Consider the following 72,089-nt stretch of genomic DNA (forward strand, 5'->3'; position numbering starts at 1 on the left):
CTACCTTACCTGACACCCTAAACCCTCTTCAATCTGCTTACCACCCCAATAGATCCACAGACGATGCAATTGCAATCACACTGCAAACTGCCCTGTTCCATCTTGAAAAGAGGAATCAATAAGTAAGAATGCTGTTCATTGTTCATTGACTATAGCTCAGCAGTACCCTCCAAGCTCATCATTAAGCTCGGTGGCCCTGGGTGTGAACCCTGCCATGTGCAACTGGGTCCTGGACTTCCTGATGGGCCTCCCACCAGGTGGTGAAGGTAGGAAACAACACCTCCACTTCGCTGATCCTCAACACAGGGCCCCCACAAGGGTGCGTGCTCAGCCACCTCCTGTACTCCCTGTTCACCCATGACTGAGTGGCCACACACGCCTCCAACTCAATCATCAAGTTCGCAGATGACACAACAGTAGTAGGCCTGATTACCAACAATGACGAGACAGCCTACAGGGAGGAGGAGAGGGAGAGTGGTGCCAGAAAATAACCTCTCACTCAACATCAACTAAACAAAGTAGCTGATTGTGGACTTCTGGAAACAGCAGAGGGAGCACACCCCTATCCACATCAACGGGACCGCAGAGGAAAAGGTAGAAAGCTTCAAGTTCCTCGGCGTACACATCACTGACAATCTGAAATGGTCCACCCACACAGACAGTGTGGTGAAGAAGGCGCAACAGTGCCTCTTCAAACTCAGGAGTTTGAATAAATTTGGCTTGGCCCCTAAAACCCTCACAAACTTTTACAGATGCACAATTGAGAGCATCCTGTTGGGCTGTATCACTTTATGGTACGACAAATTCACCGCCCGCAACCGCAGGGCTCTCCAGAAGGTGGTGCGCTCTGCCCAATGCATCACCGGGGACAAACTACCTGCCCTCCAGGACACCTACAGCACTGTCACAGGAAGGCCAAAAAAATCATCAAGGACAACAACCACCCGCCTGTTCACCCCGCTATCATCCAGAAGGCGAGGTCAGTACAGGTGCATCAAAGCTGGGACCGAGAGACTGAAAAACATCTTCTATCTCAAGGCCATCGGACTGTTAAATAGCTATCACTAGCCGGCTTCCACCCGGTTATGCAACCATGCACCTTAGAGGCTGCTGCCCTATATCCATAGACTTGGAATTACTGGCCACTTTAATAACGGAACACTAGTCGCTTTAATAATGTTTAAATAATATTTACATACTGCTTACTCATCTCATATGTATATACTGTATTCTATTCTACTGTATTTTAGTCTATGCCACTCAGACATTGCTGGATCTAATATTTATATATTTCTTAATTCCATTTGTGTGTGTTGTTGTGAATTGTTTTAGATACTACTGCACTGTTAGGTACAACTGCTCTGTTGGAGCTAGGAACACAAGCATTTTGCTACACCTGTAATAACATCTGCTAAATATGTGTATGTGACCAATACATTTTGATTTGATGTGAAAATGACATTTCTCTGTGAACATAAGATCCATTGATAGTATTTCCACATATTTAATGATTTACAGTAATAGCATCATCCCTCATTTTGATAGCCTACGAGCTCACAAGCTCATTCTGTATCACAGACAGTTCCCACAAATAACCACAGCTAGGCTTACTGCTGAATCAGGTTATCTACAGACATATGAACTGTTGTGGAAATTCTTACACAGGGACACTCGAAGTCAATCTTAAATGAATCATTGTTTTTATCAGCTCGCTGGAGAGGTTCCAACAAAGTTGATGCACCATAGTGAACGTTTGTCAGGAGCTCTAACGGGGCAGTCCTATTAGTTCCTTTATATACATAGTTGCATGATTTAGCTTATTCATAATTAATGAATCATTAACGTTTACTTCATTCATGTGACTGACCAATACTGGGTCATGCATGTGACAGACTAATACCTCACAAGGCTTCTTCTCTCTAAGCTGAGACCTTGAAACTGAGATATCCCTTTCTCTAAACAAGGGTCTGGGCGTACTGCCAAATTGCAGACACTAACAGTGAGGATTCTTTCAATCAGTCACTTGCATGAACACAGAAATTGGTTTGTAGAAAAGCACAAACACAGAAATTGATAAATAGAAAAGCACCAACATACAATTTTCCATCACAGAACCTATCTATATATTTTAGATCAGTGATGTTCATTATAATAATTTCTCACCTCAATTATCAGGCTTATAGCTTTATTATAAGACTACATAAGATAACTAAGTCAAGTGCATGAGTAAATTCTCATTTAAACATATTTCTAATTTGAGTGCTTTATACTGTATATATATCTACACGATACATGAAATTCAATAAATATACATTACAAAAATAAAAACTAACATCTGACAAATAACATCTTCTACAGTATATTCCTAATAGGTTGCAAAAAGACCGAAGTCAAACTGAAACGGTGACCTCTCCCTGTAAAGTGGCTAAAATAAGTGTTCCTGTTTCACTTCACGTGTTCTTATTGTAATCTACCATGATTCATTAAATCTAACATGTGTTTGATAAAAACATTAAATATTGACACTGCTATCACCTAAAACATTTGAAACAGAGTAGTGGCATTACTTGATAGAGTACTTCTGTGTGAACACACGTGTTGGCACACAGAGCTACAGCAGACACAAAAACACACAGTGCTGTATATAAGTTACGTACAGTAGCCTACAGTAAAATACAGTGGAGGCTACTGATGGGAGGACGGCTCATAAGAATGGCTGGAATGGAGTCAATGGAATGGTATCAAACATGTGGTTTCCATGTGGTTGATACCATTCCATTGGCTCCATTCCAGTCATTCTTATGAGCCGTCCTCCCCTCAGCAGCCTCCACTGGTAAAATATGAATGACATAATCAGTAGTGTCACTTCAACGGGAGTTGTTGTCGCTCCACTGTATGTGATGCATTACAAATGTGGTGCTTGATAACAGTGCGGCCAAAGATGATGATAGTTAGTGCAGTGTTTACAGGAAATATGGTGTCGTTGTTCTGGGTGGAATTACTCTCTCCGAGTCGGGGACCGCCCGGAACAGTTTGGGCTCCCTTGTATTGGCGTCTTTGAAGACCATGATGGAGGCAATGTTGCCACAGCGATAGCAGTAGTTAGGAGCTGACCAGACCGTGACCAGCTTCTCATCAAACATGAATTTGTAACCTTCATGGACTAGTTGATGTGCCCGACAGATCAACGTCAAGTTGTTGATGTGAACAAACTGCACATCGAGGGATATATAAACAAAAAAAGAAAGAGAGTGAGATGAATGTGAAAAATAAAACAGGACTATTACCCATTTCATATATATTGCTGTGTGAAATTGACAATGTATGTACTGCAGTGTGCATCTCTAATCAGTGGTGAACAAGACTAATCTTACCTCATTGGTGACCTTTGCACCAAACAGCCACCCAGCTCCCCTGGGGCTGATGGCCCAGGTGTCGACGTCCTCGGGGTCTGACCAGACAAGGTCACAGAATGCTCCCTTGTGGGGGATCTCCTGGTTCCGCTCAATGGTTCTGATTTGGTCCAGGGTCTTTATGTCTGGGGAGAGGCCCCCATGAACACACAGAATCTGCTCATCCATCAGCTGGCACAAGAAAACAACCAAAGTACAGCATTAGAATAACTGTGATAGTAGAAAATATCTTAAGGCTCATGTGTAATCATCTCCATGTTGGCTTGATATGCTAAAATTGTGACATGGGGGATTTGACTGCAGGAAATCAGAAATACAAAGCAATAGAGTTGTACTCACTGCTGCAACTGTTAACATATCAAACACTTTGGTACAGTAGCGCCAGGCATTGGCATTTCCATATTTGGTTTGGCATTCATCTGAAAGGAAAAATAGACCGGGGACATCCCATTTACAACCAGTGCACCTGGAGTCAATGGTTTGGATTGAACGATAACTACTAATGTAGCCTATTATTGCAACATTTGGTTGGGCTGGATATGGTGAAGTAATGAAAATCTCACCATAAAAGCCATATACTTGGGTTATTTGTCTGCTTTCGTGGTTTCCTCTTAAAAGCGTGATGCGGTCAGGCCATTTGGCTTTTAACACCAGCAGGTATGTGAATGTCTCCAAGCTGTAATATCCCCGGTCAACAAAGTCACCCTGTAGAGACACAGACACCAAATCATGATGGGGTGATTCTTGATGGACGTTGTAAACATGAAAAAACAATAACAGTCAAATCAATTAAGATAAATGGGAGTGGACAAGAGGAGAATAGTTGAGTTTTAACCAACCATGAAAATATAGTTTGTGTCTGGGACCTGTCCTCCGGTTCTGAAGAGTTCACACAGATCATAAAACTGAAAGAAGAAGAAACAACCAAGTTAACTTCATAACTACTGAAAATAAATGTAAACTCCATCAGCTTCAAACACAAATATCTAGCAATGTTGCTGTAAAGCTGTGATGGTCAATAAAGTAGCCTACCTGTCCATGTATATCTCCACACACAGTCACAGGGGTGGACACAGGCTGGACATTGGATTCCTCCAGCAATAGGTCACATACATAATCACATAACCTCTGAGGAAAAACCCACACTTGGTAAGAATAAGAAGCATAATGTAACAGTTTCAGAGACTTCAATGTGATGTGTCATGCAATCGTTTAATGAATGAATGGCATAGTAGAGAAATTCACAAGTGACAACTAAGCTACTGTAAATGACACTCTCATACCAATCATTTCGTCAAGCATGATGATGGCATCCGTTGAATTATAATTCTAGGCTATGGCATCACAGTCTGTGATTTCAGGTCAGGATGCTTCGACATGATTAGAAGTGATACTGATTTGGCTGTTGCTCATATCTGATAAGTAGGCTTCTATGCGTGCTGCTCATCAGGGTTATTTTTAGAGGTGATTGCCATTGCTAAGGCATTGATTCTCACCTTGAGGTCGTTTTCAGGTAAATATTTACACTGCTTGGCAATCTCCGCGTATTTATCCAGGTCCAGTGGCGCCATTGTATCAGCTGTTCGCTAATGTTTCTACTACTATGCATGTTCGGTTCCGTCAGTCAGATTTACTGAACAGTTTGCGTTGTGCTGCCATCTGCTGTGTAGGATACGCACATGCATACTATAGGCCTTAGAATTTGGTTTTATATCCTCCGGACCCGGACAGTGCATATTGTGAGCTCTTTAAGTCTTGTTAAATCATAGTCAAATTAGTAATTATTGGATGTAACAGTTCTGTAGCTCTTGGCTTCATAACTAGCCTCTGGTATCATGTTGTGCAGCTCATGTCACTCCTGATCAATGTAAATACTGCTGACAACAAGTGTTAAGGCCTGTAGCCGCATAGCGGCGCTCGCACACAAACAATGGGCGATTAGGCTACTGAGCGCACATATCCTGCCTAGGCCTAATAAATATCACAATCATATTTGTTTCATCTAACCCTCACAATAGCCTACTACCAACATATTTTACATGAATGGATTACCAATTGGGGTCATGTTGACCCCAATAACAAATGATTGAGAAAAGCAACTATATAAACTTAACTATTATCAAAACATTATTAGAAATGTAAATAATGTTATCTGAAAAAGTATATATTCAAAACAGACTATTATTTAAGCAAAATTACAGCAATTTGCATATTCTGTCAAATGAACATATAAATGTTTCCCTGATATAATGTGCAGCTTTTTTCCAAAGTACAATACAGATTAGTACTAAAACGCTGATTTGCCATCATTTGATTTATAAGTAAATATTAATTTTGTCATATTTATGTGGTAAAAAATGACTTCCATTTAAAGGCGAAGTACACCAAAATGTGAAATATACTTAATTTTATTGACAAAAAGTGATTCATCCATTTATCCTGAGAGCCAATGACAAAAAAATATATGTCTAAGCTTTCATTATTTACTTACCCCACAGCCAGCATTAGCATCACTGGAAGTGAAACAATGTGGTAGGGCCTATGGCAGGATGCTTCAAAAAGCATGCACAAATCGTGAAAGTCACTTCAAACCACATGGTATAGCAACCAAAATATCACAAGTTGCACATATTGAATATATTGGACAATATTGAATGAGCCAGCACTGCTAATACACACCAATACAGCACTATGTACACATTCAGAGGGTAGATGGTTTCTGGATTACAGTTCTACCTAGTATTCATACCACTGACAGACTTTTATGAGCTGTTTTGACTGTAACTAAGCATATATATAAGGTAATTTTTGATTTTGTACACATTCATACATAGTTATAACCATAGGCAAGTACATTAGGTTCTCCATATCTGCAGGTGATCTGTCTATCAGGCCAAGATCACTCCAACAGGTCCCCCTCCACCCTCTGAGGATATGTATAATTTAATATTATGTCTCCTGAGAAACCAGAAGGCACAAAAATAAGGTTGTTTTTGGTTTTGTACACAGCCATACGATGTTGTATAGAAAAGTACAATCTCAGGCAAGTACATGGAGACCTATATCTCTACAGATTATCTGTCTATCCGGTCAAAATAACTGATACAGGTCCCCCTCCACCCTCTGGTGGTATGGATAACTTGTTATTATGTCTCCAAAGAAACCTAAATTCAAATAAAGGTCATATCTATCAAATTACTATAGGCAGAATTAGTGTTTTGGGCTGGGGTCAAAATTGCCCCAGCGGATTAGATTTTTTTAAAGTACAGAAACATTAAATAATGATTTTGATCAAGTTGGTTGACAAAGTCATGAAAAATCTGAAGAATTAAAAAAAACACATTTGGGTTATGATTTTAAAAAAAGACCCTAGTCAGTAGTATGAGGGTTAAATGTACCTTTTTTGGCCTACACTCACTTTCTATACATGTTGTTGCTTATATGTGGAAATCGTTAAAGAGGGGCCTATGTTATTTATTGAGTAGCCTAGCCTAGGCCGAATGTCCCAGAATCGAATTGATGTCGGCTCGCAGCCTAGGAACATAAAGTTATGTAATCTTAGAATGTAATATTATTATTTGTTTGAGTGTATCCCATGATGTTATCTTTGGGCTAATGAGGAAAAGTAAAACAGACTTCTCATTGCACTCAATGTGCACTCGCTCAGATTAGGCTACGCATTGAACCAATCAAATGCCTTTACGAAAGGAAAACAAACGCACCTTAACGTACCACGAGACCTCCCATCAATGTCCTCATTGGCTGAAGAGTGTAACAATTTAGAGCGTTTCATTGCGCTGTGCTAGACTGAACGGAAAGTGAAGCCAAGAAACTGCGGGTAGTTCGGTTCACAATCACTGAGAACAGCCGCTGAGGACGTCAATGGTGGAGTGGAGTACGCGAGCTAGTCCATTCAGGGAAAGGTCTGAGACAGACCCTTACTAGGTAGGGCTTTACATGGAGAGCTGAAATTTAATATGAGGTTAACGACCTTAATGATGTACATATCCCCGGCTTTGCTATTTATTTTGTATATTGGATTTTCTGATGCTGCACCTCGCGTCAACTCCTACGATGCTTCGCCTATCTCCAGGAAGCCTCGCTCAGCCTCCGAGAGCTTGGAACCGCTCTACACCACCTTGCCTAATCGTTTACCTGAGGGCAGGTTTGTGCTCGGCCAACTAACTGGGCTCACGCCGTCCCCTACTATTGGTTTCACCGGAGTGGCCAGCAAAACGATACGGGTCTCCACGACTCCTGTCTCGCCAACTGCAACCACCATTCAGCCACCAACAACTGACCCTACAACCCCAAGGCCAAGCACAGAAATGCTTTTCAACACTAGAAAAAAAAATACGTTTTTGAGCTCCAGAACATCCAATTCAAGCAAAATATCTACTGATGGGCAAGCATCAGTTTTTCCTCCAGAAAAAACGAACATGGTCTCCATGGTTTCTCGGCGGACGACTAATGATGCATGGTCTTCAGATAACATCGATGCATCGATTTCCTCCTCCGAGAATGGTCAAGGTGAGTAGCCTATGTTTGCTCTTGGGTGTGATTATAAAATATATAATGTTCGAAGAAGCATGCAATTGTCATTTTATCTTGTGTATTGTACAGAATATCCTTAGACTGCCACACCTGGTTACACGTAATTATAAATAGACGGATATATGAACGGATTGAGTCACTGGACTTTAATTAATCACCTCACACATTCACCTAGGTTTGCAGAAATTGCCCTTTTGATGCAGAAACTCAATTCATATGTGGCCAAAGGCACAGTCAAAACAATGTCGGTATTATGGCTTTTGACGCAGAGCACAGGCGGGCTAAGAAACTGACAGCTTGTAGAAACAATAGATCACGGACCTCAAACCATGGACGGCAGTCTCCTTGTAAAATGATCAAATAACCGAATGATCCATATTAATTACAACATACCGGTTCAATGTTTACCAATTGAGCACGTTTTGCGCTCACAGAGATGGGGCCCTTATTCTGAGGTAGGCTGTGACAAGTGTGTCAGATATTATGGTGATTGAATCGGGGGGGGACGGCATTTAAGCCATGTTTTTAGTTATCCATTCCCAGACTTCTCCATGTCCGCATAAAACCATGAGATTGTATTTTTCATACAAGCAGACAATAACACATGTCGTTTGGATAGTGGTTTGATCCCTTTGTGTCTATTCAACATCCTTAGACCACGGAAGAGGGATAGGGGAACGTGCTACTCCGCATCCAATCAAAATGACCAGACCAAGACATGAATGAGCCAGCACTGCTATATGCTCAGCGGCTTGTCTCTCACCTCCGCTGCTCCGCTATTCGTATGCATCGCAGATGATAAACGTCCCGACAGAGCCTCTGTGGAGGTTGGGGTGGGCAACACTTGTTTAACAGCTATTTGTCACTGTATAAAATGGTCTCCCAGGTGAGTATCAGGGGGCTATGAAATTATACCAGTCCGATTTGGGGGTAGTTAGCTAGTCAGCGATTCTACAACCTTGTCGAGGCTCCGTTGTTCTCGGGTAAAGGTCACTCTGATAACAATATCAACAACCTGGGTTAATGCCTCACCTCACTGACACAAATTCTCTGCTTGATGGAACACATTTCTGGTGTGTTAGTGTGTTGACATGTACAGGCTTTATTTTTACCCCTCCAAATCATTCAATGCAAATCATGGTGATAAACTATCACACTCTATGCTTCCCACATTTCCCGGAGTTTAAAGCACAGTAGCCTACAGTTGGAGAGGTGGTACCACCCTCCCATGTTTTTTGTTAGTAGCATAAACACTATCATAGGAGGGTGTGTAACTTCAGACAGAGGTCATTTTACAGCAGCAGGTTGTTTTGAATCATCTCTGTCACATGTGTCCGTCTGCATACTTGAACCATGCCGCCACACTGCTTCACTTTGCTGGAACTAATTACTATGAGGAAGATGGACATTTCCTCATCTCCTTTTTTCACTGTGCTTACATTTCCCCTCAAACCAATTTTCTGCCGCTTTGAAATGTAACACAAACAGACATCAGTCATGTGCACATTTCCTCTGCACACACATTGCATGGGTTTTTGATCCTCCATTCTTATAGTATGTGGTTTGCACCTGTACTTATTATTGCATAATTTGGTTCCAAGGTTAACCTCTCTTCCTCCGTGCTTTGTGCCCAGATAGGAAGTAACAAGTAACTTGATGTGATGGATCCTACAGCAGCTCAGTGCTATTTATTTGTGTGTAACATGGTTATAAGTGTGTGTGTGTGTGTGTGTGTGTGTGTGTGTGTGTGTGTGTGTGTGTGTGTGTGTGTGTGTGTGTGTGTGTGTGTGTGTGTGTGTGAGAGAGAGATAGGGAGCTGCACGGCCCAAGATCTCACAGAGTCTGGGGTGTGATCTTGGCTGACAGTTGTGCAGGGAAGATGACTTCAGTGAACAAATGGAAAGCTGACAGTGCTCTCCATGCTTGCATAACCGTGCCCTTTACCTATTACATAAAGCTGGAACAGTGGCCAGAGATGGAGAGGGCTAATCTGAGGAGGAGGCGACTGTTTCAGAAAATTACATTAAGTCCTCTCGAATGGCCAAGCTGATGTCTGAGAAGATGGCACAACAATAGAGTACAGTGTTCTGAAAGTTTGAAGGTGTTTACAGACGTTCCACGGTAAACTGTGATTGAACCGCGAGAAAATCCGCCTACCGTGTGTAGAGACCAGCGGTCCCGGTTTTTGTCAGCTCGAATTGACATTGAAACATTGTTTGATTGGTTGTCAAGATGAACTCTGCTCATTGGTCAACCATGTGCGGCGGCCGCTCAAGACTTCAGCTAATTTAATCTTTTGGCGCTTCGAGCCAGTGGCACCACCAACCATGCCGCTTGTAAAACAGTACCCTGTTGGATCATAGGACACACTTCTATTTCAAACCCATCATTCTCAGTTTCAATCTCCTACATGGACCTTGCAAGGACAAGCAACCTAGTCAACACACTATCAATGTCCAACTGTTCATTTTCTCTAGTCATGTGTATAATATGACACATTCAACAATTAACATAATTTCCACAATCCTCTGTTTTGTTCTCAGCTTTCAACGTACAGTATTGTATAATGGTTTACAGTATGCAGCAGCCCTGCCTGCTTCCCACATCATTCCTGGAAATTAGGCTGTGTGAATAACAGCAACCTGTCTCCTCTCCTGTAAGAACAGCCCACATGTGTTCAACACCACACCAATGGCAGCCTGGTATTTCCTCTGCATGTCATGACTGTTGTGTCTCCCGGAAAAAAACAGAGTAATCTCATACTCCAACAGCAGCAGTCTGTATCCTACCTCCTCAACCTCCTCCTTCCCCTCCATCTCTCTCTTAGAAACAGACGGGAGAGAAACACTCAGACTCCATCCTCATCATGCCTGAGCTCAAATAAATAATACATGCCCACTCAGCAGAGTCTACACGGTCATGCAGATATCTGGCACCTCTCATTGTGTGTGTGTATTTACAGAATATCCAAGTGGTGGTGTATTATAACAGTCTCCCCCTCTTTCTTGCTCTCTGTCCCTGCAGAGTCTCTGTGTAACTGCAGCAGTGAGGGGGCTCTAGATGTGGATGACTGTGACAAGAAGACAGGTCAGTGTGTCTGCATGTCAGGGTACACTGGGCTGCTGTGTGAGGACTGTGAGGAAGGACACTTCACCAATGGCACCACCGGCTGCATACCCTGTGGCTGTGATTCCTACGGAGCTGTCAACCACCTCTGTGACAGGTAAGAGCTCTCGCTTCCCATGGGCACTAATGGCGCTGGGAATGAAACACTAGACACCTATTTTTATTTTATTTTACTTTACTCGGCAAGTCAGTTAAGAACAAATTCTTATTTACAATGACGGCCTACCAAAAGGCCTCCTGCGGGGACGGGGGCCTGGGATTAAAAATAAATACAATATAAATATTGCACAAAACACACATCACACAAGAGACAACACTACATAAAGAGAGACCCAAGACAACAACATAGCAAGGCAGCAACACAACATGACAACAACATGGGAGCAGCACAACATGGTACAAACATTTATTTGGCACAGACAACAGCACAAAGGGCAAGAAGGTAGAGACAACAATACATCATACTCAGCAGCCACACATGTCAATAGGAGTGTCCATGATTGAGTCTTTGAATGAAGAGATTGAGATAAAACTGTCCAGTTTGAGTGTTTGTTGCAGCTCGTTCCAGTCGCTAGCTGCAGCGAACTGAAAAGAGGAGCGACCCAGGGATGTGTGTGGGGACCTTTAACAGAATGTGACTGGCAGAACGGATGTTGTATGTGGAGGATGAGGGCTGCAGTAGATATCTCAGATAGGGGGGAGTGAGGCCTAAAGAGTTTTATAAATAAGCATCAACCAGTGTGTCTTGCGACAGGTATACAGAGATGACCAGTTTACAGAGGACTATAGAGTGCAGTGATGTGTCCTATAAGGAGCATTGGTGGCAAATCTGATGGTCGAATGGTGAAGAACATCTAGCCGCTCGAGAGCACCCTTACCTGCCGATCTATAAATGATGTCTCCGTAATCTAGCATGGTCATCTGAATCAGGCTTAGTTTGGCAGCTGGGGTGAAAGAGGAGCGATTACGATAGAGGAAACCAAGTCTAGATGTAACTTTAGCCTGCAGCTTTGATATGTGCTGAGAGAAGGACAGTGCACCGTCTCGCCATACTCCCAAGTACTTGTATGAGGTGATTACCTCAAGCTCTAAACTCGCAGAGGTAGTAATCACACCTGTGGAAAGAGGGGCATTCTTCTTACCAAACTAGATGACCTTTGTTTTGGAGGTGTTCAGAACAAGGTTAAGGGCAGAGAAAGCTTGTTGGACACTAAGAAATCTTTGTTGTAGAGCATTTGACACAACATCCAGGGAGGGGCCAGCTGAGTATAAGACTGTATCATCTGCATATAAATGGATGAGAGAGCTTCCTACTACCTGCACTATGTTATTGATGTAAATTAAGAAGAGCGTGGAGCCTAGGATCGAGCCTTGGGTACTCCCTTGGTGACAGGCAGTGGCTGAGACAGCAGATCTTCTGATTTTATACACTGCACTTGTTGAGAGAGGTAGTTAGCGGACCAGGCCAAAGACCTCTCAGAGACACCAATACTCCATAGCCGACCCACAAGAATGGAATGGTCTACTGTATCAAAAAAGCAGCACAATATTGCTTAGAATCAAGGGCAATGTTGACATCATTGAGGACCTTTAAGGTTGCAGTGACACATCCATAATCTGAGCAGAAACTAGATTACATACCCGAGAGAATACTATAGACACCAGGAAAGCCAGTTAGTTGATTATTGACAAGTTTTTCCAACACTTTTGATAAACAGGGCAAAATAGAAATAGGCTTATAACAGTTAGGATCAGCTTCATCTCCCCCTTTACATATTGGATGAACTGTGGCTGGCTTCCAAGCAATGGGAACCTACCCAGAGAGGAGAGACATGTTAAAAAGGTTGGAGATAGGCTTGGCGATGATAGGGGCAGCAACCTTAAAGAAGAAAGGGTCTAAACCATCTGACCCAGGTGGTTTTTTGGGATCAAGTTTAAGGAGCTCCTTTAGCACCTTGGACTCAGTGACTGCCTGCAGGGAGAAACTTGGCAGGGGGAAAAGAGGGAGAAGCATCGGGGATACTCACATTAGAAGGGGTGGGAGATGAGGAAATGTTGGACAGGCAAGGAGACATGGCTGAGTCAAATAGGAATCCTGACTTAATGAAGTGGTGATTTAAAGAGCTCAGCCATGTGCTTCTTGTCAGTAACAACCACATCATCAACATTAAGGGAAATGGGCAGCTGTGAGGAGGGTTTATTCTCCAGGTCTTTAACTGTTTTCCAGAACTTCTTGGGGTTAGACCCACAGAGAGAGAACTGCTCCTTAAAGTAACTAACTTTGTCCTTCTGGATAGCCTGAGTGCACTTATTTCTCATTTGCCTGAACGAGAGCCAGTCATCCTGAGTATGGTTGTGCCGAGCCTTTCGCCAAATGGAATTCTTGAGGTGAAGAAACTCTGCCAGATCACGGTCGAACCAGGGGCTGGACCTGTTTTTAATTCTCATGTTCTTTATGGGGGCGTGTTTGTTAACAATACCACTGAAAATATCAAAAAAAGAAGGTCCAAGTGTCTTCGACAGAGGGGATCAAGCTGATTCTATACCACTTTATAGAGGCGACTTCATGAAGGAAGGCTTGCTCATTAAAGTTTTTTTATCAAGCGTCTATGACAAGTCAGGGTAGGCCGTTTCACTGAGCAGCCATTACGAACACAGGCTGTAAAACAGTGATCACTAAGGTCATTACAGAAAGCACCAGACTGATACCTATCAGGATTATTTGAGGATAACATCGAGGAGAGTAGCCTTTTCCGGGTGTTTGGAGTCATACCTTGTGGGATTGGTAATAATCTGAGAAAGATTACGGGATTACATTGCTTTAGGACTTGGTCATGTGGTTTAAGCATGTCCCAGTTTAGGTCACCTAGCAGGACAAATTCAGACTTCGTGTAAGGGGCCAGGAGAGAGCTTAGGGCAGGTAGGGTACAGGCCGGTGCTGATGGAGGACGATAGCACCCAGCAACAGTCAACAGAGTATTTGAAAGGATATTTCTAGCTAATAGCTACCAAGCCAGAATTAATTTCCATTTTTGAGTCCATATATACTGCATCTTTGGCAAAAATTTAGGGAGATGTAGTTTAGAAGTCAAATCTGTTTGAATAACTGATTTAGCAGATGCTGTTGTGCATAAAGATACTGCTCTGAAATGTATATTTATCTTGTCACAGAGGAAGTTGTAGAGTTAGAGCTGCTCCAAATAGCTAGTGTTTATGATATACCGGATCCATCTTGTGGAGTCATTATCCTCCTGGTCTTGTTCAGCAGCCTGGCCAGCCAGGCCACCATACCCCTGGCCTTTGTAGGAAGACACAGTGGGGCTGCTATACCTCGGTTGGGTCTCATATCTTGAGCTAAACAACACACTGCCACAGATGCAACCTTACAGTTTGTGGGAAAGAGTGTGACTTGGAGAGCGGCAGCGTGTGTAGCTTAGGAACACGGTAAAAATAGCTGTCATATTTTTAATTTTAAACCGTTGAAAGATGTGTCTGGTCAGAAATCTGAGTAAACATCCTTGAAATCCGTGTGATGTTTCTAATCCCTAGTGGCAGTGAATCAGCTGTCAGAATATACAGCAGGTTGGGCCTCCCGAGTGGCGCAGTGGTCTAAGGCGTCACTACAGACCCGGGTTTGATCCCAGGCTGTGTCACAATTGACTGTGACCAGGAGTCCCATAGGGTGGCGCACATTTGGCCTAGCGTCATCCGGGTTAAGGGAGGGTTTGGCAGGGGAGGCTTTACTTGGCTCATCGTGCTCTAGCGACTCCTTGTGGCTGGCCGTGCGTCTGCAGAATGACTTCGTTCGTCAGTTGAATGGTGTTTCCTCCGACACATTGGTGCTGCTGGCTTCCAGGTTAAGCGAGCGGGTGTTAAGAAGTACGGATTGGCGTGTCATGTTTCGGAGGACACATAACTCAACGCCTCTCCCGAGCATGTTGGGGAGTTGCAGCGTTGAGACAAGATTGTAATTGGATTGCAATTGCATATCATGAAATTGGGGAGAAAGACAGTAAAATACAAAATACAGTTGAAGTCGCAAGTTTACATACACCTTAGCCTTAGTTTTTCACAATTCCTGACATTTAATCAGAGTAAAAATTCCCTGTCTTAGGTAGGTGAATTTTGGCCCGTTTCTCCTGACAGAGCTGGTGTAACTGAGTCAGGTTTGTAGGCCTCCTTGCTATCACACGCTTTTTCAGTTCTGCCCACAAATGTTCTATAGGATTGAGGTCAGGGCTTTGTGATGGCCATTCCAATACCTTGACTTTGTTGTCTTTAAGCCATTTTTCCACAACTTTGAAAGTATGCTTGGGGTCATTGTCCATTTGGAAGACCCATTTGCGACCAAGCTTTAACTTCCTGACTGATGTCTTGAGATGTTGCTTCAATATATCCACAGAATGTTCCTTCCTCATGATGCCATCTATTTTTGAAGTGCACCAGTCACTCCTGCAGCAAAGCACCCCCATAACATGATGCTGCCACCCCCGTTCTTCATGTTTGGGATGGTGTTCTTCGGCCTGCAAGCATCCCCCTTTTTCCTCCAAACATAACGATGGTCATTATGGCCAAACAGTTCTATTTTTGTTTCATCAGACCAGAGGATATTTCTCCAAAAAGTACAATCTTTGTCCCAGCATCTTCACAAGGTCCTTTGCTGTTGTTCTGGGATTGATTTGCACTTTTACCAAAGTATGTTCATCTCAAGGAGACAGAATGCAACTCCTTCCTGAGCGGCATGACGGCTGCGTGGTCCCATGGTGTTTATACTTGCGTACTATTGTTTGTTCAGATGAACGTGGTACCTTCAGGCATTTGGAAATTGCTCCCAAGGATGAACCAGACTTGGAGGTCTGCAATTTTTTTCTGAGGTCTTGGCTGATTTCTTTTGATTTTCCCATGATGTCAAGCAAAGAGGCACTGAGTTTGAAGGTAGGCCTTGAAATACATCCACTTGTACACTTCCTATTGACTCAAATGATGTCAATTAGCCTATCAGAAGCTTCTAAAGCCATGACATAATTTTCTGGAATTTTCCAAGCTGTTTAAAAGGCACAGTCAATTTAGTGTATGTACACTTCTGACCCACTGGAATTACATTTACATTTTAGTCATTTAGCAGACGCTCTTATCCAGAGCGACTTACAGTAGAGTGCATACATTTTTATTACATTTTTTACATACTGAGACAAGGATATCCCTACCGGCTAAACCCTCCCTAACCCGGACGACGCTATGCCAATTGTGCGTCGCCCCACGGACCTCCCGGTTGCGGCCGGCTGCGACAGAGCCTGGGCGCGAACCCAGAGACTCTGGTGGCGCAGCTAGCACTGCGATGCAGTGCCCTAGACCACTGCGCCACCCGGGAGGAATTGTGATACAATGAATTCTAAGTGAAATAATCAGTCTGTAAACAATTTTGGGAAAAATGACTTGTGTCATGCACAAAGTAGATGTCCTAACCGACTTGCCAAAACTATAGTTTGTTAACAAGAAATTTGTGGAGTGGTTGAAAAACGAGTTTTAATTACTCCAACCTAAGTGTATGTAAACTTCCGACTTCAACTGTATATATATTTCTTTAATATACAGCAGGTCGACAACCTGTAGCTTTATATTTTATTGTGCCAAAGTAAGTCTATGACAAACATTCAACATATATGTTGCTGTTTTATACATGAATGTAAGTATATACAGTACATAGGACTCACGTTGTAGGATTAGGGTTACAAAGGGAGGGTATATTACTAGAAACTTTCAAAGTTTACCTGTAAACTACCAGACTTTTGGTAACTTTCAAGTTTTTATTTTATCAGATGACATCTAGTGGCCTTTGAGTAACTCAAATTATCACAGGTGTCTAATTTTCTCTGGCTCTCTGTGTGGCCTTATCACATGTAAAGTATATAAAATACTCAAATAAGATTTGAAAATAATAAATAGAATGACAAAGCTGTGAAACATTATCCTAAGTAAAAACCATCAACTTAGTGAGTACCAAATGAGGGGTTCAGCATGAAATATCACCAACATTTTTTTAATGCACTTTTTATTTTATTTTACTATGTCAATATGTTTTGGCACCAAACTGGTGGCAGTTGTGAACAGTCAATAGTTGGAAGAGTTGCCGAGTTCATTGAAGATAATTCCGTTGTTTATTAGATGCTTTTTTCAATAAGGCTATTTTCTCTCGAACCATATGGTCTATCCACTAGAAACAATATGGACACATGTATAAAAAAAAAAATACTATGAATAACTTTAAAAACGTTATTCAAGTATAAAATACCAAAGTTACCATAGATTAACTGTTATTTACCAAAATTACAGAAGATTCCAGTCAATTTGGTAAATTACCAGTATCTTTACAACCCTATGTAGGATAAAAATGTCCACCTTTTGCCTCGTTGTCTCATTTGCCACAGAAAATGAATCAATAGAGCAGGGATCATCAACTAGATTCAGCCGCGGGACGATTTCTTTTCTTGAGCAGATGGTCAGGGGGCCAGAACATAATTACAAATCATTTGTAGACTGCAAATTCACCACAAGAAGCCCAAACATATTGACTAAACATAATAATTTCAAACCATGTTAACATTTGTATAGGATCCAATATCATCCAATATCATGGGAATACTTTGGAACAGATTTCCATAATTACAAATCATTTGTAGACTGCAAATTCACCACAAGAAGCCCAAACATATTGACTAAACATAATAATTTCAAACCATGTTAACATTTGTATAGGATCCAATATCATCCAATATCATGGGAATACTTTGGAACAGATTTCCATAATTACAAATCACTTAGAGCTGATTTGCTGGTGTTTTTTATGTTTTTTATGTCCAACAATAAAAAATAAAAACGTAAAGAAAAATGTTTTTACTTGTGCCGAAAAATAAATCACTTGCCGGTAGGCCAGTTGGGGAACCCTGCAGTATAGTATAGATCAAGTGAGAAGTGGGTGAAGGGTCAACTAGGCCAGGGGGTTATTCTGAAGGCAGGGACATATGGGGCTAGCCCTGCCCTCACACAATAATACTACCACACATAATATGATCCTGCTCAGACAGTCTGAGCCAACAGTGCTAACCCAGCTAATGTAGCAGTGGTCTAACCTAGGTCTCTCCCAGCTGGTAAGCACTGTGATTTACACAGATTAGCTGGCTCCCAGACCCCCCAGTCTCACGCTTTAGGGGATTTCTCTCATATACTGATGGACCATCCAGCCTTTCTGTATTACAGTCATAGTCCTACTCATATTTAACTTTGGCATTCTATCACATTTGCTATTGGAACTTTGTCAGTGTGTCTGTGTGTTGTTCTCACTTAGGTCTATTTAATTGCATGGCCAGGAACCGAGGGCTTGGATTACATTTATAACCTACTGGTTCCAGAACACAGCATACTGACCTGATCCAGCCTGGAACCTGGGGGAGGACCAAGATGTAATAGTCTTGCAGACACCTGGATCAGAGCTGCCTGCCTGGTATTTCTTCACATTTCATCAAGGACATATGAACTGATCGGGTCTAGGATGAGCATACTTCTGATCTGTAAAGTGTCTCTAGTAGTGCCACAGTTCTCTTCATAAAGACCAAAACAGGGTCAATCAAATGAAAAGATTTGGCATGGGTCCTCAGATCCTCAAAAGGTTCTATAGCTGCACCATCGTGAGCATCCTGACTGGTTGCATCACTGCCTGGTATGGCAACTGCTCGGCCTCCGACTGCAAGGCACTACAGAGGGTAGTGCAAACGGCCCAGTACATCACTGGGGCCAAGCTTCCTGCCATCCAGGACCTCTATACCCGGCGGTGTCAGAGGAAGGCCCTAAAAATGGTCAGACTCCAGCCACCCTAGTCATAGACTGTTCTCTCTGCTACCACACGGCAAGCGGTACCGGAGCACCAAGTCTAGGTCCAAGAGGCTTCTAAACAGTGTCTACCCCCAAGCCATAAGACTCCTGAACATCTAGTCAAATGGCTGCCCAGACTATTTGTATTGCCCCCCCCCCCCCCCACATCACTGCCACTCTCTGTTGTCCTCACTTTAATTAACTCTACCTGCATGTACATACTACCTCAACTAACTGGTTCCCCCGCACATTGATTCTGTACCGGCACCCCCCTATATATATATTGTTATTTTTTTTACTGCTGCTCTTTAATTACTTGTTACTTTTCTCTTATTGTTATTTGTATTTTTTGAAACTGCACTGTTGGTTAGGGGCTCGTGAGTAAGCATTTCACTGTAAGGTCTACACCGGTTGTTTTCGGCACATGTGACTAATAAAATTTGATTTGAAAGTAGTTGAGGATGAGGTACTCTATGTGGATGTAGCACGGTATGAGATGTACTGTTTCAGTTATCTTGCATAGGAAGGATGAGCTCCTCTTTGTAGCGCCACTATATTCCAATAAGAATCTGCTTGGCTCCCAGACCACTAGACCATGTTGGTAGGAAGTTGTTACTTTTTAATTCACTCGTCTGTAAGAAGCTATATTTTACTGTGTCCCCGCTGTGCTCTTTACCAAAATAATTCCACAGGGGACCAACAACAAACAGGGAATATATCCTTGGCCACAGGGCTCATCAGTCAAAACAAAAGCTACTGAGCTGTGAGCTCGTCTTAGAGCCTTTGTTTTCAGGCATGATGATTAGTGCTAATGACTTGACCTGTACCCATTAGGCTGACTATGCTCATTAGCACATACAATATGTGCACACTGCACATATACAGACAGCCGAATGCAGGAGGTGAAACATACATGAACCTGGCCAGTCTTTTCTTTAGCACTTCTCTAAATCATGATGTGCGTTAGCAACTGGTCAATTCCATGCTAACGGAATTACGCTGAGACTGATTTTCTCTTTAAAATGTATACCAAACAAAAACCATTGAAATCAAATACGGAGTCTCACCGTAATTCCATTACCATGGAATTGCCCAACCTTAACATGTGAATGTGATTTGATGCCAATCCTCGGCCAAACAGGATGGGTTTTATACCAGTTCGTACTGCTGACTAGCTCTTGTACGCTGATTCATCTTGGTCCTCAATCATTGGCGATTTGAGCATGTACATCTTGGTGGGGCAAACTCCCCAAGCAAAGCCACTACACAAGACTAAACAATACATTAATTGCGCTATAATGGTGACAAATGGTACACACAAACTGTTAGGGCCTACATAAAGCTGTCCCAACAGCAAAGCTTTCTTTTCAGCACCATGGAATGAATCCTTACCACTGCTACAGCTGGCTATCAGCGGAGCCTTGTCTGACAGCGAAACAGTTTACTGCCTTTTTAAAAAACATAGCTGATATGGCTGACTTTGTCACACCCTGATCTGTTTCACCTGTCATTGTGCTTGTCTCCACTCCCCTCCAGGTGTCGCCCATCTTCCCCATTATCCCCTGGGTACTTATACCTGTGTTCTCTGTTTGTCTGTTGCCAGCTCGTCTTGTTTGTCAAGTCAACCAACGATGTCTCAGCTCCTGTTTTTCCCCAGTCTCTCTTTTTCTTGCCCTCCTGGTTTTGACCCTTGCCTGTCCTGACTCTGAGCCCGCCTGCCTTGACCTGTCATTTAACACAGTCTGCACTTGGGTCTTACCTGAAACCTGGTAATACGACTGACCCAGCAGACTTGGACCAGCTCCGCAACGCCATCTCCTCCCAAGGAGCCACCATTGATAGGCACAAGGAGTTGCTTCGCGGTCTGATGGAAGGGTTCCAGGCCATGGCCGAACATCACAACCTAGCATTGGATGCATTGTGGGAGAAATTCCATGGGTTGCCTACTAGGCAGCCTACCACGATGGTAACCTCCCAGCCCCTCAGTAACCCGGCGGGTAGCCGTTCCCCTCGGACCGCTCGAGGATAGCGCACATCATTATGCTGATGTCCGGGAGGGCACTCACCTGGGCCACGGCGGTGTGGGAGCAACAATCCACCGTCTGCCTCAGTCTGGAGGAATTCGTGGCAGAGGTGAAAAAAGTTTGAGGTTCCGATGTCCGGGCGAGAGGCTGCCCGGAAGTTACTCCAGCTTTGGCAGGACTCCCTCAGTGTGGCAGACTATGCAGTGTATTTTCACACGCTAGCAGCGGCGGGTGCCTGGAACCCGGAAGCGCTGTTCGACACGTTCCTGCATGGATTATCGGAGGAAGTAAAGGACGAGCTTTCAGCCCAGGAACTACCGATAGATCTCGACTCACTCATCGCTTTAACCATCCGGATCGATGGTTGCTATGGGAACGTAGAAAGGAGAAGAGGTCTGATTGCGGTCCCAATCGCTCACTCAAGGATCCCACCTTGCATCTGATGAACTCCGGAAGTCCCCGGCGTCTACATTCCCGAGAGGATCCGAGCTTCCCCGAGTTCTTCCAAGAGCCCTCGAAGTCAGCCGATTTGCTTCTTCCTGAGCCGATCCAGCTCGGCAGGGATAGGCTGTCTCCAGCCGAACGCCTACGCAGACGTAACACCCAGAGTTGTCTGTATTGCGGTACTGCCAGTCATTGTGTGTCTACCTGTCCCTTCAAGAGACATAGCTCATTGGTAGGAATGAGTACTCTGGTGGTCTTAAGAATAATTTTGCTTCTCCCCTTACTCGCCTCCCTCTCCATGCCACCCTGCTGTGGGGCGACCAGTCCAAGTCTCTCCAGATACTCATCGATTCGGGGGCCGATATGAGTCTTATGGACGTTATCCTGGCGTCCGAGCTGGGCATCCCCACTCAACCCCTCTCCATTCCCATGGATGCTAGAGCACTGGACGGGCGCTCTATAGGCCGGTTCACCCACTATACCACCCCCATCAACCTACGAGTGTCAGGGAACCACAGCTAGACGATCCAATTCCTGTTAATTGAGTCTCTGCAGGTTCCCTCGATTGACTGGTCTACTGGTGCCATCGTGGGCTGGTACCCGTTCTCCCACACTCATTGCCTGAAGTCAGCTCTGCCTGCCCCGGGACGTCTTCCTGGGGGCATGGAAATTTCCCTGAACCTCTCTGCCATTCCCGCGGAGTACCAGGACCTCTGGGGTTCAGTAAGACCCGGGCCACTGCGCTTCCACAGCACCGACCGGTATCCAAGAAGGTCAAGCCAGATGCGACTGCGCTTCCACAGCACCGACCGGTATCCAAGAAGGTCAAGCCAGATGCGCCGGCACGCCGCTATAGCCCCATGACTACACCCCCGGACCCCGAGACCTTCCCGCTCCAAGATCATTAGTCCCTCTGCTGTTCGTCCTCTGTTGCCCCATACCCTCCGTATACTTCCTACCTTTCCTGTGTCTAGAATTAAAGCCATGTCTCACAGCCCTGTGTCTCCTGTTTCCACGTGATAGACTTGCATAAACAAATGTGGTTTCTACTGACAATTGAGATGTACAAACTATAGAATAGGGGACAACGAGTGGATAAGAGGCTATCCCTAATTTTGATTAAGACATTAATGACCGAGCTAGGACGGACGTAGTCAATATAATTAGTTGTTCAGCACTTTTGAAATGTACAGTGACAGAATTCAGAACATAGGCCGTTCTTAGAGTATTCTCCCTGTTCACCAAGTCAACCGTAGGATAAATATAAGCACACAAAGAAAGCTCTTACAATATTCAATGATTACATTTCTCTAAAACAGGCTATAGGTTACACGTGTACCACCAAGTCAGAACATTAGGCTAAGTTATGAGGGGGAAAGGGACCAAATTATTAGGGTGAGGCACAGCTTACTACACAACATGCACTTAGTATTACCTTCTTAGCTACAGCTACGTATCTCCCTGGCATATTACATAATTTATGTAGCAGCATAAGACATTTTTTGACTCACCTTGTTGTGCTGTGCTCACTGGAACAGGAAGATGGCGCGGCAGTCCTTGTGGGCAAATTCTGGCAAAAAAGTCAGGTATTCTCTGGATTTATGGTGCTTTCAAGACAACTGGGAACTCAATTTTTTGGGGGGAATCATGACGTTAGGGATCTTATCAGGTTTCAGGAAAGACCCAAGTGCAAACTGTTGAAGTAACAATGTTTATTGTAACAAAAGGGGCAGGCAAACGTCAGGTCAAGGCAGGCAGGGGTCGATAATCCAGAGTAGTGGGGCCAAGGTACAGGACGGCAGGCCCAGGGTCAGGTCAGGCAGAGGTTGGTAATCCAGAGTAGGGGCAAAGGCACAGGATGGCAGGCAGGCTCAGAGTCAGGATAGGCCAGGGTCAAAACCAGGAGGACAAGAAAAAGCGAGACTGGGTAAAAGCAGGAGCCGAGACAAAACGCTGGTTGACTTGAACAAACAAGACAAACTGACCCAGACAGACAGAAAATACAGGTAAAAATACCCAGGGGATAAGTGGGGAAGATGAGCGACACCTGGAGGGGGGTGGAGACAAGCACAAGGACAGGTGAAACAGATCAGGCCGTGACAGATCTTCAGGTCGGAGCTCTAGAAAGCCGCCCGAGTTGGATTACCATTCAAAACGTATTTTCCCAGTCGGAGCTAGTTTTTTCCATAGTTACCAGTTGTCTTGAACTCACTGAAGTCTGAGATTTCCCAGTTCTGAGTTTCCAATTGTTTTGAACATGACATACAGCTGAAATTGGAAGTTTACATACACCTTAGCCAAACACATTTAAACTCAGTTTTTCACAATTCCTGACATTTAATCAGAGTAAAAATTCCCTGTCTTAGGTCAGTTAGGATCACCACTTTATTTTAAGAATGTGAAATGTCAGAATAATAGTAGAGAGAATGATTTATTTCAGCTTTTATTTCTTTCATCACATTCCCAGTGGGTCAGAAGTTTACATACTAATTGAGTGTATTTGGTAGCATTGCCTTTAAATTGTTTGACTTGGGTCAAATGTTTTGGGTAGCCTTCCACAAGCTTCCCACAACAACTTGGGTGAATTTTGGCCCATTTCTCCTGACAGAGCTGGTGTAACTGAGTCAGGTTTGTAGGCCTCCTTACTCGCACACGCTTTTTCAGTTCTGTCCACAAATGTTCTATAGGATTGAGGTCAGGGCTTTGTGATGGCCACTCCAATACCTTGACTTTGTTGTCCTTAAGCCATTTTGCCACATCCTTGGAAGTATGCTTGGGGTCATTGTCCATTTGGAAGACCCATTTGTGTAACGGCAGCCTTCCCTCTCTTCACTAGAAGAGGGGGTGTAACAGGGATCAGACCAACACGCAGCGTAGCCAGTGCTCAACATGTTTAATTAAACGAATAAACAGTGAACACTTACAAATACAAAATAACAAAATGTGGCAAACCGATACAGCCCTATCTGGTGCAGAGAAAACACAGAGACAGGAAACAACCACCCACAAAAACCCAACACAAAACAAGCCACCTATATATGATTCCCAATCAGAGACAACACAAAACATCTGCCTCTGATTGAGAACCATATTAGGCCAAACATAGAAACGGACAAACTAGACACATAACATAGAATGCCCACCCAGCTCACGTCCTGACCAACACTAAAACAAGCACAACACACAAGAACTATGGTCAGAACGTGACAATTTGCGACCAAGCTTTAACTTCCTGACTGATGTCTTGAGCTGTTGCTTCAATATATCCACATAATTTTCCTTCCTCATGAAGCTATCTATTTTGTGAAATGCACCAGTCCCTCCTGCAGCAAAGCACCCCCACAACATGATGCTGCCACCCCCGTGCTTCACGGTTGGGGTGGTGTTCTTCGGCTTGCAAGCATCCCCATTTTCCTCCCAACATAACGATGGTCATTATGGCCAAACAGTTCTATTTGTGTTTCTTAAGACCAGAGGACATTTCTCCATAAAGTATGATCTTTGTCCCCATGTGCAGTTGCAAACCGTAGACTGGCTTTTTTATGGCGGTTTTGGCACAGTGGCTTTTTCCTTGCTGAGCGGCCTTTCAGGTTATGTCGATATAGGGCTTGTTTTACTGTGGATATAGATACTTTTGTACCTGTTTCCTCCAGCATCTTCACAAGGTCCTTTGCTGTTGTTCTGGGATTGATTTGCACTTTTACCAAAGTATGTTCATCTCTAGGAGACAGAACGCGTCACCTTCCAGAGTGGTATGACGGCTGCATGGTTCCATGGTGTTTATACTTGCATACTATTGTTTGTACAGATGAACGTGGTACCTTCAGGCGTTTGGAAATTGCTCCCAAGGATGAACCAGACTTGTGGAGGCCTACAATTCTTTTCTGAGGTCTTGGCTGATTTCTTTTGATTTTCCCATGATGTCAAGCAAAGAGGCACTGAGTTTGAAGGTAGGCCTTGAAATACATCCACAGGTACACCTCCAATTGACTCAAATGATGTCAATTAGCCTATCAGAAGCTTCTAAAGCCATGACATAATTTTCTGGAATTTTCCAAGCTGTTTAAAGGCACAGTCAACTTAGTGTATGTCAACTTCTGACCCATTGGAATTGTGATACAGTGAATTCTAAGTGAAATAATCTGTAAACAATTGTTGGAAAAATGACTTGTGTCATGAACAAAGTAGATGTCCTATCCGACTTGCCAGAACTATAGTTTGTTAACAAGAAATTGGTGGTTGAAAAACGAGTTTTAATGAATCCAACCTAAGTGTATGTAAACTTCCGACTTCAACTGTAAGTCGATTGACAGCATGGCCAATGTATTCAACCTTTTCTGGCCCATGGTGTTGAATGTTTATCCTTTTAAGCTTGGAAAAGAGACCCTTAAACCCAGACTAGGATCACACACCCACTCCACTGAATAGCAGGCTAGTGATTGCTTTGCAATGCTTGCAGTTAGCCACTGATTCCTTCCAAACCACTCATTGTTGAATATGCGATTTCCAACTTGTTGTGTAATGTTTATATCCAATGGCCAATGAGTACCGATACCTGTTATCTATAATTTATCTTCATATGAAAAGGATTGAAACGATTTTCCAGTCGATTGTCGACGTGATTCAAATCAAATTGTATTTGTCACATGCGCCGAATACAACCGGTGTAGACCTTACTGTGAAATGCTTACTTACAAGCCCTTAACAAACAATTCAGTTTGAGAAAGAGTTAAGAAAATATTTACTAAATAAACTAAAGTATAAAATGTGCAATAAAATAACAATAACGAGGCTATATACAGGGAGTACCAGTACTGAGTCAATGTGCGGAGGTACAGGTTAGTCAAGGTCATTTGTACATGGAGGTAGGGGTAAAGTGACTATGCATAGATAATGAACAGTGAGTAGCAGCAGTGTAAATACAAAGGGGTGGGTGTCAATCTAAATAATCCGTCTGGCCATTTGATTAATTGTTCAGCAGTCTTATGGCTTGGAAGATGAAGCTGTTAAGGAGCCTTTTGCCGCTCCGGTACTGCTTGTCGTGCGGTTGGAGAGAGAACAGTCTATGACTTGAGTGACTGGAGTCTTTGACCATTTTTTGGGCCTTCCTCTGACACCGCCTAGTATATAGGTCCTGGATGGAAGGAAGCTTGGCCCCAGTGATGTACTGGTCCATATGCACTACCCTCTGTAGCGCCTTGCGTTCAGATGTCGAGTAATTACCATACCAGGCGGTGATGCAACCGGTCAGGATGCTCTCGATGGTGCAGCTGTAGAACTTTTTGAAGACCTGGGGACCCATGCCAAATCTTTTCAGTCTCCTGAGATGGAAAAGAATTTGTCGTGCTCTCTTCATGACTGTCTTGGTATGTTTGGACCATGATAGTTTGTTGGTGATTTGGACACCAAGGAACTTGAAACTCTCGACCCGCTCCACTACAGCCATGTCAATGTTAATTACAGCCCCGTCGATGTTAATGGGGGCCTGTTCAGCCCTCCTTTTCCTGTAGTCCACGATCAGCTCCTTTGTCTTGCTCACATTGAGGGAGAGGTTGTTGTCCTGACACCAGACTGCTATGTCTCTGATCTCCTCCCTATAGGCTGTCTCATCGTTGTCTGTGATCAAGCCTACCACTGTTGTGTCATCAGTAAACTTAATGATGGTGTTGGAGTAGTGTTTGGCCATGCAGTCGTGGGTGAACAGGGAGTACAGGAGGGGACTGAGCATACAGCCCTCCAACCAGACATGCTTTATCTACTAATTTGCTGGATGCAGAGTTCAACAGAGTACAAGTGAAGGTCAAGCAAATCATAGAGAAAGCAGACTGTATTGCAATCATCTCTGATGGGTGGTCGAATGTTTGTGGGCAAGGAATAATTAACTACATCATCCTCCACACCTCAACCAGTATTCTACAAGAGCACAGACACAAGGGACAACAGACACACCGGTCTCTACATTGCAGATGAGCTGGCAGTCATCAATGACCTTGGACCACAGAAGATATTTGCACCCGGTCACAGACAATGCTACGAACATGAAGGCTGCTGGGTTAAAGTGAAGGAGTCCTACCCTCACATCACACCCATTGGCTGTGCTGATCATGCATTGAATCTGCTCCTCAAGGACATCATAGCACTGAAAACAATGGATATACTCTACAAGAGAGCCAAGGAAATGGTTAGGTATGTGAAGGGTCAACAAGTTACAGCAGCAATCTACCTCACCAAGGAAAGTGAAAAGAATAAGAGCACCACATTGGAGCTGCCCAGCAACACCCGTTGGGGTTGAGTTGTCATCATGTTTGACAGTCTCCTGGAGGGGAAGGAGTCTCTCCAAGAAATGGCGATATCACAGTCTGCCATATGGACGGCCCCATCAAGAGGATCCTCCTGGATGATGTATTTTTTGTAGAGAGGGGTAAGCAGCCTGAAACTCCTGAAACCTATAGCAGTAGCTATTGCACGGATTGAGGGAGACAATGCCATCCTGTCTGATGTTCAGACTCTGCTTGTAGATGTAGGAGAAGAAATCCATACTGCCCGCCCACTTCACTGTTGCTCCAAGCAGATGAAACTGCAGTTCTGAAATGCATCAAAAAGCGTGAAGACTTCTGCCTGAAGCCCATCCACGCCGCAGCGTACATGTTGAACGTATATGCTGGCAAGAGCATCCTGTCTGGTGCAGAGATCAACAAGGTTCTTGGCAGTCTGGCAAAGTACACTTCCAAGAAAGGGCTTTGGGATGGAGATGCAATATGGTAGTCGTGCCAACATATCTCATCAGCCACCTGGTGGAAGGGACTTCGTGGATCTGAGGCTCTTTCCCCTGTTGCCTCTGTCATCCTCCAAATCCCACCAACATCAGCTGCCTCAGAGCGCAAGTGGTCCTTGTTTGGGAACACACACACCAAAGCATGCACCAGGCTGACCAATACAAGGGTTGAAAAATTGGTAGTCATCCGGGCAAATTTGAGGCTTTTTGAGCCTGACAACGAGCCATCCTCAACAGGGTTGGAATGTGACAGTGAAGATGAGGTCTCAGAGTCTGATGTTCAAGAGGTGGACATTGAGGAGGTCCAGGGAGAAGACATGGAAGCCTGAGAGGAAGACAACCAAAGCTTTAGTTTCTAGACTATCATTTTACAGATGTGTGTTGAAAACATTTTGGGAGATGCGATGGATCATTGGGGATCATTCAATATTACCTTTTGTTGTTCGGTGAAATAATCCCATGTGAAGAGTCAACTCATTTAATTAATGTTCAATTTGTAACTAAATAGTTTTTTTGATTTCTATTGCAAGGTTTAATCATTTGCAATTATGTTTCTGTCTCCATATGATATGGTAAATATAACCAATGCAAAAACCATCTAAATTTAAATGTATTAATATTGCATATATATCAGTTAATTCCCATGTATTCCTGTTAATTCCCACAGAAAGTTTCCATCTCTGAATATTCCCCAAGTGAAGACACTTGCCAGTTGGTCCGCGCATGCTTTGAGTACACGTCCTGGTAATCCGCCTGGCCCCGCGGCCTTGTGAATGTTGACCTGTTTAAAGGTCTTGCTCACATCGGCTATAGAGAGACGTGATCACACGGTCGTCCGGAAAAGCTGGTGCTCTCATGCATGCTTCAGTATTGTTTAACTCAAAGCAAGCATAAAAGACATTTAGCTCGTCTGGTAGGCTCACGTCACTGGTTAGCTCAGGCCTGGGTTTCCCTTTTGTAGTCTGTAATAGTTTGCAAGCCCTTTAGTAGGATTAAATCTTAGTCCTGTATTGACGCTTTGCCTGTTTGATGGTTCGTCTGAGGGCATAGCAGGATTTCCTATAAGAATCCGGATTAGTGTCCCACTCCTTGAAAGTGGCAGCTCTAGCCTTTAACTCGGTGTGGATGTTGCCTGTAATCCATGGCTTCTGGTTGGGATATGTACGCACGGTCACTGTGGGGATGATGTCGTCGATGCACTTATTGATGAAGCCGGTGACTGAGGTGGTATACTCCTCAATGTCATTGGATGAATCCCGGAACTTATTCCAGTCTGTGCTAGCAAAATAGTCCTGTAGCGTAGCATCCGCATCATCTGACCACTTCCGTATTGAGCGAGTCACTGGTACGTCCTGCTTTAGTTTTTGCTTGTAAACAAGAATCAGGAGATTTGCCAAATGGAGGGCGAGGGAGAGCTTTGTATGCGTCTCTGTGTGTGGAGTAAAGGTGGTCTAGAGTTGTTTTTCCTCTGGTTGCACATGTGACATGCTGGGAGAAATGACATTAAACGAATTTAAGTTTGCCTTCATTAAACTCCCCACTTGGAGCACCGCTTCTGGATGAGCATTTTCTTGTTTGCTTATGACCATACACAGCTCATTGAGTGCAGTCTTAGTGCCAGCATACAGCTTATCATGAGGTACTCTACCTCAGGTGAGCATAACCTCGAGACTTATTTTAATATTAGACATCGTGCACCAGCTGTTATTGACAAATAGACACCCTCGTCTTACCAGACGTAGCTGTTCTGTCCTGCTGATACACGGAAAACCCAGCCAGCTTTATATTATCCGTGTCGTTGTTCAGCCACGACTCGGTGAAACATAAGATATTACAGTTTTCAATGTCCCGTTGGTAGGATAGTCTCGAAAGTAGAATCATCCAGTTTATTTTCCAGTGATTGCACGTTGGCCAATAGAACGGATGGTAGAGGCGAGTTACCCACTTGTCGACAAATTCTCTTAAGGCACCCCGATCTCCGCCCCCTGTATTTCCATATTTTCATCACGCGAATGACAGGGATTTGGGCCTGGTCTCAGAGAAGCAGTACATCCTTCGCGTCGGAATCATTAAAGAAAAAATCTTTGTCCAGTTCGAGGTGAGTAAATGCTGTTCTGATATCCAGAAGCTATTTTCCGTCATAAGAGACGGTAGCAGCAACATTATGTACAAAAAAGTTACAACAATGCGAAAAAACAAACAAAATAGCACAATTGGTTAGGAGTCTGTAAAACGTCAGCCATCCCCTCCAGCGCCATTATCTTCTTGATCATTCATGATGACGTCTGCTTGTCTAGCATGCTAGCTAACATTTTGGAAGTATGTGGTTGACATGATCAGTCCAATCAAAGCTACGGTAGATATGACGTGATTTGACGTAATTTTATCTGTGGCCAATGACCTAGTGCCTTCTTGTATGGGCACTTCCAAGGTAATTCTATGGCAGCACCCAAGGGGCTTGAATTTTCGAGCTCTCCCCATAGATTTTGCAGTGACGTAGTGTCCCCATGAATGACAGAACACTGAGCCAATCACGGCGCAACTAGAGAACATTACCAACCCCTACGTTCCGTATTTTCCGCTGGCTGTCCCACCACCACAGAAAGCACTAAGCTAGGCTGAAACACCTGCATTTTGGAGCTTCGTTACTCAAGAAAGCAAAAAAGAGACCATGTTTGAATGCAGATATTTTTTTTTACATTGCTTGCAAACTGATATGTGACATGTATTAATGCCAAAATGTCGTGCTTAACAGGTGGGGCTATCACGGCTCAGGCTAAGACCCAGATGCAGATACAGGAGGCGGATAGTACAGGTCTCAGAGTTTATTATAGTACAAGAGGCAGGAAAAAGGTAAGTGAAGGCAGGCAAATAGTCGTAATCCAAATCAGAGTCAGGCAGGTACAGAACGGCAGGCAAGATCAGGGTCAGGGCAGGCAGAAAGGTCAAAACTGGGAAGACTAGGAAAAACTAAAACTAGAGCACAGGAAACACAGGAACATGCTGGTAGGACTTGACTGGGACGAACTAGCAATAGTTCGAGGTATAAATACACAGGGGATAATAGGGGAAGATGGGGGAAGATGGGAGACAACCGAGTGGTGCAACGGTCTAAGGCACTGCATCTCAGTAGGCCGTCATTGTAAATAAGAATTTGTTCTTAACCGACTTGCCTAGTTAAAAAAAAAAATGATTTAAAAAAAACACCTGGTGGGGGGTGGAGACAAGCACAAAGACAGGTGAAACAGATCAGGGTGTGACAGGGGCTCTAAACAGGTGGTCCACCTGCCCTAAATTAATACTAAACAATTAGGAGTGTAGCATTGGAAACAGTGCCAACTGCACTTTCTGTCTCCGTGTGTATAGGCTGGGGGCTTGATGAACAGATAAACTGTACAAGGACAGTAGGATGTCTGATAAATGTGTTTTTATTACCATTTTCATTATTTTATTTCACCTAGTCCTGCATGTTTTCACTGTACCCTGCAATCACACCTGCAACCCTGTACATGTGACTATTAAGCACTCTGAATTTGAATCTAAAAATGAGACTAATCTCAAGCCTGTGGAAAACTAGCTGTTGCTAAGAGACAGTAGTATTGAGCCCCAGATGATATTATAGGGGGCTTCATAATGCTGTATCTTAGCAACTTAGTTAATGATTGTATTCTGATATGAAATGGTACAGCTCTGTAATCGCACTACCATTATTTAGCTCCACAGTTAAATCAATATACTACCAAAAACAATAATGTTCTAGCTCAGATTAATTCCTTTTGCCATAAATATCAATAGTTTATTTGGGTGAATTCTTAGGGGCACTGTTTTCAAAGTTGCACATTTATTTTTCACCCTCGTCCTCTATGGAATGGGAACAGTCTGTAATTAAATATTGATTTGGGTGCAGCTGTTTCCGCCTATTCCTTTAGTCTCACGCTCTCATACAGTGGATTAAGCAAATTACAATAACAATTTGTTTGCATATTTCTTGTCAGGAAGGAATTGAGAGATTGTGAGCCATTTTGAAAGAATACAAAAACACGTCTTGGTGTAAATGTGTTTCAGGTGCTTGAATTTCTTTATTTTGGGATATTCCGTTGAAAAAGCTCTCTGTTTTCAAGGATCACAGAGCAAGTATCTCCCTTTTCCTGTAGGTTTGATTGAACAACTTAGAATTACTGGGGCAATCAATGGAAACCCGGGGAGCTCACTCTCAATATCCTCCCTTCCCTGTGATGGGGTCATGTCATTATGAACCAGCTTAGCAGAGCACAGTGGGGTAGCCGAGGTGGTTGGCACCAAAGTGATGCATCAGTTCACGCAGTGAAGTCCTTTGCTCAGACCTGAAATAAACTGTTATTCTTTCCTCCAGAGTGACAAGCTAGCCTCTTGATCTAGTGGTGCATGCAATTCGCTCTGGAGTGCAGGTTGTAGGTAGGTGCATGGTATCCAAACCTGACAGGACTCATCTGGTATATGCTAGACCGGCCCAGCTGTGTGCTTTCTTTGACAGGGAGGAAGAAAGAAGGAGAGAGTGCTGTGTAGTAAGAAGCCTAGTGACAGGGCACTGCAGACGACCCCACACTCACATTAGCAAGTGGCAGGCCGCATCCCAGGCTGTATTAGTGTAAGGAACCCAGTGGGGAGGCTTTGTTGCTCTAATGGCTGGAGTGCAGTGCAGTGGCCTTGACTGCCAGCACATTCTGTCTGGCTTTACTCTGAGCTCAGTTACATAACTGGCCCAGTGTGTGATCCTGAGCCAGGGGCTCTGCGGAATGGATCACAACTCTTGACCCTTGTTGTTGAACATTCTCTCTTTGAAGATCTGACAGAGTGAGCCCTGAATCTAAAACCTGCTTGGTATAAAACGGTGTGTGTTTGTCCTGACTGACGACCCTGCTCCCACCCTGCATGGTCATATACACCCTGTGGCTAAAGAGGATGCAGTCAGTGCTGCTGCATCACAGATATGTGCTCAGTCTATTGTGATTCCCCAGACATACACGAGCAACGTATTGGAGGCATCGCCACGGCAGCAGCAGAACGGGGTTAAGCTAAGCCTGGTTGCCATGTAATACTGACCTAGTTAGTATGCGGCTGTAACGCGGAACTTAGCGGCTGGGCTACCCTACCACAGCGCAGCCTGCAGCCCAGTGAAACCACTCCAAAAACAATAATAAGCCCCTCCTTCCCCTTCCTCTTTCCCCCTAGCCACACTCTCACTGGAGAAAACACAGCCCGGTCTATGGGACCATGAGCTGTAACCTGGGCCTGGAGTAAAACTGCTCATTGACAAGCTAGGTAGGTGGTCATTGTGAGTGTGACTAGCTTTTCAACCATATCCTGGTCGTAGGAGGCATTTCCATAGAGGCCCCAGCCTTGCTCCACATACCAACCTTTCTAATCTAAGGTCTGTTTTGCCCTAAATGTCTGTTTGAATGGATACTGTGGTTTTTATTTCCTCCAGTCATAACTACTCACAGAATGCCTTTACCAGCTACATATAAAATATTTGTCATATCATCATCTATATTTTAGATTCAATTTGAAAGAGTTTCATTGTGACTCAATAGATGTCATCACAGATGGTGGCTTCTAGGGTGTGTGTCATCGCAGGTTGGTTTGGGGGTGATATCAGTCAGGGAGAATTGGGCCACCAAGGATGAGATCAGTGCTGTAGTATAACACTGATTACGTCCTGTCAAACATATAAAACTCTGATTTTTTCACCATCTGCTCTCTTTGGCGAGAAAAGAAAAGCCTCTTACATCAGAGAGACCGAATCACTGACAGTGACGCTGGGAACCTGCCTCCATATTCCTATGTGATTTTTACCAAATAAGAGGGCTGTCAGGAATCGAAGCAGCGCCACAACGTGTTATATTTTATAGCGAAGGCTGCAGCAGAAGTCAACTCCTTTGTCTGTGAATCTTTCGTCCGCCCGTGTGTGCACAATTGGCTGGGGAACAACGTGTGTGTGCGCTGGTGGCTCCGTGGCACTGTGGGGAAACTCGTTTAAACCTGTCTGAAGGCTCTCATATATTGGTTCACTTATGTCCTAAAATAAATGTGTTCATATGAGCAGAATATTGTATAAAATGAATAAATAAAAATGGGCTGCAATCGTTGCCTTCCTTTTAGACAGAATAAATAAAACAAGGTTGGGCGAATAACTTGAAAAATGTAATCTATAAGTCTAATAATACATTCATTAATCAATAAAAAAACATCCTCATATCAAAAAAATCTATTTCAACCTTGTAATAATAACTGCTGTTTGGGGCTCCCGAGTGGCACAGCAGTCTAAGGCACTGCATCTCAGTGTAAGAGGTGTCACTACAGTCCCTGGTTCGAATCCAGGCTGTATCACATCCAACTGTGATTGGGAGTCCCATAGGGCGGTGCACAATTGGTCCAGTGTCGTCCGGGGGTAGGTCGTCATTGTAAATAAGAATTTGTTTTTAACTGAATTGCCTGGTTAAATAAATAAATACACTTTTTAAAAAGTTTGTCAGCAGCACACTAAAGCTTGGAAGAGTATTCTATATGAAAAGGAGAGGGAATTATGAATGACCTGCACTGCACATATGAAAGTGTCCAGACTAGATTGTGCTATTAACGGCAGCACCACTATTTGAGGCTACACCATGAAAACTGTTTTAATGGACACACAAACCCAAAATGATGTATGCAATTGCAAAATTGAAATCTTCTAACCAAAAGAGTCACCTAACTTGTGTGGTTCTCCAATAGGCTTTGTGTAGGCTAATATACATATTTGTTGGGTGCGCATTTTGTATCCAGCTGTTTAGTTAGGCCTAGTGATATTGTCGACCATCATCAGCTGATCCAGGAAATATTTTTCTGAATGACAGTCAAGTGACAGCTGTTGTGATCGGCCTATAGCACCCGATACAAAAACAGCCAGTGCGTAAAATACTGTTCGGGAAGAATGTCCAGAATATTATGATGTCTCGTTCGTTGTGCCAGTGAAGACTGTTCCAATGACCCTACAGTTATGTTGATTATATACTATTGTCTGCTTGAATCACAGCAGGGTCTGACAACTTGGATGGAAAATTACTGAGGATAATAGCGGATGATATTGCCACTCCTATTTGCCATGTCTTCAATCTAAGCCTACAAGAAAGTGTGTGCTCTCAGGTCTAGAGGGAAGCTAAAGTCCTTCTGCTACCCAAGAATACAAAAGCCCCCTTTACTGGCTCAAATAGCTGACTAATCAGCCTGTTACCAACCCTTAGTAAACTTTTGTGGAAAATGGTGCTTGACCAGATACAATGCTATTTTACAGTAAACAAATTGACAACAGACTTTCAGCACACTTATAGGGAAAGACATTCAACATGCACAGCACTTACACAAATGACTGATGATTGGCTGAGAGAAATGTATGCAAAAAAATATTGTGGGAGCTGTTTTTTTAGACTTCAGTGCGGCTTTTGTCATTATCGATCATAGTCTGCTGATGGAAAATGTATCTGTTATGATTTTACAACCCCTGCTATATTGTGGATCAAGAGTTACCTGTCTAACAGAACACAGAGGTTGTTCTTTAATGGAAGCCTCTCCAACATAATCCAGGTAAAATCAGGAATTCTCTAGGGCAGCTGTCTAGGCCCCTTACTTTTTTTCAATCTTTACTAATGACATGCCAGTGTGTCTATGTAACAGTTTACACGTCAGCTAGTACAGCAAGTGAAATTATTGCAACACTTAACAAAGAGCTTTCCGAGAGTTTCAGAATGGGTGGCAAGAAATAAGTTAGTCCTAAATATTTCCAAAACTAAAAGCATTGTATTTGGGACAAATACACTAAATCCTAACCCTCAACTAAATCTTGTAAGGAATAATGTGGAAATTGATAAAGTTGAGGTCAAAACATGTTGATGCAACAGTAGATAAGATGGGGAGAAGTGTGTCCATAATAAAGCGCTGCTCTGCCTTCTTAACAGCAGGTCCTACAGGCCCTAGTTTTGTCGCACCTGGACTACTGTCCAGTCATTTGGTCAGGTGCCACAAAGAGGGACTTTAAATGGGGCATACAACAATCTCAGCTCTGTAGATGCAAAGAGACAGAATCACTAGATCATTTATTCTGGCATTGCCCCTATGTAGCTTGTTTCTGGTCACAGGTTCAGGAATTGTAAAAAATCACAACATTCACTTAAAAGGAACCTTACAAATAGCTGTGTTGGGAGATTTGGAAAGCCATTGTCAGTCAATAAATAATATAGTAATACTCCAAGGAAAGGTTTTCATCTTTAGTTCACAATCTGTGAATACTATGCGATTAGAAAGGTTAAAAATGTATGTAAAACATCACAGCACAATTGAAAAATGTATGGCACATGGAAACTAAACGAGGGTGGTCTATGGTGATACAGTAGGTGGGATGGGCTGAGAGTGGCTGAGGGTTGAGATGAAAGAACTTATGTTTGGTCATGTTTATTGTTATGTGATTGCTTTTTATAAAAGTACCATGTATGTAAAATGTATGTATATGTAGGAGAAAAGATGTGTCCTCTGAAGAGTGGCAGTGGTGGATGGCTTAAAAATAATGTAAAAATTTAAAAAGAGGGACTTTGGAAAATTACAATAGGCTCAGAACAGGGCAGCACGGCTGGCCCTTAAATGTACACGGAGAGCTAACATTAATAATATGCATGTAAATCTCTCATGGCTCAAAGTGGAGGAGAGATTGGCTTCATTACTACTTGTTTTTGTAAGAGGTGTTGACATGCTGAATGTACCGAGCTGTCTGTTTAAACTACTAGCACACAGTTCGGACACCCATGCATACCCCACAAGACACCAAAGGTCTCTTCACAATCCCCAAGTCCAGAACAGACTATGAGAGGCGCAAAGTACTACATAGAGCCATGGCTACATGGAACTCTATTCCACATCAGGTAAAAACAGATAAAAATACACCTTATGGAACAGTGGGGACTGTGAAGAGACACATACTCACAGGGACAGACACACACATACACATGATAACACATGCACTCTACACACACATACAGTATGTATTTTGTATTGTAGATACACTATATATAGAACAGTATGTGAACACTCCTTCAAATTAGTGGATTTGGCTATTTCAGCCACACCAGTTGCTGACAGGTGTATAAAATCGAGGACACAGCCATGAAATCTCCATAGACAAACATTGGCAGTAGAATGGCCTTACTGAAGAGCTCAGTGACTTCCAACATGGCATCGTCATAGGATGCCACCTTTCCAAAGTCAGTTAGTCAAATTTCTGCCCTGCTAGAGCTGCCCTGGTCAACTGTAAGTTATGTTATTGTGAAGTGGAAACATCTAGGAGCAACAACGGCTCAGCCGCAAAGTGGTAGGCTACACAAGCGCACAGAACGGGACCGCCGAGTGCTGAAGCGCATAGCACTTAAAAATCGTCTGTCCTCGGTTGCAACATTCACTACCGAGTTCCAAACGGCCTCTGGACGCAACATCGGCACAATAACTGTTCTTCGGGAGCTTCATGAAATGGGTTTCCATGGTCGAGCAGCCGCACACAAGCCTAAGATCACCATGCGCAATGCGAAGTGTCGGCTGAAGTGGGGTAAAGCTCACCGCCATTGGACTCTGGAGCAGTGGAAACGCGTTCTCTGGAGTGATGAATCTTGCTTCACCATCTGGCAGTCTGACGGACAAATCTGGGTTTGGCGGATGCCAGGCGAACGCTACCTGCCCGAATGCATAGTGCCAACTGTAATGTTTGGTGGAGGAGGAATAATGGTCTGGGGCTGTTTTTCATGGTTCGGGCTAGGCCCCTTTGGAAATCTTAACACTACAGCATACAATGACATTCTAGGCAATTCTGTGCTTCAAACTTTGTGGCAACAGTTTGGCCCTTTCCTGTTTCAGCATGACAATAACTTGACTGGCCTGCACAGAGCCCTGACCTCAACCCCATCAAACACCTTTGGGATGAATTGGAATGCCGACTGCAAGCCAACCATAATCGCCCAACATCAGTGCCTTACGTCACTAATGCTCTTGTGGCTGAATGGAAGCAAGGTCTGTACGCAGTGTAGTACTTTCCACAAAAGTTTTGCTCATCAAGATGGAAGCGTCAGAAATAGCCCTACGGTATTAGCAGTGCTGTTGATTCTGCAACACTTTAACAGAAAATAGCTGTCACTTCCCTACTGTGTCACTTCCCTATTGCTCACTGTCCCAGTCTACTGCTACTGTAGCATTCTCCTCTCTGCCTCCACTCCCATGGAGTCATATGATTGTACACGTGTGTTTTTCATCTTTAAAAAATATATAGATCTTTTTTTCTTTTTTTTTTACACACGCCCCACTAAGCATTACCATCAACATTAGAATTGCATGAAGAGCAGTGTTTTAACAAAGCCTCATTTGAATAAGGCCCACGCACTCATGGGAAGGCATTGAGGCAACTGCTCTGTCACTTCTTGGGAGCTGGATTGCTATTTGCTGGTTGTAGTCCACAGATCTATTTTGTTGATTGTTTTTGATGAAAGGGAGTGATCAGGCGTGACTCATCGCTGTGTGTTTTTCCTTTGAGACTCTGGGATCAGCACACATGATGATTGGAATCAGAGAGCGTGTGTGTACGTAGCCTATAGATGTGCAGCCTTCAGTCTTTTTTCTTTTTCTTCTGATACATTTTTAAATGTTTTACATTTATTTTCTGTGAATGAACAACCCCCTTTCTTTTCCTCCAGTCTGTCTAATGTATGATTCAATAGGAGCATCAGCTCGTATGTTTGGCAGGCTGACCGCGCAGCAGTATGTGGAATGTGCAGGTGAAATGCAGTGGAGTGTTGGCATTAGCGAATGAAATAAGTGATGTTCAAAGCTCGAAGGGGTGCTAAAGAGCTCAAGTTTAATTGGATTTTATTCGGCAAGAGCAAGGCTGGATAATCAAATAGAAAGCACCCTCTACTGAGATAGCTTAGTTCCAGCTGTCAGCAATCATACACAGCTAGTATAGGCATCATCATCAGCAGCACACTAATTCATTGTTTAGTTTTAGCCCGCCATTTTATTATCTCAGAGATTTAGTTTGACATAAACAAATGATAAACAGTATTTATTCTTGTGTGTAGTCATTTTTCTCTTTTATCTCCTTCCAAAAGGGATTGTATCGTAATCAAAACCACAGTGAATTCTTTGTCATGAATGACTTGCCTGTTTTTTTTTTAGATCATAGCCCAACCCTGCAGAGCCCCACGGTACAGTTCAGGGTTGTTATAAATTGCATGTCAGTCCATGATGACCAGAGGCAACTGGGTGTGAATTAGTTATTGCTCGAGACAGATCTTTCTTCTCTTTAGTCATAGCGACCGCTCTTTCTACCCAGCAGGAGATGGGGCTGTGTAGGAGAGGGTTTGTCCTTTTGTGTCTTGCTGAGGGGCCCTTGAGACGGGCTGAATTCCTGAAGAGGGTCCCACAGGTACCCATTCACTCCAAGGTCACTCTCTAATAGTCTATAACCACGTTTCCATCCATCCACAGTTATATGCAAGTAAAGTCATACCATATAAAAAAAATCACGTCAGCTGTGATGGAAAAAGGACGTTTCGATACAATTTTATAAATGCCGACCGATAATTTTTCATTTGACATGGTGGGATCTAAAATGAATTATGCAAGAAATATGAAATATTGATATAAAAAAATATATCAAAGTATATTTATCGAGTCACGCGATTATATGTTGCGTGGTCCTCCCACTATGACTCAGGAAACCATGCCATCAATTAGGTTACAGATTAAATAAATGATGATGAACTTCACAGGGCATTAAAAGTGCACAGTGATGAGCTTGATGCTCAGTTCCAATAAATATTGAGGGTCTTATTCTGGTGACATGTTGATCAATGCTTGACTGCTGTTTGACAAATTAAAATATTCTTGCTCTTATCCATAATAATCTCAATGTAGACTATCCTATCCGCACAGCCTACCCGCACTGTATCTGCAAGCTGTTGGCTAAATCCCACATACTTTAAAACACATAGTCCCCAAATACAGAACAAATTCAAGAAAGTGTACAGTGTTATATAGAGCCATTATTGCATGGAACTCCCTTCCATCTCATATTGCTCAAATCAGATAAAGCAACACCTCACGACACAACGCCTCTCCCCAATTTCACCTAGATAGTGTGTGTATGTACTGATATGTAGGCTGTGTGCTGTTTTTAAGTGTTTATACTTCTGTCCTTGAGCTATTCTTGTCTATTAATGTTCTGTGTTATGTCATGTTTTATGTTCTGTGTGGACCCCAGGAAGAGTAGCTGCGGCTTTCGCAGCAACTAATGGGGATCATAATAAAATACCAAAAATGCCAAGACCAGAGTCTTTTTTTGTTTTTGTGACAACTATCGGTAGAGTTGAAAATGCAGTGGAAACACATTGTCAAGCCCTGATCTGTTTCACCTGTCTTTGTGATTGTCTCCACCAAGATATTACCAGTCTTCCCCATTATCCCCTGTGTATTTATGCCTGTGTTTTTCCAGTTTCTGTTTTTCTTGTCCTCCTGGTTTTTGACCCTTGCCTGTCCTGACCCTGTACACGCCCGCCTGACCACTCTGCCTGTCCCTGAGCCTGCCTGCCGTCCTGTACCTTGGCATCTACTCTGGATTATCGACCCCTGCCTGCCTTGACCTGTCATTTGCCTGCCCCTGTTGTTACAATAAACATGGTTGCTTCACACATTTTGCACTTGGGTCTTACCTTGGTACCTGATACACATTGAACTTTAGATTTTTGTAGTCGGTACATTAAAACTTAAGCGAAAAACGTACATTTTGTGTGCACTGTCATCATACACTGATTTTTATCTGTCGCCAATTGGATGGCAACCTAGTTTGTGATGAGAACCTGGCAGAAAGAGACTCTGCTAGGCTGAATATAATCATACCTGGCCTGTAGGCTGTGTGATCCAGGCAGCTACTGTCTTCAGCCTTGGACCAGATGTCCCTGGAGTGCTCCAGTTTGTGTTCCAGACTCTACCGTGCTGCCCTTGCCCCCAGAACATGCCAAACATGTTAGTAGAATTATATATGAAAGGCCTAGACAGCTTAGAACTGTGGAGGATGGGGGGCTAGGCTATCCCATGTTATTGAATCTGACTGGAGTAGCTGTGTTCTGTTCACCACAGACAGAGTGAAGGATTTGGTTAACCAGGGAAGGGATTGTGATGGGAGTTATGGGTAGCAGATGGATTGATGGAAGAAACCACTCAGGGGGAACCTGTAGGATGTCATGCATGAAACCACAGAATGTCATGGCTAGTACAATCCTGCCATCAGAAGAGTCTCTAACCAAATAGAGCAGTTCCACCATTACAGCAGTACAGTTAAGTTGTTACAGAACCTAAAGGCTGGACAATCAAATAGAAAAGAGTCAAAGTATGTGACCGTGTGCTGACTGTGCGCTCCTGTCCTTTCAGCTCAGGAATGTGTGTGTGTAAGACGGGAGTGTACGGGCCCAAGTGTGACGAGTGCCACCCAGGCTTCTTCCGTTTCAGCAGCACGGGGTGCCAACCCTGCCAGTGCAACAACCTTACTAACTACTGCCACCCACAATCTGGTGAGTAATCCACTACACCACACCTTCTATCAACAAACCACAACAATCACTCTTTCTTGTTTCTGCTACACATTAATCCTGTTCGTCTCCCTCCCCGTCTCCACAGCTGTGTATTGTTGTGTGAGTGGACACAAAGATATTGAGAGGCTTGAAGGGGGTGAAGTTGGATGGAATTGTAGAAACCATCTGTTTGCTATTGTAATACATAGCCAGATGGCACAGTAGTCTTTCCTGGGATCAATGGAGGAATGCCGTATATTTACTTCCTTAGCTCAGGTCTGATATCAACTAGAATGACCCTCTCAGTCAGCCAGGAAGCGTTACATAAGAAACCTGAGGGCATGTTAAAAAACAAACAGACACTCTGTCTCTTCCAGATTAACATGGCAGTAACCAGTTCCATTTCAATCAGAAAACTGGAAAATCAAGATGATTGTTCCTACCTCTATAGCACAGGTGTCAAACTCATTCCACGGGGGGCCGAGTGTCTGCGGGTTTTCGCTCCTCCCTTGTACTTGATTGATGAATTAACATCACTAATTAGTTAGGAACTCCCCACACCTGGTTGTCTAGGGCTTTATTGAAAGGAAAAACCAAAAACCTGCAGACACTAGGCCCTCCGTGGAATGAGTTTGACACCCCTGCTCTATAGGGTCATTGATTTTAGATAGAGAACACCACTATCACTCCTATCGAGAAGGACAGAGAAAACAACAGTGTTAAGTGTATTCCTTCATTTTAGAGAACAAAGGACGTCTGCAATGTCCCACTATACAGAATCATTTCTATTCCACAAAAAACACTCAACTCCATCACTATGTAATTACCAATGAAATAGTCAAGTAAGTATATAAACAGTATATTAATACAATAGTGTTACTAGGGTAATTACAGCGTTACTAAACAGGTATAGAGTAACAGAAGAAGTTCACCATCCAGCCCAGGCAGAGTAAAGACCCAAGAACAGGTAACTCAACAACCTGAGGCTCAAATTCAAATCAACAGGATAGCAGTATTTGCTGCTCTAACGTGTACAAACAAAACCACCATAGGGTTTAGGTGTGGTCAACAAATGGCATGTATCATATTTCCGACAGTTTTCAAAACATTTTAACCATAATATTCTCTCCTTTTCCACACAGGCGTCTGTCTGAACTGCCAGGGCAACACTCAAGGACCCAACTGTGAGGATTGCAAGCCCAGATTCTACCGCAGCTCTGGTGCTGCCACCACCGATGCCTGTGTCGCCTGCCCCTGCTCCAACACCATCTCCACTGGCACCTGTCACACCGGTGAGTAGCCACTACCCCCTGCCTCAGTAGTGCCCTTCTTAGTTAGGTCGCCTTATTAGAACCCTTGCCGGTCTGATTGCTACTTCTATTTTTTATTTATTTAAACTTTATTTAACTCGGCAAGTCAGTTAAGAACAAATTCTTATTTACAATGACAGCCTACCAAAAGGCCTCCTGCGGTGATGGAGTCTGAGAAGAAAAAAAAATATATATATATAGGACATAACACACATCACGACAAGAGAGACACCACAACACTACATAAAGAGAGATCTAAGACAACAACATAGCAAGGCAGCAACACATGACAACACAGCATGGTAGCAACAAAACATGGCAGCAGCACAAAATATGGTACAAACATTATTGGGCACAGACAGCAGCACAAAGGGCAAGAAGGTAGAGACAATAACTTACGCGAAGGAGCCACAACAGTCAGTAGGAGTGTCAATGATTGAGTCTTTGAATGAAGAGATTGAGATAAAACTGTCCAATTTGAGTGTTTTTTGCAGCTCGTTCCAGTCGCTAGGTGCAGTGAACTGAAAAGAGGAGCGACCCAGGGATGTGTGTGCTTTGGGAACCTTTAACAGAATGTGACTGGCAGAACGGGTGTTGTATGTGGAGGCTGAGGGCTGCGGTAGATATCTCAGATAGGGGGGAGTGAGACCTAAGGGTTTTATAAATAAGCGCCAGCTATACAGAGATGACCAGTTTACAGAGGAGTATAGAGTGCAGTAATGTGCCCTATAAGGAGCATTGGTGTCAAATCTGATGGCCGAATGGTAAAGAACATCTAGCTGCTCGAGAGCACCCTTACCTGCCGATCTATAAATTATGTCTCCGTAATCTAGCATGGGTAGGATGGTCATCTGAATCAGGGTTAGTTTGGCAGCTGGGGTGAAGGAGGATCGATTACAATAGAGGAAACCAAGTCTAGATTTAACTTTAGCCTGCAGCTTTGGTATGTGCTGAGAGAAGGACAGTGTACCGTCTAGCCATACTCCCAAGTACTTATATGAGGTAACTCTATATGACCTCAAGCTCTAAACCCTCAGAGGTTGTAATCACACCGTTGGGGAGAGAGGCATTCTTCTTACCAAACCACATGACCTTTGTTTTGGAGGTGTTCAGAACAAGGTTAAGGGCAGAGAAAGCTTTTTGGACACTAAGAAAGCTTTATTGTAGAACGTTTAACACAAAATCCGGGGAGGGGCCAGCTTAGTATAAGACTATCATCTGCATATAAATGGATGAGAGAACTTCCTACTGCCTGAGCTATGTTGTTGATGTAAATTGAGAAGAGCGTGGGGCCTAGGATCTAGCCTTGGGTACTCCCTTGGTGACAGGCAGTGGCTGAGACAGCAGATGTTCTTACTTTATACACTGCACCCTTTGAGGTAGTTAGCAAACCAGGCCAAAGACGCATCAGAGGCACCACAAGAATGGAATGGTCTACCGTATCAAAAGCTTTGGCCATGTCAATAAAAATAGCAACACAACATTGCTTAGAATCAAGGGCAATGGTGACATCATTTAGGACCTTTAAGGTTGCAGTGACACATCCATAACCTGAACGGAAACCAGATTGCATACCAGAGAGAATACTATAGACATCAAGAAAGCCAGTTAGTTGATTATTGCTAAGTTTTTCCAACACTTTTGATAAACAGGGCAAAATAGAAATATGCTTATAACAATTAGGATCAGCTTGATCTCCCCCTTTAAATAAAGGACCCACCATGGCTGCCTTCCAAGCAATGGGAGCCTCCCCAGAGAGGAGAGACAGGTTAAAAAAGTCAGAGATAGGCTTGGCGATGATAGGGGCAGCAACCTTAAAGTAGAATGCCGCTCGCTCATTTGTATACTTACATGTACATATTCTCATTCACCCCTTTAGATTTGTGTGTATTAGGTAGTGTTGGGGAATTGTTAGATTACTTGTTAGATATTACTTCACTGTCGGAACTAAAAGCACAAGCATTTTGCTACACTCGCATTTACACCTGCTAACCATGTGTATGTGACAAATAACATTTGATTTGACTTGAGAAAGGGTATAAACCGTCTGACCCAGATGGTTTTTTGGGGTCATGTTTTAGGAGCTCCTTTAGCACCTCAGACTCAGTGACCGCCTGTAGGGAGAAACTTTGTAGCAGGGCAGGGGGAAAAGAGGGAGGAGCATCGGGGCTAGTCGCATTAGAAGGGGTGGGAGATGAGGAAAGGAGGCATGGCTGAGTCAAATAATAGGAATCCTGACTTAATGAAGTGGTGATTTAAAGAGCTCAGCCATGTGCTTCTTGTCAGTAACAACCACATCATCAACATTAAGGGACATGGGCATCTGTGAGGAGGAGGGTTTATTCTCCAGGTCTTTAACTGTTTTCCAGAACTTCTTGGGGTTAGACCCACAGAGAGAGAACTGCTTCTTAAAGTAACTAACTTTGGCCTTCCGGATAGCCTGAGTGCACTTATTTCTCATTTGCCTGAACGAGAGCCAGTCAGCCTGAGTATGCGTGTGCAGAGCCTTTCGCCAAATGGAATTCTTGAGGTGGAGTAACTCTGCCAGATCACGGTCGAACCCGGGGCTGCACTTGTTTTTAATTGTCATTTTCTTTATGGGGGTGTGTTTGTTAACAATACCACTGAAAATATAAAAAAAGAAGGTCCAAGCGTCTTCGACAGAGGGGATCAAGCTGATTCTATACCACTTTATAGAGGCGACTTCATGAAGGAAGGCTTGCTCATTAAAGTTTTTTAGCAAGCGTCTATGACAAGTCAGGTCATTACAGAAAACACCAGACTGATACCTATCAGGATTATTTGTGAGGATAACATCAAGGAGAGTAGCCTTTTCTGGGTGTTTGGAGTCATAACATTGTGGGATTAGTAATAATCAGAGAAAGATTTAGGGAGTCTCATTGCTTTAGAACTTGGTCATGTGGTTTAAGCATGTCCCAGTTTAGGTCACCTAGCAGGACAAATTCAGACTTAGTGTAAGGGGCCAGGAGAGAGCTTAGGGCAGGTAGGGTACAGGCCGGTGCTGATGGTGTACGATAATAGCCAGCAACAGTCAACAAAGAGCTATTTGAAAGTTTATTGCATAAAACCATAAAATCGAATTGTTTCGGGACAGAGAGAGCAGTGGAGGTGTTCCTTGGTAAATATTGCCACTCCACCACCTTTGGAAGATCTGTCTTGCCGATCTGTGTTTTGAACACATCAGTGTTCAAAACACTCTTTCTTAACCACGTCTCAGTAATGACCAACAGATCTGGATTGGAGCTGTGAACCCACACTTTCAATGGATACATTTTAGGTAATAAGCTTCTAGTGTTAACGTGCAGGAAACCCAGGCATTTACGAGAGCAGAAATAAGTGAAGCAGATATCAGAGCACAAGTCAGAATTGGGGCTAGCAACAGTAGATGGGCCAGGGTGTACATGCACATTTCCAGATATCATCTACTGTAATATAATCAGGGCACGGCAGAGGACAGGGAGAGCTCTGCAGTGTTGATGTATGACATTTGAATGTGCATTAGATAGCAACAAGATAATATTGTACAGCAATTTCATCAGGTAACATGAATACAAAGCCAGCAAGTGGTGATTAGAATAGGATGGGAGGCCAAGAGTCCATGTAACCAATAGAGAGTCAGAGTCCCAAGTGTGGGAACAAACATACTCTGTCCTACGGTTGGGTTAACAAGCAAGTTCATAGTCAACAAAGCACGCAGGAGTCATGAGGCAAATAGCATGAAGCACAATAAAAAGAATACGACTTGGGGCTAGCCATTGTACGTTCAGAGTCACTCGCCCCAACAGTGCGTGTGTGCTGGAGGCGAGCGAAAGCTCGGGAGAGAGAGGGGAGTGTGGCGGGGGTACCTGTACCAGACGGAGAAACAGGCCATGGCAGCAGGCAACAGGAGTAGGTGTCACACCCACTTGGGAGAAGCTTTTTTTGTGTGGCAGATTCCTTGTAGAAAATCCCAGCTAGCTAGCTAACATAGCTAGCAAGTCTCTGTCCAGCGTTTTTTTTCCACGTGGAAAAGGAGGTCGTTAACTAGCTATATCTCTTCAGTTTCGGCGAATGGTCCTTTACGACGTCCCAAAAGAATTGTCCTGTTGTGGCTGTTATGTTTTGGAGATTGCAAGGATGATATCTTTTCAGTTCCAGGTTGGATGGTGTTTTCGGGTTTCTTGTGGTTCTTTTACTAGGCTGGTGTATCTGTCATTATGTCTTGGTGTGCCCTGCCTGGCAGAGAGAGAGTGACCACAGAAGGTAGTGGCCCAGAAGTACTCTTAATGTTCCAACAGCAAAACACCATCAACGGTCACTGCCAGGGATGAAGGCTCTAGTCCCCATTACCAGGGGTGCAACTTTGGTTATAGAAGAGAGAGGGGGGGCATCTCTAAACAGCTTACCCGACTGCTAGGAGGCATCCGCAAAATCCTAAAGCACAGCGTTGACTCGTTTTGTATCACATTCCAATGATAAAACTGGGGGGGGACAAAAATGCAATTTCAGAATGTGGGGCCCCCGTCCCCAGTGAAAGTTGCACCCCTGACAATTATTATAGCCCCATCCGCAGGGATAATTGCAATTTACTTGTGATGGTTTGTCAAAGAATCAATATCTGGACCCTCTGGTTGATGATGTTTAATCCCACATATCTGTCTTATCCCTGCTGGTCATGTTGTTTCATCACCGAGCATGGGTCTGCTCACATCAGCTTCATCACAAAAGTCTAGGTCACAGTGTATGTCTGTGCTCATGTAGACATGTATTTGATATTAAGCATGTTTTAACCAGGCAAGCCAGCATTAGTTTGTACCCATACTAAACTGATACCTCAGCAGTTGAGGCCTGAGCCTTGGTGACACAGACATACATAGAGTCCCTGTCTGTCTTTCTCTCTCACCTCCTCCCTACCTCTGATCTGACCAATCAGCCGCAGCCATGTGACTGCTGATAGCCTCCCATTGGGTCCCAGCAGCCTGGCAACAGCCATGTGGAGAGGGTTCTGAAGCCTGTCAGGTTGTTTCCCTGGCCAGGGCTGAGGGGGGCTGAGCTGAGCAGCTACATCACTGCACTGCGAGGGGAAGGGACACACACACAACATGATCCTCCTATTGCTGCCTTGTGAAGTCAATGGAGTGTGGTGCCCACCCCCCTCTGTTCTGTTGCTGCCTGACTAGCTTGCTGTGAAGTGGCCCAGCTGTGCCCATGATGTTCAGTGTGCTCTATGTTCAGCTCAAACTCTGCCTTTTGTGTGTGTGTGTGTGTGTGTGTGTGTGTGTGTGTGTGTGTGTGTGTGTGTGTGTGTGTGTGTGTGTGTGTGTGTGTGTGTGTGTGTGTGTGTGTGTGTGTGTGAGAACTGGATTGAAAATGATGTTCAGGCCTGTAAGTGACTGAGCTGGCTGTATTGCAGTAGACAGGGAGGATGGTAAAGGTATTGGGTAAATATCCAGGTCAGGTTGTACAGTATCATCATGTGAAGGTTTGCCCCCCAGCCGTCACCGTGCTGACTGGGTCATGTTCTCTCCTGGTGATATAACACATCGGCTCACTCTGACGGAAGCGTTTCCACTGCCAGCAGTCCGGGGTTAAAACAGACCAATCAGAAACTGCCTATAGATAAGAGTTGTTATCACTCTTACACTTTGTTGGTCTAACTCTTTTCTAGAATTTTTATTGTGGCTTTAAAAGTGTGTCTGTTGTGGGCACAAATATTGTTCCCATAAGTCTGAACGAGTTAGATATGATTTAGAGATGAATGATCTTGAGCAGACTAAAGCCTGCAGCACAAATTTGAGGTACCATTAAATGTGTGGTTATTTTCTTGATTAACTTGTTTAGTAGGAGGCGATCAACACTTACACTAATGACATGCAGCAAGCCTAATTACTGTGCTCAATAATGTTTGGTGTCAGAGCTCTTGGCCCTTAATGGATGTGACAACATCAAAAGGGGATATATCACAGTTAGTGAAGCCATTAGGAGAGAAGGAAGGCACTGTATAGTAGCATCATATTACTAAGGTCCAGAGGCTGGAGGAGAAAGCTGACTCCTGATAATGAGGAGTGATGATGATGCTCTGATACAAGGGATCAGTCTTTAAAAACAGTTCAACTGAATTTGATTCCGGGCTCTAGAGATGTGTGTTTATAAGTCACTTTTGATAAAAGTGTCTGCTAAATGGCATGTTATTATTATATTATCGTTGAATATTTTCACTGAGTCTTTTGGGGAAGTTAAAAAATGTCTCATTCTTCAACAGAAAATCGTATTATTAGCCAGGGTAGTCTTATATAACCCATGTTTAGCCCGTATGTAGCCCGTAGACTACTAGACACTGCCATAGGGCTTACCCTCTGTGTTGTACAGTATTAGTGCCATCTAGTGGTGGTGCATCAGCCAAGTCTATTTTATGATTTATGACTGACATGTATTAGCGTGTGTTTTTGTTTCCCTAGACTCTGATGGGTTCCCAGTGTGTGACCAGTGCCTGTCTGAGTACAGCGGTCAGCAGTGTGACCGGTGCAAGGCTGGCTTCTACAGTGCCAATGGTGTGTGTGTTCCCTGCGACTGCAGTGGGAACGCAGACCCTACGGGGCCGGCCCAGCTCTGCCACCCTGACACTGGCCACTGCCTGAGCTGCACCGTCAACACCACGGGGCCTCAATGCCAGCTCTGTGCCCCCGGCTTCACAGGGGACGCCCTTGCTCACAACTGCACTCGCCCAGGTAAGCGTCATCCAATAATTTGGTGCAGAGGAGTATTAGTAGTTGTGAAGTTATTGAATGAGCCATGATTAGCTCAATTCATTCACATTGTGAATAATTTGTTTTCTAGCAGCACGGATCGTTCTTACCCCAGAGCCTGCTACAACAACAGAGACCCCTAAAACCACCACTACAACCTCTGCTCCAACCCCCAGCAGCAAGGGCCTGACTGCCACGGTGCCCACCAGTGCTCCCCCTTCCACCACTAACTCCAGCATCCTACTGAGCATAGCCACCACCCAGGCCCTGCTCACCAGCCTGGGCAGCCCCACAGTCAATACCACGGCCGCTCTCACAGAGGTCTCCTGGACCCAGTTCAATATCATCGTCCTGGCCGTCATCATCCTAGTAGTGGTCCTGTTGCTGGGCTTCGTGGGAGGAGTGTACACCTACAGAGAGTACCAGAACCGCAAGCTCAACGCTCCCTTCTGGACCATTGAGCTGAAGGAGGACAACATCAGCTTCAGCAGTTACCATGACAGCATTCCCAACGCTGACGTGTCTGGCCTGCTGGAAGACGAGGCCAACGAGGTGGCGCCCAACGGCCAGCTGGCTCTCACCAACCAGGGCAACTGCTACAAGGCCTAGCCCACAGGGCAGACAGACAGCACACTGCGGACAGACTGGACACTCAGAGAGGCTTCCGGCCTGGCTGCCTGCTTCACAGGACAGAGGCATGAAATGGATAAAGACTTTCAAAGCTGCTGGACACCAAACCCAAAGCTCAATGCGTAACTCGACTCCTTCTACCCAGCTCCTCTCTCCTTCTGTGGAGCAGAAGGACACCAACAGACTGACAGATGTTTGCAAAGAAAAAGGGAATGGTATGTTTCTGTTTGTCCTTACGTTTGGGCTCCATTTCAGATTTGAGTGATTCACGTAAAAGAAGAAGTCGATGAAGGGTCCAAAGAAGAGTAGACTTTTTCAATTCAGTTGTGCCTGCAGAGGGCACTATAGCAGATGTGGATGGTTGTGGTAATGGGGAGTTTGCCCATGCAAGAGTAGAGGACCATGGGAGAATCTCAATTGCATACTCTTCGTGTTATCTCTCCGAGCCTCCTTCTCCAAACCGATTGGATGAGAGTGAAAGTCAGAGGTCCCTCCCCTCTGAAGGAAGTGAGGAGAGAGGACACGAGGAGTATGCAATTGAGATTCTTCCCATGTCTCTGTTGTAATGCACACTGTTCCTTATGCAGCTCAAGGGACATCAGACTACACTAGGAACCCTAGCATTTCAGACACTTTTAAAACAAACTAACAGTTTAAGTTATAACTTGAACAGAGATCTAGTCTAGACGATGATTGTTATTCCATTTATTTTTATTCATTTCTTATTTATTTTTAAGTTTTCATTTTGGGATAAATGTTGCGCATGTAAGATGTGCTTTACATGGTGTTTTGAATTGTTTGCTATATTGAATGCAAATTGAAAAGGGCAAAATGTTTTCATATGTATGTCTTTTTTGTGAGTGATCTAGGAAATGGGAAGGCTGCTGGCTTAATGACATCCTCTTTTGTTTTCAGTTGTATCCTGTATAAAGAATTTCCAGGTCCTTACCTTGAGTATTAACGAGGGGTGTTTAGATGATAAAACAAACATACATTGTATCCTCTCTCTACTCACTACTGTTCACTGCAGGGCAGTAGGTCCTATTGTTCGTTATGATTATCACTTTGACCTATTTACTGATAGTGTGCTAATCTGCTGGTTTGAGAAATGCCTACCTCAATGGAAGTTGCTTAACAAATTCTTGCAAAACAAATTAGTACTAGTCCATTTAGGCTGGTTTCATTTAAGTAATCCACTTCTAGGACACAATGATGCCAGCCACAATTTCTTATGTAAGTCTTAACAGTACAAAATAGAAACAGATCTTGGTGATGTGTTGCTGGCAGCATCACCGTTAATCCCGCTCAAGTGTTTTTAATAAACTACAATTGATGTCCTGGATTTGTTTCTGATAAAAGTATCATGAGTGAGTTAAGCTAGTAAGGGAACTCACTCCTCAGGGAATGCCTCTTTCCCCAGTGTGATCGCTGTACATAAGAGTAGGACGTTGTACAGATTAATGTGAATAGGATCATTATTATTGTACAGGTAGAGTGCAGTTTACGCTCAGAACAGTCAGTACCCTTACACTGAAAGACTCAAATATGGGCTCGGCACAGTCCACACAGGAAATAAACGATCAATAGACCTACCCTCTGTATTGTGTTGCAGGATATGCTACATGCCATCATCCCTAACTACTGTTAAATAATGAATGGAAAAAACTGTAAATAGTACAAACTGAAAATGTCACACACAATGCTAAATAAAATTGGGTTTATTGGTTAGTCTGTAACTGTGTTTAACTCCTTTACATTTGCATGTTTACCCTACCTGGAATTTTCTTTCATTATATTGTTTTTACAGTGACAGCATTTCTGTGAATTGAAGGCTTAACGACATCAACTAAATAATGATGCCAATCGTTTGAGTCACTCACCAGTGCTAATGAAGTGTAGCGTAATTTCAACAGGGAAGACTGGGCTGATTGTTTTAATTTGTTTGTTGTTTCATATTGTCATAGTCTTTGCTTCCTTTTTATGGGCATACGCGGAAACATGGTAAAATGTGTACATGGCTTGGTACTTTGTAACAGTAGCTCCACCTCAGCCACTGCTGGGACCCCAGGAGCTCTGGAACAACGGAGGGGTGTCCTGTCAGTGCCAGCCTGGGCAGCCAAGCAGCAGTGTTCATTTTGGTAGCTATTTTAGTTTTAGTCTTAGTCACATTTGAGTCATTTCATCCTTTGCTGGTTTAATTACCATCAGTCGACTACAACTCTGGACAATTTTAGTCTAGTTTTAGTTACAGCCATTTTAGTCACATAATTGTCAGTGCATTTTTTCTATTAAATAATGAATATTTAGGCTACCTCAAACTTACATCATGTGCACATTCAGATAGCCTTGTCCAATTAGGCCTACTGTCCCCTCTTATACCTTTGCTGGATGGCAACATTGGTAATACTCCCCCCCGCCACAATATCAAACTCCTAATATTCAACAAATAGCATTTGTTTTTCTCAGGAAAAAAGCAACCACTCACATTTGTGGACCGCGGCGCAAGAGCTCCAACACAGATGAATGAATAGCAGCACACATGGGAAAATAGGGCTTCTGGTGTGATCAAAGAAAAATTATAAGCTGGGTGGTTCGACCCCTGAATGCTGATTGGCTGACAACTGTGGTATATCAGACCATTTACCACGGGTATGACAAAACCTTTATTTTTACTCCTCTAATTACATTGATAATCAGTTTATAATAGCAATAAGGCACCTCGGGGGTTTATGGTATATATAAACCACAACCCCTCTGGCCTTAATGCTTAAATAGGTACATGAAAATGAGAGCGAGAGTAAAGATTATTGTTCCTAGTTGAGGTTAGTTACAAGTCAAGTATCCTGGCACCTGGCTTCGCATCAGTTCAAAAGATTGACGAATGACTGAAGTTTTGATGTAGAGTCTGGCCATGTTGCAGCAGTATGTCGGAGGGAGAGTCCTAGATGTGAGAAGTGTGCAGGAGGGCGTGAGACAAAGGAATGTGTCGTTTCAGTGGCGAAAGTTGTGTGTGTTAGTTGTAGGGGTGCCCACGGGGCTGGAGATCGGAGGTGTTCGGTGAGAGAAAGGCAGGTTTAGGTTGCCAGGGTCAGAGTAGTAGAGAAAGTGTTGTATGCTGAAGCAGTGAAGAGAGTGGTAGAGGAAGATGGGTACAGGGTGAGGGATCCTAAGAGGATTCCTTTGAGAAGGCAGAGACTAATAGAGAGTGATGGGAAGAATATGTGCTTCAGTGAGGTAGGTTTCTTGGCATTCATAGCTATGGTTGTCAATTGTACTGCAGAAATGGATGGAAAGTTCCAGAAAATAGAGGTTGCGGTGGCTGCGGGAGAGAAATAATTTGGATTGCGAGGTTTTACTGCAGAACAGTTGCAGGGGGTGATGAGTGGGTAGTGTTCTGTCGCCCCAGACCGTTGGTCTAGATAGGGTAAATAGTAGAATGGGGTGTTTTCTTAGTGTTTTTTTTAGAGAGGGCTAATAGTTGGCAAGGTCATATCACAAAGAATTTAATGTAGGTAGCTGTGAATCACCCCACACTCCAGTACAGTAGGTGTCGGTGTATGCACCTTAAATTGGATGCAATCCGTTAACACAATTCCAAAGAAGATGAAGTGACCACCTGGGAGCTGTGTGGGAGGAAACCCGGGCAGATCAGCTCAAACTGAAATATGTAAATTCTGCAAACAAACCGTTTTCATCTGTTTTGTCCAATGAATTCATGCAGAATATTTCATGCAATCCTTTCACTCCAAGTATGGATAACTGCATACTTGGAGTGTGTCTGAAAGTGGGTGTTGCAAAAGAAGTGGGTGGATCAATAGCTATGGACGTAACATTAATGGGTGGATCAACAGCGATGGGTGTAACATCAGAGCTCCATTATTGTTTCGACCAGCCATTTCCAGGTGCACCTCAGGTCAGCTTAATTTTTATATAGCAGGATAGGATAATTAACGTGTCAGGTTAGAGGAATGAGGTTAAGGTTAGGAAAAGGGTTAGGCTTAGCTAAAATGCTACAGTTGTCAACAATCGACTCGTCGTGCAACCCAATCAGCCATGCAAAATGGTCTTGAGTGGCAACAAAACTGCCCAATAGCTGATTTCCATACACCCACTTCTGTTGATCCACCCACTTCTGTTGACATGCCCACTTTCAGACACACTTCATGTATGCAGTTACCTTTGACTCTATCATCGGCAGAATTGTCTCCCACACAGCTCCAGGCGGTCACTTCAGTTACTTGTCAATCGTTTGAACTGATGTGAAGCAAGGTGCCAGGACACTAAAACAATTGCGGGGTACAGTCGGCTATCAACATTTTAGATGTTTTCTTATTATTTTCACTTAAATCTATACATTTGCATAATAACTTCAGAAATGCCAGCTGCTGATTACGACCAGGCCTCTCTATCGGACCTATTGCCCCTCTACTACCGCCGACTTTTCCCTTTCTCTCAATATTACCGGTGGCTGAAATATGGAGGAGTGACAAAGACCTACTCACATTGAAGGATGACATCTACGTACGATATCAGTCATTCAGCACTCTGAACGAGCTGGAGAAGGAGATGCAGAAGATAAATCTGTACAAGGTCTATAGTCACGGTCTATAGTCACAGGCCTAATCAGTATAACACAGTCAAGTCTGGATCCTTCCAGGCTCTGGAGAAGGAGCTGGTGTTTGATGTTGACATGACAGACTATGACAATATCAGAAGCTGTTGCAGTGCTGCAGACATCTGCCCAAAGTGCTGGACTCTGATGACTATTGTCATCCGTATCCTGGACAGAGCCCTTGGAGATGTCTTTGGTTTCCGGCACTGCCTGTGAGTGTACTCGGGCAGGAAAGGGGTGCATTGCTGGGTGTGTGACAAGGCCTGAGTCTGGTCAAGGATGAAGAAGAGACGGTGAGGAAAGTAGTGCTGTCAGACCCAATTCATCCATTCATCAAAGAATCCCTGACGGTGGTGGAGCACCACTTTCCCCAGTACTTTCTAGTGGAACAGGACATACTGGGCAACAAAGAGGTTGCAGACAAAGTGCTGGCCCTCGTGCCCAAAGATGTCCGAAAGGAGCTTCTGCAGTGCTTCCAGACTGAGAAAAACCCTGAGAAGCGCTGGGGAAGACTTAAGACTCTGGTCCAAAACAAACGTACAACTGCCAAGGGCTACTACTTTGAGAAGGAGGTCATGCTGCAGTACTTTTACCCTCGGCTCGATGTGAACATCAGTAAAGGAGTCAACCACTTGCTGAAGAGCCCCATTCAGCATCCATCCCAAAACCAGGGGGATTTCTGTTCCTATTGACCTGAGAAAACTGGATCGCTTTGACCCCTTTGATGTGGCCACTATCAGTCTGATCTGTGAATTGGATCGACCTAAGACAGCAGAGGAGGAAGAGGAGGAGGAGGAAACACCAAGGAAAATGAGAATGAGAGAGAAGCAGGAGAGCGACGGAAGATAAGAGACTACAAACTAACAAGCTTGGCGAAGTATGTGAAACTATTTGATCAATTCCTGTAAGGGATGGCTCTCTCAAGGAAAGGGGGCATCTTAAAAAGAGTCATCTTCAAAAGGACTTCTAACCCTGAGCAGTGTCCAACGGAACACTGTCTGTTGCAAGAAACAAATACAATTTGATCAATTTTAGAATAAGGCTGTAATGTAACAAAATGTGGAAAAAGACAAGGGGTCTGAATATTTTCCGAATGCACTGTATATGAAGTATATATAGTTTTTTTTTACTGTGGAGGTGTGATAAATGTCACCTTTTCCTAGAGAGATTTAAACGGTTATCACGCCAGGATAAGCCTACACAAAACACAGCCCTTATTTTAAGTGTTTCTAAAATCCCCTATGGGAAAAATGAATGGTGGGAAAACATTTTGAACCATTTCCCTGTTTGACCGCTAGGTTTTATGGCTATTATGACTCATACTGTGGTACTCTATTCAGGAGCCCGCTCTCAATGAGTGTAGACAGTTTGCTGCTGCCGCTCTGCTTATTGTCAGATGGGGCGAGGAGAGGAGGTAGGGGGCCCACGTTGGTAACTTGGTGGCTCTGTCTTTATTGGGTAATTAATTACTGGTCAATTGTGTGAGTCAGGGGCTGGACCCAAGTCCATAGGGGTCCAAGAGGCAAAACATAAATGATATAAATAAACATATATATATATATATATATACAGTTGAAGTCAGAAGGTTACATACACTTAGGTTGGAGTCATTAAAACTAGTTTTTCAACCACTCCACAAATTTCTTGTTAACAAACTATAGTTTTGGTAAGTCGGTTAGGACATCTACTTTGTGCATGACACAAGTAATTTTTCCAACAATTGTTTACAGACAGATTATTTCACTTATAATTCACTGTATCACAATTCCAATGGGTCAGAAGTTTACATACAATAAGTTGACTGTGCCTTTAAACAGCTTGGAAAATTCCAGAAAATGATGTCACAAGTTACCTGTGGTGTCTAGATATAATTTGCCTTCTACACCATCAAAAGGAAAATCAAACTCAACATCCCAATTAGGATCTGTCAAAAAATACTTAATTCAGTTATAGAACCCATTGCCCTCTATGGTTGTGAGATCTGGGGACCACTCGCCAACCAAGAATTCACAAAATGGGACAAACACCCAGTTGAGACTCGGCATGCAAAAATGTACTTTCTGTGCAACGCAAAACCGCAAGCAATGCATGCAGAATTAGGACCAGACCCGTTAGTTATCAAAATCCAGAAAAGAGCTGTTAAATTCTACAAACACCTAAAAGGAAGCGATGCCTACACATTCCATCACAAAGCCCTCACCTACAGTGAGATGAGTCCCCTCAGCCAGCTGGTTCTGAGGCTCTGTTCACGAACACAAACAGAGCCCCAGGACAGATACACAATTAGACCAAACTATGAGAAAGCAAAAAGAGAACTATTTGGCACTGGAAAGAATCAACCAAAAAGCTGAGTGAATTGGAATGCTATCTGTCCCTAAACAGAGTACACAGTGGCAGATGCCAAGCGTTGGCTGGAGTGCTGTATAGCTCGCCGCCATTGGACTCTGGAGCAGTGGAAACGCGTTCTCTGGAGTGATGAATTGCACTTCACCATCTGGGAGTTCGACAGACGAATCTGGGTTTGGCAGATGCCAGGAGAACGCTACCTGCCCCAATGCATAGTGCCAAATGTAAAGTTTGGAATAATGGTCTGTGGCTTTTTTTGATGGTTCGGGCCAGGAACTTTAGTTCCAGTGAAGGGAAATCTTAATGCTACAGCCTACATTCTAGACGATTCTGTGCTTCCAACTTACTGGCAATAGTTTGGGAAAGGCCCTTTCCTGTTTCAGCATGACAATGACCCCATGCACAAAGCGAGGCCTATACGGAAATGGTTTAGCGAGATCGGTGTGGAAGAACTTGACTGGCCTGCACAGTGCCCTGACCTCAACTCCATCGAACACCTTTGGGATGAATTGGAACGCCGACTGCATGCAAGGCCTAATCAACCAATATCAGCGTCCAATCTCACTAATGTTCTTGTGGTTGAATGGAAGCAAGTCCCCGCAGAAATGTTCCAACATCTAGTGGAAAGACTTCCCAGAAGAGTGGAGGCTGTTATAGCAGCAAAGGGGGGACCAACGCCATATTAATGCCCAAGGTTTTGGAATGAGATATTTCCAACCTTTGTGAATGCAATGTTTACTGTTAATTTCTCATTGTTTTTTGTTGATATTGTTTTTTCTTCTCACGTTTGTTTATTGTTTAATTTACTTGCTTTGGCAATGTTAACACATGTTTCCAACACCAATAAAGCCCATTTGAATTGAAAGAGAGAGAGGTATGGAGGTCTTTCCAATATACTGTAGATGTATGTGTTCCAGAGTAGAGAGACACACAGTATGTTACTACTGTAATTGAAAACTGGCAGTGTCTGCTGTGGCAGGTGAGAAAGTGCAAGTTACCTGAATGTCTTGTATTGTATTTATATTGTGTTGGCTTTTTTATTTTTTATTTTTTTATTTAACCTTTATTTAATTACTCAAGTCAGAACAAATTCTTATTTAAAATGACGGCCTACCAAAAGGCAAAAGGCCTCGAGTGGACGGGGGCTGGGATCAAAAAAAAATAAATATATATATATATATATATATATATATATAGGACAAAACACACATCACGACAAGAGAGACACCACAACACTATATAAAGAGAGACCTAAGACAACAACATAGCAAGGCAGCAACACATGACAACACAGCATGGTAGCAACACAACATGACAACAACATGGTAGAAGCACAACATGGTAGCAGCACAACATGGTAGCAGCACAAAATATGGTACAAACAGTATTGGGCACAGACAACAGCACAAAGGCCAAGAAGGTAGAGACAATAATACATCACACAAAGCAGCCACAACTGTCAGTAAGAGTGTCCATGATTGAGTCTTTGAATGAAGAGATTGAGATAAAACTGTCCAGTTCGAGTGTTTGTTGCAGCTCGTTCCAGTCGCTAGCTGCAGCGAATTGAAAAGACGAGTGACCCAGAGATGTTTGTGCTTTGGGGACCTTTAACAGAATGTGACTGGCAGAACGGGTGTTGTATGTGGAGGATGAGGGCTGCGGTAGATATCTCAGATAGGGAGGAGTGAGGCCTAAGAGGGTTTTATAAATAAGCATCAACCAGTGGGTCTTGCGACTGGTATACAGAGATGACCACTTTACAGAGGAGTATAGAGTGCAGTGATGTGTCCTATAAGGAGCATTGGCGGCAAACCTGATGGCAGAATGGTAAAGAACATCTAGCCGCTCGAGAGCACCCTTACCTGCCGATCTATAAAGTATGTCTCCGTAATATAGTATGGATAGGATGGTCATCTGAATCAGGGTTAGTTTGGCAGCTGGGGTGAAGGAGGAGCGATTACGATAGAGGAAACCAAGTCTAGATGTAACTTTAGCCTGCAGCTTTGAAATGTGCTGAGAGAAGGACAGTGTACCGTCTAGCCATATTCCCAAGTACTTGTATGAGGTGATTACCTCAAGCTCTAAACCCTCAGAGGTAGTAATCACACCTGTGGGGTGAGGGGCATTCTTCTTACCAAACCACATTACCTTTGTTTTGGAGGTGTTCAGAACAAGGTTAAGGGTAGAGAAAGCTTGGTGGACACTAAGAAAGCCAGCTGAGGGGCCAGCTGAGTATAAGACTGTATCATCTGCATATAAATGGATGAGCGCGCTTCCTACTACCTGAGCTATGTTGTTGATGGGGCCTAGGATTGAGCCTTGGGGTACTCCCTTCGTGACAGGCGGTGGCTGAGACAGCAGATTTTCTGACTTTATACACTGCACTCTTTGAGAGAGGTAGTTAGCGAACCAGGCCAAAGACACCTCAGAGACACCAATACTCTTTAGCCGGCCCACAAGAATGGAATGGTCTACCGTATGAAAAGCTTTGGCCAAGTATATAAATATCAGGACAACATTGCTTCGAATCAATGGCAATGGTGACATCATTGAAGACCTTTAAGGTTGCAGTGACACATCCATAACCTGAGCGGAAAACAGATTGCACACCAGAGAGAATACTATAGACATTATTTTGAATAGAATGGATTATTTTTGTATTTTATACAACATTCTTAGTAGATTTAATCTCTCAATGTTCATCTCAAAGAGCAATAGATTTCTCCCTTTAGATGTTGAAATTCCCTAGTTATGGGAAGTTCGGCTCTTTTTACTGACTCTGATCTTTTCGACTATTTCAGTGAAAATGACAAATATTTCTACTAATTTTGCTCATATGAGTCTTTAATGCTCAGAGCACGCAGGAACCATAACGGCGAACGATGAACTGAAAACTGTAGATAGTCATGATTCTGCAAGCTTCGCGTTCACGTTGTTCATTGCTAGGCATACAAATAAGATTATTTCTTGGTACATTTGAAATGAGGTCTGGTTGTGGTTGCATGCAGACTAGACTGTGAAGGACTCTTGGCGGACTGAATTTATATATTTTTGTCTTTTTTTTCCATTTTAGTTCAAAATGAAATATCATACAATTAATTTAGCATATTTCTTATACATTTGTACATTAACTTGCGTTGAATATTATTTTCAGTGATTTTTAAGGTTTTCCTAATGTTAATAATTCAACATGACGCCTGAATGTACAAACTTGCCTTTGTGACAGTTGAAAACATTTATTTATTATGAAAAATAAGATACTTACACCAAACCTTTTCGTGAGATTATGACAACAACCATATGATTTCCCTATCTAAAACAAATCAATCAATGTAAATTATACATAATATACTAATTTACCTCAATGACAAGGTGTGGTGGAAATAACATATGTAAAAAAAAAAAAAGATGTACAAAAACAATGTTTTATTGCAAACATTTTGAACAACAACCATTGTTAAACAATTAATTAACATAAGACAAAGTAAGATTCCAAAAGTAGCCGATGGGCAGAGCTCAAGGAAGTTAGCCAGTATTTTTGAGAGATGGGCCCAGATTGTAGAGAGTTCATCCGCATAGTAGAGCTCAGTGAGCAAAGTGAAACTGTATCATTTGTGGTATATACAACACAGGTGTGGAGGGTCACCTGCTTGTGAGAATCACCAAAGTGAACTGCCGGATTTCACTGGTGTATTTACACAGGTAGTTCTTTGCAAAGTCAATATGCACGATGATCTCCTCTTTCCGCAGATTCTATTTTAATTCTCTCAGTTTGGAGTATTGATGTCGCATGTTGTACATGTGTTTCCCCAACTTCTCTTTCAATCCTTTGGAGAAGTCCTCCAGTAGAATCTGCAGTGTGCCACACACCTTTTCTTTTACTGTCAAATGTAGTGAACTTCTCCATGTGTCCCTCTTTGTTTCTCTTCTTTCTCTCTCTTCAGGTTTGTTTTTCCACTCAAACCACCATGTCTGCTCACCAGCATCAAAGTCAGATGTTTTAAGCTCTTTGGCTTGGCAAAGGGAGCACTCTGTCTACATGCACTCTTTCTTCAGGTTCTCACAGCACAAAGACTCTATAAGGTTCTCAATGTTGCTGCAGCTGATCACTTTGTGATACTGTAGTTTGTCCGCCATGAACTGGAGGTTAGCGTAGGTTTTGCAGAGACATGTGTCTCATATCTTGGACTATTGGCTTCCAACCTTTTTCCTTCCAGCAAGTATTCGACTTGTCATTCCTGTTGCAGACGGTGAGGAAGGGGTACCAGGGCGTGGATCAGGGGCAGGTAAGTTAGGGGCAGGTATGTTGGCCTCATGTTCTGGCTGCAGGTCATCTGGTGGCTGAGGTGATGTGTTGCCTGATAGGTAGGTCTCCATTGCAACTGTTCTCTTTAAAGTCTGTCTTCTATTCCGTTGGTTGCATTTCTATTGCCTTCTCTTGCGTCTTTCTCCTCGCTTTGTAAGCTCAGAGATAGATTTCATTTCTCCCTTCTCTTTTCTCTTCCAGTATCTCTCCCTGTCTTTTTGCAGATGTTCCTGGTATTTCTATGTGTGTGACATCTATTTCTCTGTGCTGTTTCATGTAACATCTTCTAATTAAATGATTTTAAAACATGATTAAATAAGCCTAAAATAAAAGAAAGTACGTTCTGTCATTACCACCACAGTTCAAGTTTGTGATGGAAATGACTGATCTAAATGACGATTCTACAGTTTTTGGAGAAAAATGACAGACTGCTTAGCATGCTTTGGCTAGTATTACAGCTATTATATAGTTAGCTAGTATACACTAAATACATAAAATATACTTTTTTCATTTTATTATTCTACCACAAATTAAAGAAATTAAAGCCTGTTTGGAAATGACTGACAATAAAAATATTCTCGACAAAAGCAATATTTACCTACATTTTTCCTCAACTTCTGGACATCACATCTGGAACAACTGTCCACTGCAGCCATGTGCTTCAGAGTCACACGTTTCCATGTTAACTAAATTAACATTCTCTTGACAAAACTTTATTTAATGAGGAATAGGTCCTCAGTGGTGGAAATGACACCACTAACAAAGGACAGGTATATTTTGTGTAAATAACAATATAAAGGGCATACTCACAATAAATATTGACATAGATTTTATTTAATAGACTCTTTCTCTAATAGATAGCATTATATAATTAAGCAATAAGGCCCGAGGGGGTGTGGTATATGGCCAATATACCATGGCTAAGGGCTGTTCTTAAGCACGACGCAACGCAGAGTTCCTGGACACAGCCCTTAGCCATAGTTTATTATATATATATATCACAAACCCCCGAGGTGCCTTATTGCTATTATAAACTGGTTACCAACGTAATTAGAGCAGTAAAAATAAGAGTTTTGTCATACCCGTGGTATTGCTGTCAGCCAATCAGCATTCAGGGCTCAAACCACCCAGTTTATAATGTGTAATTATTCATGTTTTCTCCTATAAAAACTCAAAAGTCTTGGTCAGGGACAAGGGCAAAACAGTGAAATTGAGGTAAAAAAATGCATCTGAAATGTTATTAAAATACACTGCTCAAAAAAATAAAGGGAACACTAAAATAACACATCCTAGATCTGAATGAATGAAATATTCTTATTAAATACTTTTTTCTTTACATAGTTGAATGTGCTGACAACAAAATCACACAAAAATTATCAATGGAAATCAAATTTATCAACCCATGGAGGTCTGGATTTGGAGTCACACTCAAAATTAAAGTGGAAAACCACACTACAGGCTGATCCAACTTTGATGTATTGTCCTTAAAACAAGTCAAAATGAGGCTCAGTAGTGTGTGTGGCCTCCACGTGCCTGTATGACCTCCCTACAACGCCTGGGCATGCTCCTGATGAGGTGGTGGATGGTCTCCTGAGGGATCTCCTCCCAGACCTGGACTAAAGCATCCGCCAACTCCTGGACAGTATGTGGTGCAACGTGACGTTGGTGGATGGAGCGAGACATGATGTCCCAGATGTGCTCAATTGGATTCAGGTCTGGGGAACGGGCGGGCCAGTCCATAGCATCAATGCCTTCCTCTTGCAGGAACTGCTGACACACTCCAGCCACATGAGGTCTAGCATTGTCTTGCATTAGGAGGAACCCAGGGCCAACCGCACCAGCATATGGTCTCACAAGGGGTCTGAGGATCTCATCTCGGTACCTAATGGCAGTCAGGCTACCTCTGGCGAGCACATGGAGGGCTGTGCGGCCCCCCAAAGAAATTCCACCCCACACCATGACTGACCCACCGCCAAACCGGTCATGCTGGAGGATGTTGCAGGCAGCAGAACGTTCTCCACGGCGTCTCCAGACTCTGTCACGTCTGTCACATGTGCTCAGTGTGAACCTGCTTTCATCTGTGAAGAGCACAGGGCGCCAGTGGCGAATTTGCCAATCTTGGTGTTCTCTGGCAAATGTCAAACGTCCTGCACGGTGTTGGGCTGTAAGCACAACCCCCACCTGTGGACGTCGGGCCCTCATACCACCCTCATGGAGTCTGTTTCTGACCGTTTGAGCAGACACATGCACATTTGTGGCCTGCTGGAGGTCATTTTGCAGGGCTCTGGCAGTGCTCCTCCTTGCACAAAGGCGGAGGTTGCGGTCCTGCTGCTGCGTTGTCGCCCTCCTACGGCCTCCTCCACGTCTCCTGATGTACTGGCCTGTCTCCTGGTAGCGCCTCCATGCTCTGGACACTACGCTGACAGACACAGCAAACCTTCTTGCCACAGCTCGCATTGATGTGCCATCCTGGATGAGCTGCACTACCTGAGCCACTTGTGTGGGTTGTAGACTCCGTTTCATGCTACCACTAGTGAAAGCAACGCCAGCATTCAAAAGTGACCAAAACATCAGCCAGGAAGCATAGGAACTGAGAAGTGGTCTGTGGTCACCACCTGCAGAACCACTCCTTTATTGGGGGTGTCTTGCTAATTGCCTATAATTTTCACCTGTTGTCTATTCCATTTGCACAACAGCATGTGAAATTTATTGTCAATCAGTGTTGCTTCCTAAGTGGACAGTTTGATTTCACAGAAGTGTGATTGACTTGTGAGTCAAGTTACATTGTGTTGTTTAAGTGTTCCCTTTATTTTTTTGAGCAGTGTACTTAGTGTTTAAAATTGAAAATTGACCCTGAGGACATATTGCCCGTAGTTGCAGAATCACCCTAATACTGCTGTAGAATGAATTGCAGCCAGCAGGTCAAACTAACAACTAAAATGAATGAGTCACTCAGAAAAACGAATTATTTGTCTTGGAATTCCCCCCCAGGTGTCAGGCGACAGAAAGCTTCATGAATAGATGGTATAATGTTAAGGTCTATTGAATGGTCTAGCCTAGGTCCCCATACGTGATCAATTTCAATGTTAAAACCGGGAGTTAATGTATCAATGGCCACTAACTACACTGAAACTCACAGATTGGGACAACACCTTCACATGAAACCCCGAATGTACGTGGAACCAGTGGCGTCATTAGGCCTGGGCTTCCAGGGCTTCAGCCCCTGATATTTTTCATCCAGCCCAGAACCTTTTTTTCAGTCTGGTGTGAGTTTCCATAAGCACACATCACTTGCGCTATGCAGTATTTAATAAAAATATTTACTGACATTTTTACTAGTATTATTATTTTTCTTCCTCTGCTAATTATGTCTAAACCCATGCCTACAATTTATGTTCTTAAAATCCGATTTTAAGCCTAAACCTAACCTTAGCCCGAACCGTAACCACACTGCTAACCTTAACATTTTTGTAGCCAATTTTGACTCTGTCTGTGGAATCTGACTTTGGGTCTGTGTTCTCTAGCAGGAACCCAGTAGTAGGCACTGCAAGAAACCCCTTGAGTGGCACGGTAGCTGCTGTGATTGGCCAAGATTTCACAATGCAGTGGACTGCTCACGTCCCTTGACCCCTCCCCCACACATAAAGCACCGGTAAGATGTCAATAGGCAGTTCATTTTGCCTCACCCGGTGGCCCAGGTGAGCGGAGTTTACACATTGTAAACCATTCAATTGGTCTTTAAGTGAAATCTCCACCCACCTGGTGCACTGGGCAATCCAAATTGAACTTGCCCTATGTCATCATTCAGCAAAATGCCAATCACTCAGTCAGAGTCTGCAGTATAGCACTGAGCAAAGTGTGATAAGTTTAATTTTTGTCTTAATCTGTTGTTGTCTAGTACTGTATTTTTGCTAGCTAGAGCCATCTACTTTAAAACTTCTTGCCGCACAGATCCCTTTAGCGGGATCATTTTCGTAAACAACCGCTGAATTGCAGAGCGCCAAATTTAAAAAAAATACTACAAATATTTATAATCATGAAATCACAAGTGAAATATACCAAAACACAGCTTAGCTTGTTGTTAATCCACCTATCGTGTCAGATTTTGAAAATATGCTTTACAGCGAAAGCAATCCAAGCGTTTGTGAGTTTATCAATCACTAGACAAAACAGTAAGAACAGCTAGCCGCAAATTAGCTTGGTCACGAAAGTAAGAAAAGCAATAAAATTAATCGCTTACCTTTGATAATCTTCGGATGTTTGCACTCACGAGACTCCCAGTTACACAATAAATGTTATTTTTGTTCGATAAAGATTAGTTTTATAACCAAAAACCGCCATTTGGTTTGCGCGTTATGTTCAGAAAACCACAGGCTCGTTCCGGTCCTGAAAGGCAGACGAAAATTCCAAAAAGTATCCGTAATGTTCGTAGAAACATGTCAAACGTTTTTTATAATCAATCCTCAGGTTGTTTTTAACATACATAATCGATAATATTTCAACTGGACGGTAACCTATTCAATACTACAGAGAAAGAAAATGTCGAGCTACATCTCTCGCACGCAGGAACTAATCAAAGGACACCTGACGCGTTTTGAAAAATCTCGCTCATTTTTTCAAAATAAAAGCTTGAAACTATGTCTAAGGCCTGGTCACAGCCTGAGGAAGCCATTGGAAAAGGAATCTGGTTGATACCCCTTTAAATGGAGGAGGGGCAGGCAACGGAACAGGGATTTTTCCAAATAAAAGGCACTTCCGGGTTGGATTTCCTCAGGTTTTCGTCTGCAAAATCAGTTCTGTTATACTCACAGACAATATTTTGACAGTTTTGGAAACTTAAGAGTGTTTTCTATCCTAATCTGTCAATTATATGCATATTCTAGCATCTGGACCTGAGAAATAGTCCGTTTACCTTGAGAACGTTATTTTCCCAAACATAAAAATTCTGCCCCCTAGCTGAAAGAAGTTTTAAGTGTTGCCTGTCTTCCCGTAGCCTACTTGGTGTGTGAACTGCTGACTGCTCATAACATGCAGATGATTGTTGACACATCAACCAGGATTAAAGGGCAGGGCAATTTGTGACTATTGTTGTTTTTGTAATCAGTGGCTGTATTGGAGGGGAGTGGTTTCTCCTGTCCTATTAGTACTTTAGACTCCTCTGTTTAGCAGCAGCAGTTGTGACAGTGGTGGTCTCATTGCCGAAACAAAGACAGTTCTGCCGAGTTGTTCTGCAGGGTTATTGGAGGAAGGAAAGAGAGGAAGGCTCCACACCACTCTCTCACTTGTGTATCTTACCTAGTTATTTTCAAATGATCTAACTTTGCTCTTTGGTAGCTCTGGCAACTATGTGTGTGTTTTCTATTCCTGTTTGTTCCTCTCCCTGTAGGTTTTACAGACGCTCCCCACCCCTTGGCTGTAACCCTTCTAAGTTAGTGTACCCTGTGCACACAACCCATGTGGAATTCCTGGTCTTTGGCAGCATTTGGAACTGCCGATCTACGGTCAAGAACGCTGAGTTCATCTCAGCCTGTGCTGCCCTTCAGTCCCTTGACTTTTTGGCCCTGACAGAGACATGGATCACCCCAGAGAACAGGGCTACTCAAGCTTCTCTCACTTCATCTGACGACTGTATGTTTTCTCTAATAGTCTGGGAGCATATATTCGCTGCGTTGGTGGCACAGGACTACTCATTTCTCCTAAGTGGAGAATTTCTAATTTCTCCCTCACACACCTGTCCATCTCCTCATTTCAACTCCATGCGGTCACTGTCAATGGTCCACTCAAGCTTAACATTGTAGTCATCTATCGCCCACCAGGTGCCCTTAGACAGTTCCTCAATGAGCTTGACACCTTGATAAGCAAATTTCCTGACGATGGCCCACTGCTATCCGTACTTGGCGACTTCAACCTCCCAACGTCTGCCTTCAATTCATTTCTTTCCATTACTCTCTTTCGCATCCTTACCTCTTTTGACCTCACCCTTCCCAGTCCCCTCCCACTAACAAGGCAGGCAATACACTTGACTTCATCTTTACTTGAGGCTGTCGCCTACTAATCTTACTGCAACCCCCTCCAGGTCTCTGATCACTACTTTGTTTCCTGTTCTGTATCCCTTTCCTCCAATCCTTCTCCCCCAGGTCTTCTGAGTCTACCTCTTCGACCCTACTCTCCTCTCTTTCCGCATCCTATGACTCATCTCCTTTCCTCCCGGACGGCTCGGCCCTCCCTTCCTCCTCCATGACTGAGTGACTTATTGCGAGCTTACAGAACAGAGCTACGGGCAGCTGATCGAAATTGGAGGAAAACAAAATTTCCGGAGGACATGTCATCCTTTCACTCCTTCCTCTCAGCCTTCTCTTCCTCTGTATCTGCTGCTAAAGCCACTTTCTATCATTCTAAATTTCAAGCTTCTGCCTCTAACCCTAGGAAACTATTTTCCTCCTCCTTCTCCTCCACCCTTCCCCCTCCTTTCTCCCTCTCTGCGGATGACTTTGTCAACTACTTTGAAAAGAAGGTGGACAACATCCACTCCTCACTCACTCAGCCGAGAGTCCACTGTTCCCACTCACACAGAACTACTCTATGCCTTGAACTCTTTCACCCCTCTCTCTCCAGATGAAATCCTGCAACTAGTGAGGACTGGACGCCCGATAACCTGCCCACTCGACCCCATCCTCTGGTCTGGGGAGTTACCTTCTCCCAGTCCTTACTCCCTCACCAACTCATACCTGACCACTGGCTGCATCCACTCTGACTTTCAAATTGGCCCAAGTCGCTCCCTTCCTCAAGAAATCAACACTCGACGACTCTGACGTTAAAAACTACAGACCGGTATCCCTTCTGTCTTTTCTTAGTGGAGCATGCTGTCTCTGACAAACTTTCTCGCCATCTCTCTCAGAACGCTCTTCTTGACCCTAACCAGTCAGTCTTCAAGACGGGTCACTCAACCAAGACTGCTCTTTTCTGTGTCACGGAGGTTCTCCACCCTGCCAAAGCTGACACTCTCCTCTGTTCTTATCCTCCAAGCTCTGTCGGCTGCCTTCGACACCGTGAACCATCAGATACTCCTCTCCACCTTCTTTAGGCTGGGCGTCTCAGGCTCTGCACACTCTTGGATTGCATCCTACCTGGCAGGCCGCTCCTACCAGGTGACGTGGAGAGGATCTGTGTCTGCACCACATACTCTCATTACTAGTGTCCCCCAGGGCTCTGTTCTAGGCCCTCTTTTCTCTATACACCAAGTCACTCAGCTCTGTCATATCCTCACCTGGTCTCTTCTATCATTGCTATGTGGATGACACTCAACTACTTTTCTCCTTCCCCCCTTCTGACACCCAGGTGGCGAAACGCATCTCTGTGTGACTGCCAGATATCTCATCTTAGATTTCAACTCACCACCTCAAGCTCAACCTTGGCAAGATGAAGCTGCTCTTCCTCATAGGGAAGGCCTGCCTGCTCCAAGACCTCTCTCATGGTTGACAACTCCACGGTGTCTCCCTCCCAGAGTGCAAAGAACCTTGGCGTAACCCTGGACAACAACCTGTCATTCTATGCAAACATCAAAGCAGTGACTCATTCCTGCAGGTTTATGCTCTACAACATCCGTAGAGTACGACCCTACCTCACACAGAACGCTGCAGCCCGGTTGGTGTTCAACCTTCCCAAGTTCTCCCATGTCACCCCACTCCTCCACACACTCCACTGGCTTCCAGTTGAAGCTCGCAGCCACTACAAGACCATGGTACTTGCCTACGGAGCAGGAAGAGGAACTGCCCCTCCCTACATTAAGGCTTTGCTCAAGCCCTACACCCCAACCCGAACACTCCGTTATGCCACCTCTGGTCTCTTGGCCCTCCCACCCCTGCGAGAGGGCAGCTCCCACTCAGCCCAGTCCAAGCTCTACTCTGTCCTGGCACCCCAATGGTGAACCAGCTTCCCCCTGAAGCTAGAACAGCAGAGTCCCTGCACATCTTCCGAAAACACCTGAAACCCTACCTCGTCAAAGAGTATCTTAATTCATCCAACAGCACCCCCTCCTTACCCCGACAAAATGTGGACATCCCTTCAAATTAGTGGATTTGCCCATTTCAGCAACACCTGTTGCTGGAAGCAATGTCAGCAGAAGAACTGCTCGTCGGGAGCTTCATGAAATGGGTTTCCATGGCTGAGCAGCCACACACAAGCCTAAGATTACCATGTGCAATGCCAAGTGTTTGTTGGACTGGTGTAAAGCTTGCTGCCATTGGACTCTGGAGCAGTGGGAATGCGTTCTCTGAAGTGATGAATCACGCCTCTTCATCTGACAGTCCGACGGATAAATCTAGGTTTGGCGGATGCCAGGAAAACGCTACCTGCCCGAATGCATAGTGCCAACTGTAAAGTTTGGTGGAGGAGGAATAATGGTCTGGGGCTGTTTTTAATGATTCCGGCTAGGCCCCTTAGTTCCACTGAAGGGAAATCTTAACGCTACAGCATACAATGATATTCTAGACAATTATGTTGCTTTCAACTTTGTGGCAACAGTTTAGTGAAGGCCCTTTTTCCTGTTTCAGCATAACAATTCCTCCATGCACTAAGCAAGGTCCATACAGAAATAGTTTGTTTAGATCGGTGTGAAAGAACTTGACTGGCCTGCACAGAGCCATGACCTTAACCCTATCAAAAACCTTTGGGATGGATTGGAACATTGACTGTGAGCCGAAGGGGGGGGACGGGCGCAACTCCATATTAATGCCCATGATTTTGGAATGAGATGTTCGACAAGCAGGTGTCCACATACTTTTGGTATTGTATTGGACTTACTTTTTCTATTGTTGCATTGTCGAAAGGTTAACCTGCAAGTAAGGGAAAGGGGAGACCTAGTCAGTTGCACAACTGAAAGCACCAAAATGTATCTTCCGCACTTAACCCATCCCTCTGAATCAGAGGTGCGCAAGGGGGCCTGCCTTAATTGACATCATCGGCACCCGGGGAGCAGTTGTTGTTGGGGGTTAACTGCCTTGGTCAAGGGCAGAACGGCAGATTTTTCCACCTTGCCGGCTCGGGATTCACCTTGCCGGCTCGGGATTACTGGTTTAACGCTCTTAACCAGTAGGCTACCTGCTGCTCCGGTAAGCATTTTAATGCACTGTGTACTTCCTGTATATCATGTACATGTGACAAATAAACTAACTTGAACTTAGAAGGGGGTGGGCATCCAGAAAGAGGGGGGGAAATATGGCCAGCTTTGTGGTTAAATTGTGAAAAATATTGAAAATACATAGGCCCTTAAATTGTGTCCTCAAATGTTATGTAATCTAAAAATCTCACATTAGATGGTAGACTGACGAAATGAAATTAATCATTGAGGTCTTATAACGTATTCAATTCTACAGGTAATTTTTGGGGGGCTCATCTTTCTTTATATTCATGTAGCATCTTATCTGCCATGTTTGGAGTTGTATTGCTCTGTTACGCAGACACTTTAATATATTTTTACAGTCGAGTTGCCCTGGTCATGTCAGAATACAGTAACTTTAAAGAGCAACTGCCCCTTAAAACCAACTTCTCATTCAGAAAACAGCCTATGTGGCATCGATATGAGTCAAACCGTCAAAATTGACTACACAGTGTAAATGGGATAATTTTGGTCATAATGCCTGTCTTGTCCAAAATGGAGTTTTGTGAGACTTGTGGTGGTGACTGCATCACAACGTAAATGAAGGTTGGGTTTGTTTCAATCCTGCCCACAGCTGGCAGCACACAAGTAATCATCAATTTGGAGTGCAGCTGCACGCGACCCTATCGTAATGCCTGTGGTAAATTTGGGGTGACTTTGGGTATTCCTATGGGGCTAGTTATGGACCATTGGTAAATTATACAATGTACTTGGGACATGTTAAAACTCCAAAGCTCCAAATTTTAATGACTTAACCTCAAACCAACTATAAATTGTAGAAATGCATATACAAATATTGAAAGCATTTAATGAGACAACTAAAAGATGTTCAACATGAAAATATTGTCCTATTTACATTGTGTAATTTATTGACAGTCCCCAAATAGTCCGGTTGAAGCTAATTGGCTAAATAACTCTTCCCACCTGCGAACACACACGAGACACCCACATCAAACCACACCCTGAAACCACCTCACGTTTGAATTCAGTCATGGCCGCTAGCATTTCTTAATGAACCAAATCCAAAACGAAGCCAAATCAGGAAGTGCAGTCACCGTTTAAAACAAACTAATAACATGTTGTACCTCTAGGTTGCATCCTTGCAGATTAACCAAGGAGGAGGACAGATGAGAACAGCAGGTCACTGGAGCACTTAGAACA

The 72,089-nt window shown here is 43.6% G+C and overlaps 2 protein-coding genes and 1 pseudogene across 3 annotated transcripts; 2 read left to right on the forward strand and 1 right to left on the reverse strand.

Annotated features, from left to right (window-relative positions):
• Positions 1–2,813: 2,813 nt before the first annotated feature.
• On the reverse strand, positions 2,814–4,984 carry LOC120050874 (serine/threonine-protein phosphatase 6 catalytic subunit-like). Its single transcript, XM_038997402.1, has 7 exons — positions 4,910–4,984; positions 4,446–4,541; positions 4,253–4,318; positions 3,977–4,118; positions 3,753–3,832; positions 3,375–3,584; positions 2,814–3,212 (listed from the first exon to the last, which is right to left on the reverse strand). The coding sequence occupies exons 1-7, from the start codon at positions 4,982–4,984 to the stop codon at positions 2,964–2,966; spliced, it is 918 nt and encodes a 305-aa protein (XP_038853330.1). The 3' UTR covers positions 2,814–2,963.
• Positions 4,985–7,182: 2,198 nt separating this feature from the next.
• On the forward strand, positions 7,183–52,240 carry si:ch211-158d24.2 (multiple epidermal growth factor-like domains protein 9). Of its 2 annotated transcripts, none has more exons than XM_039007642.1 (6): positions 7,183–7,943; positions 10,992–11,190; positions 41,682–41,821; positions 42,964–43,113; positions 49,590–49,859; positions 49,972–52,240. In XM_039007642.1, the coding sequence occupies exons 1-6, from the start codon at positions 7,391–7,393 to the stop codon at positions 50,484–50,486; spliced, it is 1,827 nt and encodes a 608-aa protein (XP_038863570.1). In that variant the 5' UTR covers positions 7,183–7,390; the 3' UTR covers positions 50,487–52,240. The 2 variants fall into 2 exon arrangements, with proteins under 2 accessions (XP_038863570.1, XP_038863499.1); XM_039007571.1 differs by having other exon boundaries at positions 7,184–7,943; positions 49,969–52,240.
• A 2,642-nt stretch (positions 52,241–54,882) lies between these two features.
• On the forward strand, positions 54,883–56,089 carry LOC120054264 (annotated as a pseudogene).
• Positions 56,090–72,089: the final 16,000 nt, after the last annotated feature.

The sequence above is a fragment of the Salvelinus namaycush genome, chromosome 1 (assembly GCF_016432855.1).
Source record: "Salvelinus namaycush isolate Seneca chromosome 1, SaNama_1.0, whole genome shotgun sequence".
Taxonomy (NCBI): domain Eukaryota; kingdom Metazoa; phylum Chordata; class Actinopteri; order Salmoniformes; family Salmonidae; genus Salvelinus; species Salvelinus namaycush.

Coding starts and splice junctions, on each gene's coding strand:
- si:ch211-158d24.2 (XM_039007571.1), top strand. CDS start 7,391: ATGAGGTTAACGACCTTAATGATGTACATATCCCCGGCTTTGCTATTT. Junction 11,191..41,681: donor GTCAACCACCTCTGTGACAG/GTAAGAGCTCTC, acceptor CTGTCCTTTCAG/CTCAGGAATGTGTGTGTGTA. Junction 41,822..42,963: donor CTACTGCCACCCACAATCTG/GTGAGTAATCCA, acceptor TTTTCCACACAG/GCGTCTGTCTGAACTGCCAG.
- LOC120050874 (XM_038997402.1), bottom strand. CDS start 4,984: ATGGCGCCACTGGACCTGGATAAATACGCGGAGATTGCCAAGCAGTGT. Junction 4,119..4,252: donor ACACAAACTATATTTTCATG/GTTGGTTAAAAC, acceptor GTGTCTCTACAG/GGTGACTTTGTTGACCGGGG. Junction 3,833..3,976: donor CCAAGTATATGGCTTTTATG/GTGAGATTTTCA, acceptor TTTTCCTTTCAG/ATGAATGCCAAACCAAATAT.